This window comes from Equus przewalskii, chromosome 19 (genome assembly GCF_037783145.1).
Source record: "Equus przewalskii isolate Varuska chromosome 19, EquPr2, whole genome shotgun sequence".
In the NCBI taxonomy this organism is placed as follows: Eukaryota; Metazoa; Chordata; class Mammalia; order Perissodactyla; family Equidae; genus Equus; species Equus przewalskii.
This window is the reverse complement of record NC_091849.1, coordinates 43,247,416-43,312,672: the sequence shown is the minus strand read 5'-3', so window position 1 is coordinate 43,312,672 and position 65,257 is coordinate 43,247,416. Positions and strand designations below refer to the sequence as shown.

The window sequence follows — 65,257 nt, the reverse complement described above, 5'->3', positions numbered from 1 at the left end:
CTAAATCCAGATCTGGGTGGGAGTTACATGAGTATATGCATCTGTAAATAATTATGGAGCTATATACTTTAGTGCATTTGATGTAGTTTATACCTTAGTAAAAATAAATGGGTAAGCATTTAGCTAGGTGAGAGAGGAGGGGGAAAATGTTCCAGGGAGAGGGAGAGCATGTACAAAAACCCTGTGGCAGGAGGAAATGGGATAAGTACAAGGCACTCAAAAAAAAAAAAAAAAAAGCCAGTATGGCTGGAGCACAGAGAGCAAGAGGGAGCATGGTGTAGGATGAGGCTGGAAGAGGAGCAGGGCCAGGCCATGCAGGGCCTCATGAGCCTGGGAAGGAGGTTTCCTTATCCTGAGGGCATTGGGATACTGTGGTAGAGTATTTAGCAAGTGGGGTAGGGGTGGTGGGAGGGGAGACATGGTTAGATTTGCTCTGTGGAGAGAGGCTGAAAGTGGCCAGAATGGATGAGCGTAGGCTTTGCAGACTGTGCAAGATGACGACATGTTGGACTAGGATGGTGGTAAAGGAGGGAAGTAGAAGCCTTTAGGAGACACAGTTGACTGGGCTTGGTAATGTGTTAATAGGGTGGGGAAGGGCCAAGAATGGGTCCTAGGTTTCTCTCTGTCATGCCTGGATGGATGGTTGGTCCTGCTGAACACCGAGCCGGGGCGCTCTAGGAGAGGCCCAAGAGTTGGGGAGGAAGAGCAGAGGGGGCATCTGAATGGAGGTGCCTTTGAGACATCCACGAAATGTCAAGTAGGTAGCTGGCTATAAATAATCTCTTAAATTAGAATAGCACTTAGTATCTATTTTGAAAGCATTTATGTATACGTATATTTTTGGTGTTCCTCAGTGTCTTCAGGTTTGGCAGATACTGGTCCCATTTTTTTAGATGAGGACACTGAGTTTCAGAGGTAACGTGATTTCTCAGGGTTCTACAAATAATAGGAGGTAAAGCTGATCTCAAAGCCAGATCCTGTTACTTCCAACTCAGGTCTTCCCACAACGTTGCGACATCTTACTTTTGTGGCTAGTGGGTCCTCTCCATCTTGAGTTGATTCTCACTACCTGTGATCCTGGAGGATAATGATCTGATTTTCCCAAATTCAGGAAATTTGTACACTTTGGAGCCTGTTGCTCACTAAGCCTCAACTGCAAGGAAGTTAGTTTTCTTCCAAATTGAGGGTTGAGGAGTGCACCAACCCTAGGGCTCCTTTGACTAAGCTTGATTCAGAGTACCTTTGGGTATGTGAGGAGCTAATACCCCTCTCCATGTGGCCCTTGGAAGGGCCAGGAGACTGGCTGACATGCTCTGCTGCAGTGGCTGACCATGGCCGGGGAGTAGGAACCCACCCCGACTGGGGCCTGCTTTGTGAGTATGTATCTCCAGCTGCAGCAGCAGGTACTCAGCAAGCTCCTCATTTCTCTACTTTCTGGGCTGCTTCCCAAAGGCTGTGGGAAGAAGAGACCCCTGTCCTGAGGGAAGGGAAAGGTGGCATTGTTATTCTCAGTCTGGCACCATCTGCTCAAGGGCTGGGCCTTTGCTCTGACTGGGACAACTTGACCCGAGCTGCCCTCCAGCTTTGCAGGGCACTTGCTTTCTGGGGTCGAGCTCACTTCTTCCTCTGTGCTTAGTCAGCAGAAAGTGTTCATCCTTTCATGAGTTTCTGGGGTACTGGGTGCTCTGCTGCTTCCCCTCCCCCGCCTCCCTGCTGTTGAGGTTTACCCAAGTCATTCAAATGGCTGTCCTCGCTGTCCCCTCCTCTGGGCTTCCATGGCTTAAACCCTCCTCCCAAGGTGTTGTGTGCTGACCACTGGAAGGCTGTGGTTTCCACAGAGCCAGGTGGCCGGAGCCCGCTCTCCCACTGTGACGCAGGGCTCGCAGCACACAGCCCAGAATAGCCGCAGCGTTGCTGCTTTTCCAGCTGCCCTATCACTTTGCAAACTGGGATCTAATTTGCTGTCCACCCTCCCCACCCCGGTCTCTCTACCAGTACCACTTTCTTTGCTCATGAAATATTTATAATCACAGATTATGTTTCCCTATGAGTATAAACTTGCTTTTGTTTTTTTCCCTTTGTGCCCTTAAGAAGCTGCCCCTGATGAGTCAAAGAGGCTCCTCTCTCTGGGTTCATAGACTCCATTGCAGTGTCTGCTGGTGTCTGGCTCCACTCACAGTTCGACTCCCTCTGCTCCACCACTGCTGAAGAACTGTGCTAGAAAGGGCTGTAGATTAGTGGTTGTGGTTGGGAGAGCTGGGTTCCAGTTGGGGCTGTGCTGCTAATTAGATGTGTGACTTTGGGCAAGCTACAGCCTTGGGGACTTGCATGGGGCTTAGCGCTCAGGGTACCCAGCAGTGGTGGTGCCTCTGGAGTAGACCAGGCATGGCTCTGACTGCAGCCTTCACCCCAGCCACCTTGAAGGGCGATGGGGATGTGGCCAAAGAATGTGCAGAGATCATCCTGTCACCATCAACACTCCTGGAAAAACAGTGAGAAGCCAAGTACTTCTGCCAGAGGTGACCAGGCCACTTGCTGGATAACAGGCAGTTCCCTCCTGAAACTCTCAGGCCCTGCCTTGTTTTAGTGAGGGCAGCGAGAGAGTCCACTATTGGGCAGAATTCACCCAGGCCCCGCCTCCTCCTGTGTCAGCTGGGAAGCCAGCCCCCTGGGGCCGGGCAGGCCTCCCCCCAGTCCCACAGCTTCTCCGCGCTTGGGCCTCACCTGGGCACAGCCTCTTAGCTTCCTCGCTTCATCCTCTCATTGCCTTTCCTGGCTTCTTCTCATGTCCTCTTGTGTTCTTTCTCAGCTGCTGAGAATTCGTATTTTTGACGAAAGTTGCATGATATTGGAATCGATGCTTAACTGAAATTCAGGTCTGTCCTGGCAGCTGCATTTCTTTTCTTCCTCCAATTTTGTAATTCAATCTTCAACAGAAAGTTTCAGGATTTTGTTTTATTCTTTCCCGCTTGGAGGGTGGTTATAGATCACAATTCAGTTCCCCTTAGCCTTTTGGACACTTGCTGAATTGTTTTGACAAATATTAGTAATTTTCCAAATTATTTGGGCTTCTGGGTCAGCTCACCCCGCCATTTTGCTCCGCGCCTATTTGGGCTTCTGAAGGCTCAAAGTGGCTTGAGTTTGCTTGTCACCTTTCAGCATCATGCCAGTTACTTTTATGATTTTTCCAGTCAGGTTCAGGAACAGTGATAATCTGTTCTCATTTGTTTGATAGTATGACAGCCTATCTCAGAAGACATACCACAAGCAGTTTTTTTTTTAAATGAAAGTGAATTTGAGCTTATTTTATTTTGAGAATTTCACAAGAGCTCTTGAATAATTGGGATAGCTTTGGATATTATGAAACCTTGGTTGGCAGTTGATTTTAGGCCAAATGTTTACATGCCAAATAGAGGCAACTCTTGGTCAGTTGGGACAGACGATCCGGTGTTTGAGCAGAGCTGTCATCCCTGCTTCCACTTCCCTTGCTGGGCTCCCTGTTGATTTGTACCACCTCCTGAGGGCAGGAAGAGGAAGGAAAGGGAGACCTTCTTTCCCACTGCTGGCCTTTTCAGGGGATGCTGCGCCCGGCCTTTGGTGGATTTCCTGGGCTGGGAGTAGGCTGTGCTGCCCTGTGCCCACAGGTTACCCTGTGCCCTTCCTGGCTGGCACACGGGCCAGGGAGCGGAGCTTTCATCTGTCCACGTCCCTCACTGGCATTGTCCTTAACCAGCTGCGTTCACTCATTGTTTTGCTGCCAGCTCTGGTTAAAGGTTTGCTGGTGAAGAATAATGAAACCCTTTCTTGAAATGAGATTTTAGAGTTGTCTGTGAGTTTTGTCCCACAGGCTACCCTTTGTACCTAAATGTTTTTTGGTAGTTAACTGCTTGCAGAGAGACAGTACATGTATATATACTTTTTCTTCCTTTTGTTACACATATAAAAATTAATTTTGGGGGCCGGTCCAGTGGCATAATGGTTAAGTTTGTGTGCTCCACTGTGGTGGCCCAGGGTTCACGGGTTTGAATCCCAGGCACAGACCTACCACCGCTCGTCAAGCCATGCTGTAGCGGCATCCCACATATAAAATAGAGGAGGATTGGCACAGATGTTAGCTCAGGGCCAATGTTCCTCACCAAAAAAAATTAATTTTAGTCTTATTCTCTTTATTTATAAGATCATGTGCTTATGTTTTAAAAAGCCTGATGCTGAAGTACTTAGGAGTTGTGTCATGATGTCTGCAAAAAACGATCAGTTGATGAATCTAAATGAGGAGTTTATGGTGATTGTACTATTCTTTCAACTTTTTTTAGATTTGACAGATTCAAAATAATATTAGGGATAAAAGAAATAAAAAGGAATTATGCTTTTTTTAAAAAAAAATTCTGATGATAAAATCAAACTTGCGTTTAAAATGTGTTCCCCCGGCCAGTGCCTACACTGGAGCCCCTGAGCTCGTGGCTCTGCACTGGCTGCTGGGGACCGGAGAGTTCAGATGGCAGGAGCAGGAGCTGCCCAAGTCCACTCGCTGCTGCCCACTCCCCAGCTTCCGGCCCAGCCTTTCTCGCTGCCCCCGCCCTCTCCCCGGGGCCTGGGCTCTGGCTGTAGTCTTTCCTTCTTCCAGTTAAGGCAATCTTACCTAAGTCCGTGTTCCCAACATCTGGCACATAGTAGGTATGCAGTAAATGTCGAATGCATAAATTACTTCTGTTCAAGGTGGTGGTGAGTTTTTAAGGGAAAGGAGAACAGTGTACTTCCTAAGTACTGTTGGCTGTGTGCTCTGAGTTTTCCCTTTCATGACACGTGGTCAGAAATGCATGGGGGGCCTTTCCCACCGAGGGCAAGGGCATGCCAGCACTCACCTGCCTGTGGCTTGAGTTTATTTCAAAATAAAACTGGTCTGGTTTGAACCTTTCACTGTGACCATGTGTGTACACTTGGGGGGCTGGAGAGCCCCCAGATTTTACAGATGAAAATAGCGGATTCAGGATGAGAGCTCGAATTTTCTGGTTCCCAGTCCAGTTCTTTTCACTGCACCTCACAGCATCACTGAGTACTTTCTTCCACCACTGAGTTAAAAAATACGATGAACTTTCTGAAAAACACTTTGGATGGGGCCATCCCTATGCAGCCTGTAGGGGTAGAAAGCAGCCTTGCTTGTGAGGAGTTGGGAGGATCTCAGCTGCCCTGATGAGCGTGCGATTTCCCAAGGTGTGGTGACTGGAGACTTGGGTGTGCAGCGGTGAGGGATGGGGAAGGGCAGGGCGTGTGTGCTGCTGTGCTCTGAAGCCTCCGCTCTGACCCCGTCCTTCCACGCCGGGTTCGAGAGCTTCAGAGCCCACCTCACGGCCTTCTCTTCCTTCTCCCGAGCAGCAGAGTGCTCCCTCATTGGATCCTCTTGATTTCTGCATGCCACTGCTGGCACACCTCTGCCTCTGCAGAGCATGTCCACTTTGTGATCCTACCTCTTGCTTACTGCCAAGCCTTCCTCCAGCCTGAACTTCTATGACTCCAGCCTCAGTGACAACTCTGGGTGGTAGATAGGCCTCATGGCCTTATTTTATAGATAGAAGAGTCAGTAAGTTCGTAGTGGAGTTGGACCCAGTGTTCTTTCCATTACTCCGTGGTGCCCCTGCTGTGCCCGATATCCCCTCCAGCATAGCACTTTTCACGCCGCTTTGTAATTGGGCAAGCCCCATGAGCTCAGGAACAGAGTCCATCTTATTCACTGCTGTCTTCCTGGTGCTCAGGAGGTCCACCAAAAGTATTGAGAGTTCAAAGGTTAAAATTTGGATTCTCAATTTAGGAAACTTTGTACAGATGTCTAGTATAGATGTTGGCAAAAATTAAGACATTTACGAGGTATTTCCAAGGAGCAGCTCTGGACAGGGTTGCATACATCTGTGTAGATTCTTATCCAGTGGACCTCACCCACACTGGCCAGATGCCCAGTGTTTCCTGCTCATAGGATGTCTTCCCATGCCAAGTCTAGACTGATAACCCTGTTAAACTGGAGTTCAGATTCACATCCAAAGAAATCAGTGTGTGCCCTCTTGGAGAGAACCCATGACGAGGTGTGGCTTTTGGCCATACCTTTAATGCCTCTTTCCAGGACTAGCCAGGATGAAAAAGGAGCTCTTAACTGGAACTTGGTTTCTTTCTTTTCCAAATATAGTAGTCCCCCCTTATTCGCGTTCTTCCTTTCTGTGGTTTCAGTTGCCCATGTCAACTGCAGTCTGAAAATATTAAATGGAAAATTCCAGAAATAAACAATTCATAAGTTTTAAGTTGTGTGCCATTCTGAGTAGTGAGGTGAAATCTCACGCTGCTCCGCTCTGTCCTACCTGGGACATGAATCATCCCTTTGTCCAGTGTATCCACACTGAATACACAACTCACCATTAGTCACTTAGTCACTGTTTTGGTTATCAGATCAACTGTCATGATATTGCAGTGCTTGTGTTCAAGTAATCCTTATTTTACTTAATAATGGTCCCAAAGCACAAGAGTAGCGATCCTGGCAATTTGGATATGCCTAAGAGAAGCCATCAAGTGCTTTCTTTAAGTGAAAAGGTAAAAGTCCTTGACTTAGTAAGGAAAGGAAAAAATCTTATGCTGAGGTTGCTAAGACCTATGGTAACTTTTATTAAAATATATTGTTATAATTGGTCTACTTTATTATTAGTTATTGTTGATAATCTCTTACTGTACCTAATTTATAAATTAAATTTTATCATACGTATGTTTGTCTAGGAATAAACAGTAGATATAGGGCTTGGTACTGTCCATGGTTTCAGGCATCTACTGGGGGTCCTCGATGGATAAGGGGAGACTGCTGTATAAAATACTATATCCTACCCTAAACTTGCTTTCAATCACACAAAAATTTTGATACCTTCAAATGTTCAGGCAACAATAAAAAAGATAGTTACAAGGTGGCTTATGAGGCAGTTGTTTCTACAGAGGTTCGGACAGCAGCAATCCCTTCAGGCTGGATGAATATCTGTGGGGTGGATGGAAGAGGTAAGATGAACTTTAACAGCTCAATCCTTGGCTCAAGTTAATTGGGTTTAAATGATGTCCTTGGAAGCAGTCAGCAGTCCTCAGGCTTAGGCAGGGGACAGAAAGAAAGGGAGTAAGAGTAGAAAAGAAAGAGGAGGGGCCAGCCCCATGGCCGAGTGGTTAAGTTCACATGCTCCACTTCGGCAGCCCAGGTTTTTGCGTTCGGATCCTGAGCATGGACCTAGTACCGCTCATCAGGCCGTGCTGAGGCGGGGTCCCGCATAGCACAACCAGAAGGACCTACAACTAGGATATACAGCTGTGTACTGGGGGGCTTTGGGCAGAAGAAAAAAGAGAAAATAGAGGAAGATTGGTAACAGATGTTAGCTCAGAGCCAATCTTAAAGAAAGAGGAAGAGATGCGGGTGACGGAGAGTGACAATGTGTCGCCATAAATTGGCTTCAGTGCCCAGGCTGTTGGTTACTTCTTGTTGAGAAAGCTTTTACACCCACCCTACCCAGAAGGATGTTGAATAAACAAGCTTACTAATGGGCTAAAGTTGAATTTTTTAATCTCCATTGTGTTTAGGAGAAAAGAGCTGTGCAAGGGATAAGGCAGTGGTTCTCAACAGGAGACATTTGGCAATGTCTGATGACATTGTTGGTTGTCACAACTCGGGGTGACATCTAGTGGGTAGAGACCAGGGACGCTGGTAGACATGGTACAATGTATAGGACAGCCCCCACAACAAAGAACCATCCAGCCCCCAAGTGTTGATAGTGCCAAGGATGAGAAACCCTGGGGTGAGACCTGTTGCGTGTAAGGGGACAGGGAGCTCTGGGAATCAGAGTGAACCATTGGTTCCTAAATAATTGTATATAATTATAGGAATGAAACCCACACTGAAATCCATGAAACCCTTCACTTGGCCACTGTTTATCTGCCCACTGTCCTGACTTGAGCCCTAGAGGTGGAGCAGGTAATGAAGAATTTAGAAAGGCTGCAACTTACTGAAGGGTTGAGAATAGACCGACAGAGTCAAGGCCATCGGGGGACTGGGGCATTTGGCTCACAGTGCAGATGGAGGCACTCAGTCTACATGAGAGAGCTTGAACAAAGGCTCCAGGCTGAGGGTAGAGGTCAAGGCTGTAGGTCAGGCTCAGCCACGGGTTGGGTCACCTTGGCTAGTCACTTTCTTGGAGCTTTGGCTTCTGCCCCTGCCTTCATTCTCCGTGGCTTTCCTAGCAGTGGCACCAGCAATCTTCCCACCTTACGAATCTTACAATATTTGGAGTCACTTTTGGGTTGGTCGTTCTCCCTGTCCATTTTTGCTTTTCACAAAGTGCTGCCCATTCTCCTACAGTAGAGTGATACTCCTCCTCCTCCGTCCCAGAGCCCCAACCCAGTTTTGGCACGCTGCTGCTACTCCTGAGTTACTTGCTGAGTGACAATCCAGCCGCCCCCCTGGAGGCAGCTCTCGGTGTAGAAATCAAATCTCTTTCAGCTGGGCTCTCTAGCACATGGTAGTAGGAGCAGAGAGGAGAAACAAGTGTATGGAGGGCTTGTGTTGTGCCCAGCACATTACATGTGCTGTTCTAAGTAGTACTCACGATGATACCGCAATCCTTGTTGTCCTGATGTACAGGTGAGAAAACTCAGGCTGAGAAGATTCAGAGGCATATAGTAAGTGGCAGGCTGGGATTTGAAGTCAGGCCCATCTGAGCTCATCCTGCTCTTTCTGCTGCACTGACCTGTGGTGGAAATATTTCTTGGTAATGTGCCCTCCCTCGGCTATTAAAGTCATTTTCCGGAAACAGCAGTTGGATGACCACTGCGGATACTCGCAGTTGCTTCCCGTTGCCTCTTAGGTCAGCTCCTTCCAGCCAGCCAAGGGCAGTGCTTCCCACTGGAGGCCCGCTCCCTGCCCTATTTAACAGCACGGTTTCCTGTCCCTCACCACCTGGGTGCTCCTCTGGCCAAGGAAGCGGGGTTCCACCTTCCGCTTCCTGCGCCCAGCCAACCGTGGGCTCCCTGCGCCAGCGCCCTGTGTTGGCTCACCACGCAGCTCTCAGCCTGGTACCCAGCAGGCTCTCAATGTTTGCTGAATGAGTTCTCAGACAAAGGGCACAGATCCTTCCCCACCCTGTGAAAGGCTGCCTCTCTGCTTCTCCAAACCCCTTCCTCAGCCAGAAAACCCAGGCCAAGGAAGCCCTGTATAGGCCAGCTAAATAGCGCTCCACACCGGTCCCCTGCAGGTGGGGTTTTGTCCTGCTCAGAGACCTCTACCCTGTTTGTTTCTCCAGCCCTATCCTCTCGACTGCTGCCTTTCCCGCCCAGCATAAGCCATGCTGAGCCCCCAGCTCTGCCTTGGCACAGGGTTGTCGTGGATTGTCCTTTTCTCCTGGAGAGGCGACTGCCTCTGGAGCCCTGCTCAGACATCTCATCAGCTAAATTCTGATCAACTGACATGGACCGAGCCCCGAGCTGGACATCTTAATTTGCCTCTCAGGGTCCCTCTTGCCTCTTTCTGCCCTGCTCTGTGCCCAGGAGGCTGACCTGTACAAACTGCCTCTGGGGCTCCCGTGCCCTCTGACTTCCAGTCGGGTGTGGCCAGTGGGAGACATCAGCAGGAGCTGGAAGAACAGGAGGAAAGAGAGGGTTTGGGGTATTCGTCGCTGCTGCCCCCACTTCTCCCTGCAGGGCTGGCCACATCCCTCAGGGGTATGTCACAGCTCCTCTCATGGCAGCTTTCTCACCACACTCTCCTTCCTGGGACTTTGGCCCCAGGGCACTGCAGTACCCACTGTACTGTCCTACAGCTTTGTGAAGTCCCTGTTGAACCCTCCTCAAGTTATCCTAACTGGAGTGGCTCACTTCTTACCTGCTCGGACTCTGCTTGATACAAACATTTACTGTGAGCCCGGATGGGCACAATATGGTTCCTGCCCTGGAGAAGCTCCTGGGAGTGACGCCATCAGTTTGCTCTATGGTGAGTGTCAGATGCCTGTGTGCCACGGTGGCCGTTATCTGGCAGATTCAGAAAGGCTTCCTGAGGAGATTCCTGGAAGCTGGGAGGTTAGACTTAGCCAAGTGACAGTCTAAAGTGGGAGCGCCTTTTGTCCCAGCCAAAACCAGAGGCGCGACACTGAGTGAGATGTACCGGGACCTGCCAGCAGTTTGGGGGTCCTAGAGGGTGGCAGTGAGTGAGGAGGCAGGTGAAGGCCTGGTGCCTTAGACCTTGTCACTGCCCTGCTTTAAATACCGGGTGGCTTTTCCTCCCAGATGTGCGTTTATCAAGATGGCCCCGCTGCTGTGCAGAGCACCCTTGGAGGGGATGGCGTGAGGGGCCAGGCAGGTGACAGGAAAATCAGTACATTCAAGAGATGATAAGAGCAGAAGAGTAGGGCAAGGCAGGGGCAGAGGATGGGAGTCAAGATATTTCTGATAAAATAGGTATTTAGCAGGTTGAGGTGGCTTGGCATAGAGAAGGGTCATATCGGGAGACAGGGCAGGGGTCCAGAAATTCAAATGAGCACAACTAGCTATTTGCAGATAGGTTATTGAGAGGAGAGCTTTGTATTCAGAGGCACTGGGCTGGGGAACAGGGAGATGGCTGGGGAGGGAAGGACCTGAGCATGGGGCAAGCTGCAGGCTGTGCCTGTGCAAGGGATCTTGGCCAGCTTGGGGTGACTGGTGGCCTGGGCTGAGAAGGGAGAGAGACCAGGGATGCTACAGCTGGGGCCTGTAGGGAGGTCTGGTCAGACTGCCGTGCAACTCCACTCATGTGGCTTGCTCCCCCTCCGCTGCCCTTGGCTCCTTCTCAGCCCTGCCCTTGCACTCTGGAGCTGCCCCTCTGAGCCACGTCCTTGAAATAAAGTGCATCCATGCGTCCTGCACCATGAGTCTTAAACCTGTCGGGCCACCCAATTGTTAAACTGCCCCAAAGGCGGAATGGGCAGGATCTGGTGAATGTTTGGAGGTGGAAGGAGGCGAGGGTGCCTTCTAGGTCTGCTGGCGTATGGGGCTGGTGGGGCTCCTCATGGAGTCCGGGGTCCTGGGAGGGGAGAGGAGGGGACGAAGGGAGCTCTCTCCCGGTTGTTGAGTTGCATGTGTTTCGGGGACAGTGGGCTACACTCAACACCAAGTCAGGGGAGAGAACAGAGTGGGAGATTTCGGAGGCATCAGGACATATGTGGTCCTTCAAACCATAAGGTCACCCGAGGAGAGGAGGAAAGAGGATTAGTAAGCCAAGGGCAGAGTGCTGGAGAACACTAATGTTTAAGAGGCCGGGGCAGGAGGAGGAAGCTGGGCAGGAGATCAAGAAGAAATGGTTGGGGAGGGAGGAGGAGGACTGGGGAGTGGAGTCCTGGAGGCAGAGAGGCAAGATTTCAGGAGGAAGTGGTCAACCTAGCCAGACGCGGCAGGGGCCCTTTGAAGTGAGGTCTGCAGAGGGACAGGTGAGGTGACCGCATGGCTGTCACTTGTGGGGAGCCAGGTCAGAAGCAGCCCACAGTGGGGCAAGAAGGGAATGTGGGCGAGGGATTGTCACCAGGAGGTGGAGGACTTCTTCAGAAGAAGTGGGGTGTAGCTGCAGGACGACATAAGGAGCTTTTAGGTTTCAGTGGCCCTGATTTGGTTCCTGGGCACAGTCCTACACCGCTCTGTTAGTGGCCCACATACTAAAAAATAGAGGAAGAGTGGCGTGGATGTTAGCTCAGAGTGAATCTTCCTCAGCAAAAACAAAAAACAAAATGGAGACCTACCTTGAAAATTCCCTGGGCAGACAAGACCAGTTTAGTCATACAGGCGAAGCTTAATGTAGCTTATTTTGTAAGACTAACTTAACCTGGGTCATTTCTTGTTTATGCCTCTGCAAATCATAAGCAAAATTTAAACTGTTTCTCAGGGTTGGTATGAGGTAACACTGACCAATTCCCTATCATTTAGGAAAATTCTAATAATATAATCAATCTCTGTGAAGAATGAACAGTCACTGCCTTCTCACTGTGTAAGCTGCTTTATAACAATATGCCCCTGAGCCTCACTCCACATTTTGGTTTGAGTTCCTCCAGTTTGCAAACTGTCTTTTTGGTGTGTGCACAATAAACTTTACTACGGCAGTTCATTGGTTTGACTTGTGTTATTTCTGAACTTTTGACACGTGTAAGTACTCAGTACTCACTATTAGCAGCACAAGAAGATCCTTTAGCATGGTCTCTCTTTCAGTCTGAAGGCCCCCCAGTGATGTCCAGATTCAAGGAAGCTGACCCCCTGGGAGGGGAGTGTAATAAAACTGCCTGATGGAGAGCCCGGCCCTGGGTGGAGGTGGGCAGAGACCCCAAAGGGGACAGATTGGGGGTTCATCTGACAGACTGATGAATGATGATTTGATGGGGAAAGTAAACAACCATTTGGTGACACCCCCTGGATGCTGTATGCCTGGTCACCTAATGGTCATGTAACGGTGCCTTTGTGCCCTCCCAGACGTGGTGGGTGTCGCCTAGGGGTTGGAGCAGCCATGATCATATTCAGTGAACACTGCCTGCCAGCCATCTTCAGAGCACCTCACGTGCTGATGTCTGGTCTGCCCGTGCCTTAGGAGGTAGGTTCTGTCAGTCTTACTGGGTTTCGCCCTGGCCTTGGATGTGGGAACTGAAGCTCAGATTGTGGAGTAACTGTCTAGGGTGCCAGGGCCAGGATATAGTGGCGCTGGGGTGCTTAGTCTCTGCAATGCTGCTGGAGGCAGGAGGCCCTGGTGCCTGATGGAGGGAGCCTCTAGCAGAGGGCGTAGCAGGGGAGCCTGAGCAAGCGAAGAGCACCTACATCACTGAGCCTGGTGGCTGACGGCTGACGGCTGACGGCTGACGGGGCGCTTAGGGAGGTCAGTTTGTTTGCAGGGGGTGGGGGCAGGGCAGGAAACTGAAGTCGTTCACTCCTGAAGGCCTTGGGAGAGGGAGGCTGTCCACTGAAAGTGGGGGGCGTATGGTGGGAAAGGTGGGGATCAGCTCCACAGAGGGAGGCAGAGGGCTGAGGATGGAGAAAGGGTGGTCAGTGCACTAGGGCGCTGGGCCCCCCTGGTTTCCCGCCTGTGCAGTGGAGGGGGTCTGTCCAGCAGGGCTCAGTGGCCACATGGGGGTGTGGGAGGAGAGAAGGTGGCTGGGGACATCCTGAGTCAGGGTCTGCAGGGCCTGGCAGGGGACGTGCCCCCTCTCTCCCAATGGGTTTATGGCCCCAAGAGAGTTAACTCTGCCCTCCTCTACTCTCTCGAACACACTTCTGTTCCTGGGAGCCACGCATGGGGTTGTCCTTGCTGAATCATGAGTCTGACTCCAGAGGGCAGGCAACGTATCTTTTTCTATCTCCAGCACTTGGTGCAATGAGGGCAGAGAATCCTCAAGGACAGGAGCAGAGCTCGGTGCATAGTAGGTGATTGCATATTTGTTCCATCAGCCTGGAAACTTCTCAAGGGAAGGGGTTGGGGCTCCTGGCCCCCTTTGGTCTCTGCCTCTCCTGAGACATCTGTACTCACTAACATGCACTCACACAAACACGTACTCTGACACATACACATACGAACACATGCACTCATACACATGAACTCACACTCACATGAATGCGCGTGCACACACACACACTACTTCAGTCAGGTCTTTAGGTGCAGGGCCCGTCCTGGGGCCTCCCAGTGGCATTGCTGTGGTATCATGTGGGGATTCTGCTCACAGCTTAATTGCTCCTAAATTTGTCCGCAGCACATTTAGGCTCTGAGCCTAAGGGGCTTGCAGACTCTGGGTGAGCCTTGGTCCCTGCCCTTGAGAAGGTCCTGGTTGCCCAAAGAGGTTGGCCAGAAGTGAAGAAGGCCGAGGGCAGGGACAAACAGCAGCGCCTACGGTGTGTGCCAGGTGCTCGGCACAGGTGATTTCATTCACTCTTCACAAGGACCCTGTGAAGCAGGTATCGCTCACCTCACTTTGTGAAATGGAAACTGTATCGCTCACCTCACTTTGTGAAATGGAAACTGAGGCTCGGTGTTAATTAGTTGCCCACAGCAAGGGATGGAGCCAGGATTTTGGCCTTGGTCTGGCTCCAAAGGTCCTCTCAATACTAGATGGAATCCTTGTTGGCAAAACCACTGGGAGGAAAGGGGCTTTGTGCTGCCTGCCTTGGCCTTTTGAGTACATAACACAGTACTGCATAAAGGCACAAGTTCACATGGGTCAGTGCTTCTAAGCTTTTATGGGGCCCTCTGACAACCTGAAACCTGGTGAGGGTTATGGACCCTCTCCCTGGAATGGTCCCTACACCCAGAGGCAGCATAGACAACTTCGGGTATGACTTCAGGGTTTCGAGGCCCCTGAGACCTCCAGTGGCTCCCAGGTTGAGAGGTGTTCCTTAGCAGCGCAGCAGATGAGAAGAGGTGACTGTCCACGCCCTGCACAGGATACAGATCACAGTGCACAAGGAGGTCTGTATGTGTATGTTCATTTCAGCCTTTTTTTGGTGTGTGTGTGAGGAAGATTGTTGCTGAGCTAACATCCGTGCCAATCTTCCTCTATTTTACGTGTGATGCTGCCGTGGCATGGCTTGACAAGCTGTGCTACGTCGACACCCAGGATCCAAACCTATGAACCCCAGGCCGCCGAAGCGGAGCACATGAACTTAAGCACTACACCACTGGGCTGGCCCCTCAGCCTCAGTTTTAATAGTGAGAACTGGAAACAACCTGAGTGGCCGTCAGTAGCAGGCTGGTTCAGTAAGCAAGGCCCATCCACGCCACCTGGCAGCTCCAAGAAAGGACAGCATAGGTGTAAATAGATGGAGCTCTCTAAGACACACTGTCAGGTGGGCAAAAGCATGATGAAGAGTGATATACACACTGTATTTATGTAAAATAAAAACACCCAACAATATTACTTATTTCCTACACATGTAGAAAAATCTATAGAAATGCATGGGAAAAGGACTGGATCAAAATCCAGGACACTGCTAATAGGGTACTTTGGGGAGGGTAGAAGGTCCTTGTTGAAGGTGTCACAGCCCTATTTATAGTGCTTTAGCTCTTTTATAAGGAGAATGTATCCCTGTATTGTTCATATATGTAAAACGAATTTAAAATGCAGCGCACACACTAATGTGTGGGGGAAGGAGGGGAGGAGGTGGTGTTGGGTAGGAGAAACATGTCAGACAACACTATTCCACTCCTGACCTTGACAGTTACCTGCCAGTGACCTTGGACAAGTCACGTTAACTTTCTGAGCCTCAACTCCCTCTTCTGTTAAGTGGGGATGATAATGTTTGCCTTCCAGGGCTCTTGTGAGGCTGAAGTAGGATAAAGAACTCCTAGCACATAGTAGGTCCTCAACGAATCATGGCTGTTATTGTTATTTCAACTTGCAGCCCCCAAAATATTTGAGCTCTTACTAGGTGACAGTTAGGTTAAGGGCTTTAGAACCATATCTGGTTCAATCAGAGATGACTTCCTGGAGGAGGCAGAGTTTGAGCTGCTTGAATGTGTGGGAAGCAGAGCAGCAGTGGTTCAGAGAGAGGGCCAGAAGCCAGGAGGGATTATGTCTGTGTGGCCATTTTTAGTAATGATATTACTTATCTTCATATTGTAGACAAGGATATTTGGAGAGTCTGAATAAGTTGCCTGTAGACACATAGCTAGGAAGCACAGAACTGATCACACAGACGGAATGGGCTGAGGAAGAGAACTTGGGAAAATGCAGAAAACGGGGGTAGTTCTGCGGGAAGGGGAAGAGGGAAAGAATTGACTTTGGCACCAGAAAGACTCCTGAAGACAGGAATGTGGGGCACTTAATGGCCAGTGTGGCCTTGGTGAGTGTTCAGTAAGGGTGGGCAGAGCAGGCCCAGGAGAGACAGCAGGACCTAAAGTCTTACCCTTTAGGTCTTGACAGAGGCCGCTGGCCAGCAGCTCTGTAACTCCCCCAAGGCCCAAGTGGGAAGGGTTTGGGCCAGCCCCCTGGGAGGGATGCCAGCCAGAGGCTGGGAGTCTTTCTTCCCCAGGACCCCTCCAAGAATGGGTGAGTTGAGAGCTGGCTGGCAGTGCTGCATCAAATTAAGACAACATATACCCCCTGACCCAGCAATTCCGCTCCCTAAGTTCTCAGGCAGGGCCATAGGGATCCTGTGCAAGGACGCTCGGCACAAGATTGTTGAAGGGTGTTGGAGGGAATGTGGGTGTCAGTCATCCTGAGTGGGTAAATACATGTGGAGGGTGCCCTCTAGGGACTGAATGTGCCCCTAGCAGCATGGATGGGTTTTAAAAATACGGTGCTGAGTGAACCAAGTAAGAAATACATAATTTACTAAGCATGAACCCCAAAAATACATGCTCATGTTTTGCAAGAACACATACAAATGGTTGGTTATGAGGTGCGGGTGAGGAATAGGGATGAAAATGAGATACCTACAAAGACTGTGGTGGAAATTCCGTCCCTCTGCCGGTGAGAGGGGAGGCCAGCGGTCAAACCCACATTTCTACACGCATTGCGCCACCTAGTGGGCACGAGGGCTCCCAGCTCCCCCCGTCGAGAAGTTAGTGCGCCGCCCCTGGTACCCAGACACCCAGGGCAGGGGCTGCCTGAATAGGTCCCTGGAGCAGAGCAGAAGGGAGAGGGCTGGCTGGGGTTGGCTGTGGGTGGTGTTCCAGGTCCAGGAGGTGGGGGGAAGCGGGCGCCCTGAGCTGGTGCAGGGGTGAGGAGGGTTCAGACAGGCTTGCCCTGCTTCCCGGAGGGGCCCTGCGACATCAGGCCAGTCCCTCACACCCACTGCTGCAGGCAGGCGGATGTTCCAGAGGGGGCAGAGGCCGAGGACCAGATGCCAAATTCCCACATGCAGCCCGCCCTCCTGGCAGGACTCGGAGCATCTGGCAGGATCATCAGGAAAGCAAAGAAGAGAGGAGAGAGGGTAGAGACGCTCAGAGTCCAGAGAGTCATGCCTGGCTGAAGACCCAGCGCAGCGGAGAGTCTGCAAGCACAGACCCTGGCACCAGATCACCAGGGTTCAGAGCCCTTGGGCAAGTCTCTGGTGCCTCGGTTTCCCCTGCTTGGAACACAATAGTATCTACCTTGTAGGGATGTTATGAGGATGAAATGAGTAAAAATAAAGCCATTGGAATAGGGCTTCTCTCAGAATGAGGGCTAAGTGTTGGCTGCTGTTATTATCTGAGGGTCACCCAACCCTGTGAAGCTGACACCCCATCCTCTATGCTCCCCAGAGAATGGGGCTGGGGACCTGGAGGGAGGGAAGGTCATGGGCCTGGGGGCTGTGGCTCTTGGACAGAAAGACCTGGGCTGATGGGGGTCACTGGCAGTAGGGCCTGGGGCTATTGTCTAGGAAGGGACCACAGACCCAAGCCAGGCCTGGGGGCAGGGGCGGGTAGAGTGAAGCAGCATGGGGTCCTGGGTTGTGGCACCCCATTCTTGGGGTCTGCAAAAATACCTCCTTATCTACTGCCTGAGCTCCTCTGCTCTCCTGAGTACCCACCCACTGTGTTGTCGAGGTTTTGTGTGTTCAGGACAAATATGGTGCTGTCTAGGGGGAACCAGCCATGCTGGTTATCTCTGGGGTTTGAGGGGCCCTGCCCCGCCCCCCCCTTCAGTTCACGGTTCACCACGTCCCTCCTTCTCCCTTCTCCTCTCTTCTCATTTATTTCAGCTGGGCCTCCCCTCATCCCCAGCCTCTCCTGGCTCCTGCACCAGAGTCATCTTCCTAAAGCACAGCACAGTTTAGCCTGTTCAAGAACCTTCCTTGGCTTCTCATTGCCTGCGAGTCAATCAGACATCTTTGATAGGCATTCAGGGCCCCTTATAATCTATAATCTATAATCTCATCTAGCCCACCCTGCCTTCTCACACCGTGACTTCTACTCTCCTCATCCTTAAAGGCCTCATTCAGTTGTTCTCTCCTCCATGAAGAATTCCCTGGCAAACTGGCCACCCCCCATCCCTGTCATTATATCAGTTATCATTAGTCTCTTACCACATTTGGGAACAGCCTGTTCAGTGGGTAGGGGAACTGTTCAGTGGGTAGGGGAACAAAAACATGGGCTTTGATGCCAGATTGCATGGTGGAATCTTGATTTGGCCGATCACCAGCTGTGTGGCCTTGGGCAAGGTAGTTAACCTCTCTGAGATACAGTTTTCTTATCTGCTAAGTGAGGATAAAGCTCTTATTACACAACTTGGGTTGTGTAATTCCTCCCCATGACCTCTCCTTAGAGAGGCCTTCTGCCACCACCCTCTAAGTCACTGGCCCCCTTCTGCTTTGTCTCACCTTCTGTTTATTTTCTTCTAGGGCTTACCCCAATCTGTGATTTTCCTACTTTTGATTTGGTTGTCAACTCCATGAGGATGGGTCTCTTGTCTCTGGGATTATGGGAGATGAATAGCCTTGAAAAGTGTTAGTCCCTGGCCTTGCCTCTTCCATCTGCTCATCTGGGAGCCCCTCAGGGCAGGGGCTGTGGCTTTTGCATGTCTGCATTCTTAGCACCCAGCACTGTGCCTGGTCCAGAGTGGGCCCTTAGTCTGTATTTGCTGCCTGCCTCCCCATCCTTGTTCTTCCCCCCTCTTTATCCTCACAGCTCCCTGTGGTCTCTTGATGGCTTCTAATGTATATCAGGCTGAGCCTGGCATCTTCCAGACTGCGAGCGTCCTGGGGGCAGGCCCCAGGTTTCTGCCACTTACTTTGCTTCTAAGCCCAAGACAGAATTTTAAGTGGGAATTTGGGGTACCTTTCTGGCTGTAGTATTAGAGGCCTTGGCCATGCCCTGAGCATCGCCCTGGGTGGTAGGACAGTGACCTAGAATGGTATGATCTAGCCTGAGAGACTTAGAGAGGGCCAGGAGGTCCCCCTGATGCCCAGGTGCCCCTCTCAGGTGGGGGAGCCTGGGCTGTGAGTTTCCTGGGGTGAGTGGTGTCCACACGGTCTAAGGAAGCCTCATTTGGTTCACAGGAAAATTGGTCCCTGAACATGGCTTGTCCCTTCTTAGGCCAAACCAGAGGTCTGGTCAATGGGAGAGTGCCATGGCTCCATGTCACTCACTCCACTGCTGGAGAGTGGACCTCTGGCACCAGGAAGCAGGAACCAGAGTGTTAGTATGTAGAGGCTGGCCTGTGAGGCTGTGGTGCCCAGCCTGGAATCAGTCTGCTGCTGTGCGGATGAGGGGAGGGTCTGGAGAAAGCCACCTTGGCAGGGATGGACCCCGGGGCTCCACCCTCCTCCCACCCACGGAGCAAGGGAGGCCGGATTCACCCTCTGCAGGAAGAGGGAGAGCCGTGCTCTTCGGATTTGAAGATTTATGAATAAAACTTCAAAAAGTCATTTTGGGAACTGATGTAAGAATTGCTGGCATCTTATTTTGTCAAGTAAGGACATAGGATAATTTAAAAAGATTAATTTCCCATTACTACATCCTAACAAAAAGAACATTTTAATACCCCCCAAAGAAAAGTAGAAATAAAAACTAGTCTTTCCCTAGAAAGGTTGATAGGCACTCTTATACTAACATTTTGAGCTGTAGACAGGTGAGAACATGGTCAGGGATCAGCTCTTGGGAATTGTTGGTGTAGGGAGGTGTGTGTGTGTGTGTGTGTGTGTGTGTGTGTGTGTGTGTGTGTGTGTAGGAAAACGATGTGGAAGCAGGTAGCTGCCTAAGTGGTATGATTGGAGGGGAAAGGGAGTGCTCCCCCATCCCAAATGTTTCTTGGATGAATCCAGAAATTCTTCACTTCTCTATACCGTTTAGGCTTTCTACAGATTAACTAGTTTTCTCTTTGGAATTTGCAAACGTCCCATGGGCAGGGTCCATCAAGGAACCTGGACAAGAGTTGCTGTGTGCGTCCAACCTCTGGGAGGGTGTTTGTCCAGGGGGAGTCTGGCAGGGATAGAGGTCAAGGGCCTATGTGGGTAAAGGAGAGGGAGGAAAGAGACCAGCCTTTGCTGAGCCCTCCCTGTGTGTCAGGTGCCATGCTCAGGGCGTTTCCACCTGTGTTAACTCACTGACTTCTCCCAACAACCCGGAGGGCCTCTTCTTCTTAGCTCCATTTTCCAGATGAGAACAGTGAGGCCCAGAAAGGCACAGTGTGGGTCCAAGTTCACACAGCCGGTGGTGGAGCCAGCATTTATATCCGGGTGTGTCAGAACTCCAGGCTAGTGCTTTTATTTCTGCAGCAGGCCAAGTCACAGGAATGTTTACAGACAACTTGAGTCCCATATCTGTGTCAGCACAGCGTCCAGTAGACTTGTGTTCTATTTGTTCTGTCCATCCCAAAACACTGTGGCTGACTCTGTGTCGGCCACTCCCAGGCCCTGTGGAGGGAAGAATCAAGAACTGGTGTGATCCAGGCTCTGCCCTTAAGTCACTTTTTTAAAAACTTATTAAAAAATTGTGGTAAAATACATATAACGTAAAATTTACCATTTAACTATTTATAAGTGTACAGTTCAGTTCATTTCACTGCGACCATCGCCACTATCTTGTTCCAGCACTCCTTAAGTGGTCACTCTCTGTTCCTCTTCCCCCAACCCCTGGCAACCACCGATCAACTTTCTGTCTCTATGAATCTGCCTATTTTGGACGTTTCATATAAATGGAATCATACAATATGTGGTCTTTGGTGTCTGGCTTCTTTTACTCAGCATGATGTTTTCCAGGTTCATCCATGTTGTACCGTGTATCAGTACTCCATTCTTTTTTGTTTGAGGAAGATTAGCCCTGAGCTAACATCTGCTGCCAATTCTCCTCTTTTGCTGAGGAAGACTGGCCCTGAGCTAACATCCGTGCCCATCTTCCTCCACTTCATATGTGGGATGCCTGTCACAGCATGCGTGCCAAGTGGTGCGTAGGTCCGTGCCCAGGATCCAAACCGGTGAACCCCGGGTCACCGAAGCGGACTGTGTGAACTTACCCACTGTGCCACTGGGCCAGCCCCAAATCTATTCCTTTTTATGGTTGAATAATATTCCATTGTTTATCCATTCATCAGTTAATGGATATTTAAGTTGTTTCTACCTTTCAGCTATTGCGAATAGTGCTGCTATGAACATTCTTGTCCAAGGTTTGTCTGAACACCTGTTTTCAATTCTTTTGGTACATACAAGGAGTGAAATTGCTGGGTCATATGGTGACTCTATGTTTAACTTATTGAGGAACAGCCAGACTGTCTTCCACGGCAGCTGCATCATTATACATTCTCAGTAGCCGTGTGTGAGGGTTCCAATTTCTCCTCCTCCTTGCCAGCTTGTTATTTTCCTTTTTATAGCCATCCTACTGGTGTGAAGTGGTATCTTGTGGGTTTTTTATTTTGCATTTTCCTAATGACCAATGGCATTGATTTCTTTGCCCTTGACTCTTTGGGGCGCCTCCAGCGGGTCCCTCAGCCTCTCCATGCCTCAGTTTCCTCATGTCTGAATCAGGACACTACCTCGAGTGGTTGTGAGGAAGACATGGGTGAGTCATGCAAAGAACTTGGCATCCGTGCCCGGCACATAGTCAGGGCTCTCAAGGCCATCTCAGGCAGCCCCAGGCCTGCCCTTGCTCAGCCAGGGGAGAGGCTGGCCACTGGGGGGACCCTCCTGGTTCTGACCAGCTGGGACTCTGCAGGGTAGTTAGAGCTGCTCCCCTCTGCCTGGCAGCCCCCGCCCCCCTGCCTCCACCACCCGCGACTCCACAGGGAACCAGAACCCTTCAGAGGCTGGTCCGGGGCTGATTCTGTTCAACCCAGAAGACATTTATGGAGCATGGTAGATCCCCTGAGACCCCTTTCCGTTTCTGTGCACCCTCCCTGCCCTCCGTGTGTGTTCCCTGCTGTGCGCTCTCTCTCTGCAGACTGCACTCAGCTACCAGAGCATGGCGGAAGTGCCTGGAAGTTTATCCCCCAAGGTGGCCCTTAGCCAGTGACTGGGGTGCAGGTGAGAGAAGGCCCAATTCCCCTGTCTGGCATGGGGACAACCCTGAGGTGTATCTTACACTCCAGAGTCCTGTGGGACAGGCAGAAACCATCCTCGGCACCCTTGTTGGCCTCTTCCTCTTCCATTTGCTTCCCCCAGGCCCTCTCCTGTCCCCTGGGAGCACTTAGCCAGGAGGGCCCCATCGCAGGATCTGTTTCTAAGGAACTCAACCAAAGACACAGAGCACCTGCCGGGGGCCAAGTCCTGTGGAAAATGCTGAGATAGGGGCTGGCTCCCTGGCCGAGTGGTTAAGTTCGCGCGCTCCGCTGCGGCGGCCCAGGGTTCGGATCCTGGGCGCGGACATGGCACCACTCGTCAGGCCACGTTGAGGCGGCGTCCTACATCCCACAACTAGAAGGACATGCGACTAAGATATACAACTGTGTACAGGGGGTGTTTGGGGAGATAAAGCAGAAAACAAAAAAAAAAAAAGAAAATGCTGAGATAGACAAAGAGAAACAAGATGCAATTCCTTCCCCAAAGGAGCTCACAGCTTGGTTGGGGCTGGTCCTGACAGCAGCAGTAAAGCTAATAGCCAATGTTGCGCACGTACTGCGTGTAAGGCACCAGGCTGAACACTCAATATACGTTACTTCATTTAAACCGTTTAACAACTCTGTGAGGGACAGTATCACCACTCCCACTTCACAGATGAGAAGACTGAGGCCCAGAGAGATTAACTAATATGTGGTGGGGGTGGCACAGCTTGGAAGAGGCAGTACTCACCCTGAGCTCAGCTTTGTCTGCCTCCAAAGACCCAGCTCCTGACCTCTGTATTAGGTGCCATTTCTTTGCAGAGGGACGAGCTTCAGGGGGAGGGAGCAGGGAGGGAATGCCTCAGCTGCTCCCATCCCAGAAAGGACAGACATTCCCCAGGGCTGCGCTGTGAGTGGCTGTGAGGGAGTTTCACAAGTAATTAGTTACTGATTTTGGTCAACTTTCTGTGAAAGATTTAAATTAAGAAGAAAAAGAGTAAATTCAAGCCTGCCTCTGATCCTGTCATTCACTTACTTTCTACTCTGCTTTCCAGAGCAGGAGACACATGGAAGTCCTGCCCCAGTGCCAGCGCTGGCTGCCCCGGGGGAAGGGCCCGTCCACGGGGTAAAGAGGGTACCAGCTGCTGCTCTGCCTGGTCTCCCCACCCTCTGAGCTCCCAGGAGGCAGATGGGGGACAGGTGCCTCAGGCTCCCATGGGGGAAGGAGGCGTGGCCATTGGCCCGTACCCCTTTGTGACTGAGCCCCCCACCACACACACACACATGCACATGCACACGCACACATCAACAACCACCAGATCCCTCAGGAATCAGAAGTACTGTCTTAGGAGAGCCAGTCTGTCCCTCTCTGAGAGTGCATTGGGGTGGTCAAGAGCACAGACTCAAGGCAGACTGCCCCGGATCAAATCCTAGCTCTGCTGGTTATAAGCTGAGAGACTTTGGGAAAGTTACTGAGCCTCTCTATGCCTCAGTTTCCCCATCTGTAAAACAGGGACAATAATAGCATTGGCCTCTTAGGATGGCTGTGAGAATTAGTTGAGATAATATACATAAGGCAGATAGAACACTGCCTGGTGCATAGTAGGAACTATACAAGCATCCACTATTACTATTACTATTGTCACGAAAGGAGAGTCCAGGCCAGGCTGCCACCCCTCACCTAGGAGTCACCCTGCAGCCCCTGATAGAGCCCCCGAGTCTGGACACACTCTTCCAGACAGATGTCCCTGGATCCCTCTGTGTTCGTAGAGGGCAGGATAAAGTCTTCTGTCTTCCTCTTTCCCAAGCCCTCCCCTCCCTGGCTTGCATCTCACCCATACAGCGTCCCTGGCGCTCCCCTGAGTGAGAGGCTCTGGGAGTGGGACTAGGGGCTGGATGGAATGGTCCCAAGGGCACCACCCCAGCTTCTGAACGAGGACACTCTGTCTACCAGCCTACGGGCCTCATGGTGACGGGGTGTTGGCAGCTGGCTCAGTGTCATGCATCTGTGACTAAGCCAGCTCTGTCACTACCTGGCTGTGTGATTCTGACCAGCTCCCTCCCCTGGTCCTGGTGACAGTATGACCATTCATGAAACATCGCCTCATGTAATGCTCAAACTCACCTGGTGATTCTGGTCCTCATTACACGGACGTGGAGGCAGAGGCAGCCAGAGGTGAGCAACCACAACAAGAACAGAGAGACTTAGTTGGGGAGGGGCTGGGCCAGTGGAGACTTCTCCCCCCTGATAATAGCTGGCCTCACTGGGTGTTTCCTCCGTTCCAGGCAGGTGCTGTTAAGGTGAGGAGCTTAGGGCCATGGGCAGGTGGAGCCAGAACTGGAACCAGATCTGCTTAGATGTGGTTCCAGTGCCTGACCCTTGGGCCTCAGTGACAAAGGCCAGGTCTGGGAGGCCAGGCTTTGGTGCTGAGATCGTGCCTCTTTCTCACGTGTGGCCCATGGCCGGCAGGGTGAGCTGAGAAGATGCAGGGAGCCTTGGCCACACAGAGGGCAGAAGGCTGTGTCTCCCCTATCACATTGGGGCTCCTTGAAGTCAGAAACCAGTCTCCTCACATGGGAGACTTTCTTATTGGAAACTTTCCTTTTTTAAGTTTCTAGTATAGAAACTTTCCAACAGACATGCAAGTAGAGTGTAAAGCATAATGAACTCCCATGCACCCATTCCCAGACTCAGCAGTGTCAATTCATGGCCAATCTGATTTCATCAATCCCGCCACCCACACTCTCCCGCCCCACCCTAGATGATGATGATAACTATGATAACTTTTTCCTTCTTCTTCTCCCGAAAGTACTCTCCCCAGTACATAGTTGTATATTCCAGTTGTGAGTCCTTCTGGTTGTGGCATGTGGGATGCTGCCTCAGCATGGCTTGACAAGGGATGCCATGTCTGCGCCCAGGATCTGAACTGGTGAAACCCTGGGCCGCTGAAGCAGAGCGCGCGAACCTAACCACTCGGCCACCGGGCCGGCCCCCCTAGATTATTTTGAAGCACACTGCAGACAGCATATCATTTCACAGACATTTCTGAATGTGTCTAAAGATAAGGACTCTCCTTAAAGAAAAGAAAGAAAAACCCTTAATTACAGAGACTTTTGTGAAGGCAAATGCTTCTCATTTCCTCCTTGCAACCAGCTCAGGCAAGCCCCATTGCTCCAGGTTTGAGGTTCCTTCTACTTCCATTTCCAGGGCACAAAAGCCACGCAAGCTGGGTGGGGCTTCAAGTCTGCCGTGGATTGACTTTGGCCAAGACCCTCCCTTGCTGGTGGTGGGGGGTGGTGGGAGAGGTGACCTCTGAGGTCAGCCCATTTCTGCCCCTCATGCACGTGGGCTCCTGGCTCCAGCCGAGAGCCTGTACTGAGAGCCTGGGGCATGGTCTGCCTTCACAGCCCGCAGGTGCAGAGTTAGTCTCAGTTCACGGCAGGTGCATGGGTATCACTGGCCTTTCTTGTTTCGTTTGTGTGTTTATTCCTTTTCACCCTCTTTCCACCTGCTTCCCTTCTCCCCTCATAGTATTTGATGCAAATATTTCTGCAAATGAGTGCTGCTGTTTTGTAAACATGTTTTTTTTTTTTTTTTTAACTTTGGTAAATGTCATTGTGTTATAGGTCTCCTTCACTCAGCACTGTTTTAAAAATCTAGCCTTGTTACTTCAAACTGCTGCATTGTACCCTGTGATGCCGCTCCACAATTTTCTGTTCCCCACCATGAACAAGCGGCATGACTCCCCCTTCCTGGCTTGTAGGGACCAGGCTGATTCCCGGGCTGTATTCGTGAGTGGAGCCGCTGGGTCACAGCGCTCACTGTGTTTCATTTGACTAAGCGTGGCCAACCCGAGTCCACAGTGGCTGCCTAGCCTACACCACCGGGCATAGGGCTCCTGTGTCCCCACATCCCCACCAGCGCTGGGCTTTATCCAGCTTTCTCATTTTTGCCCATCTACCAGAGGTAAAGTGGTGATTTTCAGCACCTCTTCTTGTGCTTGTTAGCTTTAGGGTCTGTCTCCTTGAACTGTCTGTTTGTATGTCTTGTCCCTTTTGGGGTAGGGTTGCTGTCTTCCTGTTGCTCGGCAGACATTCCTTGTGTCATCTAGTCTAGATATTAATCCTTTGTCGGTTTGGACATGGTGAGCATCCTCTGTCATTCTGTCATCTTCGGGCACTTTGAAACCTAACTCCCTTCCCTCCTGCCTGCTGCCCGGCTCCTTTCTGAGAGGATGGCACAGGGGAGGCCCTTCTCACTGTCTCTGCCCTTTTGGTAAATGCCAGGCATCCAGGACAGGGTACAGCCTGCACCAGGAACTTGCTCTTAGCACAGGGCTCAGGTATGGGGGAGGGAGGGACTGGCCAGCACAGGATGGCAGCTGCCCCAGAGCCCCGTCCCTACCCGTCGGTCACCCTTGCCCCTGGTGGGTCTGGGGCCAACTGGTCAGGATTCCTTCATTCTACATACACCTGTGCTAGGCTGGATTGTGGAGTCGGGGCCTCCAACTTGATTAAGACCATGCCCCTGGGCTCAAAAACTCCAGCTCACTGGGGGGAAACAACGTGTGCACTGACCAGGGTGGTGGCTAGGCCAAAGCCTCAAAGAGAGGCCACTGCAGGACACAGCTTGGAACCACTGCCATCACTGGGAGGGCTTCCCAGAGCGGGTGTCTTTGGTTTGGTCTTCAGAGGAAGTGTAAGTGTTCACCAGGCCTCAGCAGGGTCTTAGTTAAAGCTCTGAGTGGGAAGAGGAGTGGAGCTTCTCATCTCCATTTCCAGGGAACGTGGTTTCTAGTTCTCTCCCTTTCACGGGGTTGAGGGATCTTCGCCCCTGGCTTCCCCTTCTGGACAGGAGACAGCGTGCCTTACAAAGAAGAGGAGGCTGGCTTGGGGGTTAGCAGACCTGCCTTCTGTCCTCATTCTCAGAGTGACCCTGGGTGAGTCCCTATCCCGCCCTGGACCTCCACCCCCTCATGTGAATGAAGAGGGCATGGGGCGAAGAGCAGTTCTCCCAGGACCCTCCAGAATCCTCCAGAACGCTGCCACCATGGCAGCAGTGGCTGTCTTACCTTCTTATTTGTCCCTCATACCGTTCAAGGGACAAGGGCATTGAGGGCAGAGGTTACCGGGGGTCCATGGCCCCAGGCCCCCTGCCTCTCTGCTCTGTAAACCCCTTCCTAACAGCCCCAGGGCAGGTGTGGCTTATTGTTCAGGGTTTGCTCTCCCGGCCCTGTGGGCCTCCTCAGTACAGCCCCTGTGAACTGAGCAGTCCTGGGTGCCAGGTGCTCTGCGGTGTTTTACACCCAAGACCTCATTTACTTCCCACAAGTCTGTGAGGGGAGTACGATTTTTATTCCCACTTTGCAGATGATACTGAGGGGCTCAAAGAGAGCAAGCCACCTGCCCAAGGGCACCCAGCTTATAAGCTCTGCCTGCTCCAGGGTCCATTTCTTGATGACCTCCTCCCACGCCCCCAGAGGTCTTCCCTTTCCTAAGTTCCAGCTGCCCTGTTAGCAGTCCTTGGCCAAGCCCTTTCCATACTTCTCCTTGGTTCCAAACCTTGACCTCACACAGATGCCTCCACCTTTCTGATTCACTCCTGCTTCCCCCTCTACCACCCACCCCACCACCCCTTTCCTGCTGGAGTCCTGTTGGCCCCTCTTGTGCCTCTCCTTGTTCCTCTGCATCTCCCTGGAGTGTGCCAAGGGGCTGGTGCCCAGACAAAGCCAGGGGGATCCCTGAGACTCCTCATTAGGCTTCAGCCCCGCAGCACATGCTGGCTCTGAGGAGGGGCTTGGCGGGGGGCTCTAGGCCTCACATCCTGGGGAGTCACCCCCCTTCCTGAGGTTGAGCAGCATCAGCCATGGAGGAGGTCATCCTCTAGGGTCCAGTGGGGTGGAGACCCGGGCCCTGGCAGCTGGCCTGGCATGTGCCCAATGTGGTCAGCCTGAAGGGTACGTGCCTGTCCTGCTGGAAGCGGCTGGGTTATCAGAGGGGAGCGAAGCGGCTGGGACACCCTGTCCCCTGGGACATGCAGGGACTCATACCACCTGGGGGTGTGTGTGTGCACACATGCATGTGCCGGCTGTGTAGCCCAGGGCATTGCACTGGCCCCAGAGGAGTGGGGGTAGGAGTTCTGGGTTCAACACCTGACTCGCCTGCACAGTGTCTGGAACCCAGCAGGCCTCTGACTTGTCTTCACCGTTATTATTTTGATAGTTAGGAGCCTAACTCACATTTTCTTTCCCCCTGGGCAAGGCTTGTCTTCCACCTGAAAGGCCAGCCTGTGGAGGGCCAGGGTGGGTGTAAAGTGAGTGCCGGGCTGACGGTGCAGCCACGCAGGCTGAGTCCTGGCTCCACCTCTCTTCCAGCTGCAGTCATTCCTCCTCTCTGAGCCGCAGCTTCCCCGTCAAGGAGGGTCAACACCACCTGGGACGGTTGTCATGAGTCTGAAGGGAAACGTGGGGCTGCAAACGCTGCATTAATGCCACAGGGCAACACAAATGTGTGCAGGGGTGTTGCCAAGCAGCAAGTTCTACTTCCACTTAGCACTAGGCCCAGGAAGGGTGGTCCGTAGGCCTCTGATTCTATTTGTTAAGGATTTAGCCTATGCTCTTGAAAATGGACTGGGTTGCCTCAGCCCCTGAGAGGTAGGAGGTGGCTGGGTGAGGTTCGTTGGATGAATGAATGAGTGAATGAATACTTGAAGAGATGTCCATCTCTATAGGCATTAACACAGGAGGCTGACCCCCAACTGGAAGGCCATGGCGGGGCTGGACCAGATGACTTCTGAAGTGACTTCCCACTGTGGGTCCTTTCCAGGTTCTGTGACTTGAGATGAGTTCTGCCCCCTTTCTAAGACCCTCTGTCTCTCAAGTCTCCCTGCGGCTGGTGCTGGGCTGGGTACAGCACTGTCTTTGCCCCCATGGTCCTGCCCACAGGGGTTCCTGGGTCAAAGTATGGGGAGAGCCCACAGTTTGCAGAACTGAGACCCATGTAGAACCTATGTGATGGGCCAGAGGTGAGGTAGGGGAGGGGAGGATGCCTTTTGGGAAGTCAAGGCTGGATGTGGGGGGCACAGCTAGCCCTTTGTGGATCAGCCTGGAAGGCTTCCTGGAGGAATCAGTGTTGAATCTCAATGTGGGAGTCACTGGGCTGGCCCCTGGTCCCAGCCATCACAGGCTTGTGGTGACGAGCAGGCACTTGCCCTCTGCTTGTCCCGCCATGCCCAGCCCATGACCCAGGAGGGCAGGAAGGAGGGGTGTCCCGCTGTGGGAGCAGAAGGACTCCAGCCCAGGTGAGCATGGGAACTCCTGAGCCTACAGGTTTCAGTGCTCGCTGGCTCACTCAGCCAGTCTCTTGGAAAGCTGGGGCTTCTAGGTGGGGTTCTGAGCTGCATGACCTTGGCCGGTTCTAAACTCTCAGAACCCATTTCCTCCTCTGCAAATGAGTGGTTAGCAAAGGTGATCACCCAGGCACCCAGTGTTAGGACGCAGGGTCTGCTGTGAGCTACCTGGCCAGCCCAGCCAGAGACCTTGTGCCCTGGGGTGAGCTGGAGATGGGGGTGACTTCTCTCTTTGCAGCTGCCACCTCCTGAAGGGCCTTTTGGGGGTTGGAAAGTACCCCCAGCAAAGTTCATTCCCTGGCATCTTCCCTCCCCCTCCCCCATCCCTCTGCCCCCTTTTGTCCCCTCCGTGTTACATTCCACAGAGGAAAGTGATCCCTCACTCAAGGCCTGAGGATTACAGGCTGGAGAGAAGCCTGCGTTGCCCTGGGAACGCTCACTTAGTGCTTTCCCACCGGTGCCCTCGTCCTCCCACCAAACGCCAGAGTAGGGGGATGATCCTGGCACACCCCAGCCTGAGGGAGCAGCAGGGCTGCTGGGGTTGGGGGGCTGGTCCGTCCCTCCCTCCCTCCCTGGGCGGTCAGTGAGTCCAGGGTGGGGGGTAACGGTGTTGAGCTTCTAGAGGGCCCTTTCAGGAGGTGGCTAGGGGCTAGGCCCTGGGGTTTCCACATGCCTGAGCTCCTCTGCCCCCTCACTTCTGCCCTGACCCCCCTTCCCAGGCTGAAGCACCCCCATCCCTACTAAGCTGGGGATTTCCGCAGGCTGAGCCAACCGCCTGATCCTAATTATGGCGCCTTCATCCTGTTGGGGTTAAGCTCCCAGTGGCCTTCCATGCCCCCACGCCAGAGGCCAGGCGTGGGGTCACGCCTGCTGAGCCCCCTCTGGGAAGGACTGATAGCCAGTATTCTCCCTGAAGGCCCAGGGGGTGGGGAGGCAGCTTGTCCTGGGGGTCTGGGCGGACCAGTTAAGATGTCCAGGGAATGCTGGGGGAGAGAGGGCTGTTTCTCTGGTGAGCCCTCCGGGCAGCAGGGAGGCCTCAGGGGCTGACCTCTGGAGTGCAGGGAGATCTGAAGATGGAATCTCCCAGAGGCCTCCTTCTCAACCCTGGCTTCATGTTGAGTCATTTAGAAAGATTTTGAAAATACCTATACCTCGGTCCCACTCCTACTGATATTGATTTCATCAGCCAGTGCCGGGGCAAGCATCGGTATTTAAAACATTCTCCCCAGGTGATTCTTGCATACAGTCAGTTGAGAATCACGGCTCTATCGAACACCGCATGGTACCATCAAGGAGACTGGCGCTCAGCCAGCAGAAGGCCCTTGAAGGAGGTCACTCTACTTGTTGGGCAAGGCTGGATTGGAATTTGGCGCTTCTAACCCAATGGCAGGCCACTTCCTTTTGGCCTCCTCTGTCCCCCAGAGGCTTGCCAGGTGTTCCACTCATTTCATCATTTGGGCACTTAGGAACCACGTGACCCGGAGCAGGTTGCTTAACCTTGCTGTACCTGGTTTCTCTGTTGTGATAATAGGCCCTGGTGATAAGATTTGAATGAGATGATGCCTATTGGCCTGCAGCACTTGGGGAAGGGTAGCCATTGTCCTTTTGCCTTCTGCCTGGGGCCAGGGCAGGGTCTGAGCAGAGGCCTCCTTGGTCACCCTGCTCATCAGGCAGGTGCAACCTTCAGAGCTCACGCTGTTCTCAGGGGGAGTGAGGAGGGGCTGCTCTAAGGCAGAATGAGGAGTGGGCATCCTGGATGTTCCCTGGGCCCTGAGAGGGAGTTAGGAGGTGCAGGGAAAGTGCTGGAAAGAATGGCTCCTTCACCCACGGGACCTCACCTCACGCCCCTCCTGTTGTTGGGTGTCTCTGGTCTGGGTTCTGCAGCTACAGAAATGGCCACCAGGTGTCACCCTTGGCTCATACTTGAAGTGAACGCAGCGCAGAAAAAGAAACAGGAGTTGGGTGGAAAAAAGGTGGGGATGGGATGCCCCTCCAGGGAGTGGGTGAGCCTGGAGAGGACCCCAGGCTGCTGAGGTGGCTGTTAATTTCTGAAGGAAGGTGTTCTGCAAAGGTTCATCGGTCTGCCTTCAGAATTCTCCTTCCCATGCTCACGGCAAATCACAGTTCAACAGGTTCTTTATGGGGCACCTGCTGCACAGAGGAGTTAAGAATCTTACTGAACACCTACTATGTGCCAGACCCTGTACACACAGTAGGCCATTCAATATGTACAACAACTCTGTATAGGGTTGTTTATGTATAGAGTATGCTTATGAGTCCCATGTTACAGATGGGGAAACCAAGGCTCATACTGGTTATGTCTTGGGCCCAAGGTAGCCCAGCTGGAAAAGGATTGAGTCCTTGTGGAGCCTAAATTCTTTCTCCTACACCAGGTTAGCTTCCAGAGAGTTCTAGGATAGGAAACCTCCAATAGGTTTCGCACCAGGTTAAGAGAGGATATGGCAGGTGGCAACCCTGCCTGGCTGTGCCAGTCAGGAGCTAGTGAGGAGCTCAGACAGGCCATGCTGCCAGCGGGCAGAGGAGGGTGCTGCGCTCACTGGGGTGGCTGGAAGTGGGTTTGGGTGCATGCTGGGTGTTGGGCATGGGCAGGCTGCAGACGCAGCAGCAATGAGAGGCTCCCTCCACCTGCCTATATGCTCCTCTGAGCAAACTCCCCACCCAGAGTTATTTCAGTTTGCTCACCTGTCAGTTCTAGGGGTGGACTTTGTTCATTCAACACTCTGTCTCTGTCCCTGCCTCCTGCCCCCTGCCCCCTGCCAGGCTCTGAGCTGACCATTTCTCAGGACAGATACTAAGATGAACAAGACAAGCCATCCCCCATGTGCAACCACCCCACCATAAGCCTAGACCAGTGGTCTCCAAAGTTTTTTTGATCGTGCTCTGTAGCAATAAAAAAATTGTTAAGCATGCACCTGTAACATAAGCATAGTTTCATATTAAGACACACTCACACTAAATGAAAAAGGGATGAAATGAAAACACCCACCGACGTCCTAATATTTTCCTCCTGTACGTCTGTACCCGTGCACACACACTTTAGACCCAGCTGCTCCAGGAGATGAGAGGGTCGAGTCAGTCCAATTCCATTCAGGATGGACTATGGTCAGTGTTCCAGAACATCCTTGCCCACCTCTTCATGCTCTAGCAAGGGAAGGGAGAAACTTCAGGGGCAGCAGGTGGGAGTGTGGGCAGACAGGAAGCATAAGCAGGGCTATGTCTGGGGAGGGACCCAGATGATTTGGACAAGAAGGAGGTTTTTGTTTTAGACCCTAATGCTACAAGTTTTGTGATTACTTTTTAAACTGTCTCAGGATATATAGAACCAGGACATTATGTCCCCAGTAGAATCTGATTTCATGTGCTTTAGGTAATTCTAGTCCATTTCCAACAGTTTACAAGGTCCCCCCCCCCGTCCTGGAAGTTGGGGAGCATACACACATTTGGGACAGGAAGGACAGGGCCCCACTGGGGAGGCACTTAAGTGCTCCTTCCTCAGGGGCTTCCTCCTCCGCTGCCCCTTCTGGGTTGGAGGGCCCTGCAACCCTGTGCCTGGGCACGTCCTCACGCAGGGTGCAGCACCTGGGGCCTCCATGAATATGGGTTGCAGAAGAGGAGGGGAAGAAGCTGCGTCTGGGATACAGAAGAGAGCCCCTCTACTAGCTCCCCTTACTCAGGAAAGTCTCAAGAGAAGCCCCTTCCCCCCAACCCTGGCAGGGCGCTGAAGAAGGACCAAATGGCTTGTGAAGGCATATGCCTGCCCCCAAGGGTGGCTGCCAGGGCGGCGGCCATGATGGCCGGCCCGGTGTGGGTGCCTTTGTGCGCCGTGACTGGGTGTCTGTTTCTGTAGTCACTGGGCGCTTGTTCTGTGGGGCGAGGGGTGTGGGGGTGGGAGCACAGCCTGTGGCTAAGCATGTACGTGAGGCTGGGCACGAACAGCCTCACCCACCAGCCCTAGTCCTGCCAGGTACAACCAGCTGCTGCGGCCAGCCGCCAGCCGCCTCCTCCCTTCCCTGGGCATGGCCAGGCCGGGGGGCAAATGACTTGGCGGGCACCTCCCCTCGCTTGGACCCACTGGGGCAGAGCCGGCTCACCTGCGGCCCAGGCAGGAATCCCAGCTAGGTGGGTGCTCTGCCAACCCCCCTGCCCCACTCCTCACCAGGGGGATGGGAGGGGTGAGGCAAAGGAGGGGGCACAGGGCAGAGACAGGCCCCTCTCCCCTCCCAGACTGTGGATGGGTAGAGCGGGGCAAAGGGGGCTGAAGGAAGGGGGCATTCGTCTGTTTAGGGCCAGGAAATGATTTCCATGCAAATGAGATGCAAACTCCTTAATGAGTTTGCAATTAGGAGTCCAGGCTGCCAGGCCCGGCAGCGCCCGCGGGTTTTATGAATGGGCCTGCGTGGGGTGGGGGGGCGGCGCGCCGGGCCCGCCCCCACGTTTCCCCGCCGCTGAGCCCGCGACATGCCGCGCCGCACGTTGCTGCCTCCCGGCCCCGCCACGACCTGGCCCGCCGCCAGCGAGTCAGCTGCTCCTGACGGCGCGGGAGGCTGCCGGCCAGAGTCCTCGCCACGCCGCTGGCCGGCGACGCGTCGGGCCGACGACACGCCCCCGGGGGCCCGGCAGGGGCTCTAGCCTCCGACGCCCCTTTCCCGGTGATTGGAATGGTTTCCTGAAGCAGGAGGCAGTGAATGAAGTTAGCCTTCGGCCCTGTTTCCCTTAGGATGAGCTGCCCAGGGAGCCCACTGACTCAGAATGGGGACCCTAACTTGGGGAGGGGGGCACTGACCTTGAGAGGGATGAAATTATCCGTCAGAGGAGAGTTCCCATTCCAGAGCCCCCTGCACCTCCCCAGTCCTTCTCAGGCCAGTTCCCACCTGCCTAACCTCAAAAGGCCTGTTCTGCCCACTCCAGGGCACCTGCTTTTTTCCTGCAGGGCCACCCCAGTCTGCTCCAGGCCTTCGTCTGGCCTGGGGCCAAAGACTGCCGCTCCTGTGTGTGTGGGTTCACTCAGATCAGCTCTGGTCTGGAAAGAGACTCACCAGGATTTGAGTATTTGAGCCCTATTAATCCACAGGCCCTAACCCCTCCCCTCCCCCACTGCTTTCAGAGTAAATTAACTAATTACCTCCAATTAAAGCAGGATGCTCTCTGTTCTCTCCTGGGCCTCGATCTCCGCCCCTGGGAGTCCTCTTCACCCTGGCTGGGTCTGGAACGGGGCCTGGCCAGGAAGGTGGAAGTCAGTGTATCAGTGAGTGGAGTGTTGCAGGCAGCTAGGCCCTCGACCTTCCTGGGGCTCTGGGCACTTGGGTCCCTGTGGGGCCTGAGAAGACTGGGAGCAGGGGCTGCCTATGGAAGGCAAAGGGCCTGTGCAGATGCTGATGGCCTGAGGGTGACCCTCCTCAGGAGAAGCAGCTTGAGGGGCATGTCCTAGAAGCTGCCAGTCCCTGGTGGCACCTGCTGCCTCCCTCGCCTAGCACGCTGGGAGAGACTCCAGATGCCTGCGGGTCCATCCAATTCCTCCACTTTCCTCCACTTTTCCCAGCTCTTCCTGCTGCAGCAGTGAGAACCCCTTCATTCTTTTCCTCCTGCCCCTTGGTGGCCCTGAGGCACAGGCCCTAGTGCTACACAGCCCACAAGGCCCTGGCCCCGCCCTGGCACTGCCCTGGCCCCACGTGTGAGACGTGATGGGGAGGATGCCTGGCAGCCCGAGGCAGGGTGATGGGTTGTTGACCCGGGTCTCACCTCTCAGCTAGCTGGCCTCTCCTGAGCCAGGGCAGTACCACACCAGGCTGTGACTCAGGCCCCTACCCCACCTTGAGCCCCACCATGCCAGGGACCTGGGCTTGGACCATCCTTATGTATGTGGGGTGGGGGTGGGGGCAAAAATTTGTCAATTGCAGGCTTCTGTCTGGGGTTACTTTTTTTCTCAGCCCTGAGGAGCCAGGCCATGACTAGAAGGTTCAGGACTTCCAGCCCCGGCTGTTCCTCCCAGCTCACACCCCAATAGAGACTGACAGTCAGGGCCCCCTGACAAGGCACAGCAGCCATCAGAGTTGGTGAGTGTGTGAACCATTCAGGGAGTGGCTCTGCAACCAGTAAGGGCTGCCCCTGGGGGGTCCTGAGCCCCCATCTGCCAGCTTGGCTTGCCCTTCTCTGCCCACTGAAAGCTGGCTCAAAAACCCACCTCCAAGAAGGCTTCAGCATGCCTCTCTTATTTGTGGCAGTCCAGCCAGCGCTCTCAGTTGGCTCCCGGTTGTCTCTACCTCTTGTCCCTTTCTGTAGACGCTCTTTGAGTCTGCAGGACTCTGTTCTTTCCTGCACTTCCCAGTGGCCAGCAGAGGGCGCCTCCAAAAAGACTGAGGCACCAGGGAGGAAACGGGAGAATCCGCTTCCCTGGATCCAGGGACAGTCCGTTTATGTGAAATGAAACTGACCCAGGACGCCTTCCTTCCTGGGGCTCTAGACTTAACCTGTCAGCAGAGGACTAGAGGTTAGATCACAGGCTGAACTCAGGTGACTGCCTTAGAAGTGAACCCAGGATGAGGGAGCTGCCCCCTCCCAACAGCCGGAATGGGGAAGGGGCAGTGGAGGTCGCCAGCTTTCCTCCCTTGACCCTGGGAGATGGGTTGGGAGGGGCTGCACAGAATAGCTGGTGTCCCACCCTCTAGGAGGGGCTGCTGTGGACATCTGGGCAACATCTGGATTCCTGGCAGGACAGGGAACTTGTCTATTTGAGATCCTCCAGGGATATACCATCCACCCCTTGGTGGCCCCTCAGCACTACATTCCTGGGGAGCTCTTTACAAACAGGTGTATAGGACCCAGCCCCGTAATGTGGGTGAATTCATGCCAATCTAGGAGGGTCCTGACATACGTCCTTCGGATGTGGCCTAGGGGCCTGGGCAGCAGCCTGCTCTTCTGGGCTATTCCACCTTTCCGCCTCCTGCCCTCCTGTCGGAGTGCGCACGGTGAGATGCTTGTCTTCCCTGTGTGGAAATGCTGGGAAATAGGAGGCTCTGGTGTCCATCCTCTCCATTCCCCTTCCTCCAGGTGAGTAAGAGAGAAGGGGAGTGAGGGTAGCTTTTAGGGACCCCATTGCATGGAGGAGGAGTGGAGAAGGGCTTGCTTTTGGGTCATCTCACACAAAAGCCGGGAAATGTCATTGGGACTGGAGGAGGGGAGAGAGGACAACAGGAGTGGTTCTTTCTTGGGTTTGGGTTCTGGGTTTTCGGGAAGATACAACACGGAGAAAAACCCTCGTGGTCGGCTGGGCTCCAGGACGCCGGGGCAGGGAGCAGGGGGACGGCCGTAATGGCCTCACAAAAGGGAGCAATGGCGAGCAGGAAAGGAGCGGGGGAAGCGTCGCGCCCACCCGGGCTCTCGCGCAGCCCCTCTCCCCCAGCTCTCCCCGGCCCGGCCCGCCGCGGCCCCTCCTCCAGACCTGGGCGCCGCCTCCCCCTCCCCTCCCCTCCCCCTCCCCCTCCCACCCGGCGCTGCAGCTGCTGCCGACGGACCATTCTGCACGTAGCGAATGGAGGAGACGCACAAGGGACGCCTCAAGTGCGCGCGCGCGGGAGCCAGAGCTGTGCGGGCGGGGGAGCGGCTGCGGGCGCGCGTGCGCGTGCGGCGCCGACCCAGGGAGCGCGCGCGGAGCGCCGGAGTCCGCGGCTCTTCTGCGCGCCGAAGTTGGGGATGCTGGGCTTTGGGGTCCCCACTGCTCCAAGGCCTTCCCGTGGCGCTCTGCCCGCCTTCCAGCGAACGTGGCTTCTGCCTGGGCCCCTTTTCATTCCACCCCAACAGCACGGTCCTTTGTGCGTAGTAGGCGCTTCATGATGACTAGGTGCTGAAATGAATTGGTTCCCTTGCCCTCGTCTTCGTCTGGGTCACTGATCTACTGTCAGCTAGGTCCTGGGCTGGGGTCACAAAGGGCTGCAAACTCGGGTGGGAGGTGGGGCGGGCGGCGCGGGGCGGGGGGGGGGGGGAGAGTCGATGACACTAGATTCATGACCCTATAGTCCCACCTTTGCCCAGGAGCTCTGAGCCTGGAGGCCCTCAGGGGCCCACCTCTCTCTGCCTGAATCTGACAGGCCCCATTAGGGCTCTAGAGGGCCTTAACAATTGGCTGTCAAGGAAAAACATAGGAGTGCATTGACCTTTATCTCCTCTTGGATGGGATACTCCCAAGGAAGTGCCTTTCCCTGCTGCCTCCTCCCTCTGCATGTCACCTGCACAACTCCCATTCCCTCCGGTGTCCAGGACAGGACCAGGCTGGCACAGGTATGGTATGGTGAACACAGAGTCTTTCCTGAGATAACCAGGGAGTGTAGGGAGGCCATGCCAGGCTATGGCAGGCAGTACTCACCTTGGAGTTATTTCCTGAGTCCCAGAGGCACCCTCCCCACTGCCTGAGCCCTGGATCTCAGGGGCTGGTCAGTGGGTGGCCTGGGGTCTGTCCCTTCCTTCCCTAGATGGCCCAGGTTGGCACCTCATTCCACCCTTCCTGACACTCAGAGGCAGGGATGAGGCCTCTCCTGGCTATTCAGGCTCTGGGCAAGGCCCTACAAAGGGATGTCTGAATAGGATTGGTGGCCTTTAGGACATCATGTGGTGGTTGGCAGTGAGTTGAACAGGTCTGGTTAGTGGCATGTGGGAGTGAAGGTGGCTGAGGGTTCTTTGTCACATGTTAACTTGACCTTGCCCAAGTCTGATCTCTCTGAGCCTCAGTTTCCTGTCTAATGGGAGTGTAGTATTCACCCAGTGGGGCCATTGAGGATTAAAATGTAGTCTGCGTATAACATGCCTCGTGTATTGGAGACAGATGCTTAGTAAGAGCTAAACCTTTTTTTTTTTTTATTATTGTGTGTGGACTGGCTGAAAGGCTGAGGATGCTTCCCTCAGCTGTGTTTCCACAGATAGAGTGAATTCAAATCCCAGAGTTGGCAGCTTCTTGGAATTTGGAGGTGGGTTTTGAGGAAACTGTAGAGAAACCAGTAATATGTCATACTTCTGTCATCATTCAAGAATGAACCATTTCACACTAGTTTTCCAGACATTAATATCTGAGACCTTAAAAAGAGATATTTTGGATGGAAATCACTAGTGGCTATTACACACTTTCCTGCCTTCTTAATCAGAGGTTGCAGAACATGTGAGTCTTTATGATTCAGAGCTGTGGTTACAAGTGTCCATCACTATCCTGGCTGTAATACAGTGAGAATCCAGGGTCTTGTTCAGCCCCACACTAAAGGCCCATTCTATGATGGCTACATTTTAATAGTTGATGTGTCTACTTGTTATAGTTCTTCATCAACTCCCTCCTATTAGTTGTCATTTCCACTACCATCACCTTGCCTGCCTCAGGCTGACCACCCCACCTTGTTCTTGTTGACTTGTTTCTGTTCTGCTGTGGGCTGAGAAGTCAGAAAATTGCATGTTAGAAGATGTGAAAAACAACAAGATCTTTTGAATTTGATTATATTAAAATTCATCTGGAAAAATAAACATGCAAAAAGAGCTTGGAAAATTCTGAAAAAGAGGGATTATAAGGGGCAACTAGAGCTACTAAAATGTTGTATAAAGCTCCAGTAATAAAACAGTTGAGTCCTGGCACAAGAACAGACAGACAGATCAAAGGAACAGTAGAGTGTCCAGACAGACACCGTGAACAAATGGAAATTGAATATATGATAAATTGACATTTTAGATCAGAGGAGAAAAGATGAATTATTCAATCAAATTGGAAAACTGGCTAGCTGTTTAGGAAAAATAAAATAAAATCAGTTCTCTATTCCTTATTCTGAAATAAGTCCCGGATGGATGAAATATTTAAAAGTGAAAAGGAAATCATAAAATTACTAGAAGAAAACATTAATAAAAGATTTTAAATGTATATATTCTTGGATTGGGGACTGTATGACACAAAATATGGGAATCACAAAGGGAAAGATTTTTAAAAATTGGCTAAGTAAAAATTTTAAATCCTGAAGTCTAAAGGCAAATAATAAACCAGAAGAAATATTTTCAAGATATATGACAGATGAGTTCTTAGAAGTCAATAAGGAAAAGAAAAACAAATAGAAAAATGGGCAAAGCACATGAACCAAAAAGGGACTACTAGGGGCTGGTCCCATGGCCTGGTGGTTCAGTTTGGTGCACTCTGCTTTGGCAGTCCTGAGTTTGGTTCCCGGGCACGGACCTACACTACTCGTTGGCGGCCATGCTGTGGTAGCAACCCACATACAAAATACAGGAAGATTGGCACAGTTGTTAGCTCAGCATGAATCTTCCCCACCAAAAAAAAGGAACACTAATGGCTAATAAACAGGTGAAAATGCCTGTCCTAGGTCAAAACACAAGAAATCAAAATTAAGAAATGATAAGATTCTCTATTCCCCAATCTGATTGACAACAACCAAAACGGGTGACCCCTTACTTTGTGGACACAGGCATCCTCAAATTTGGTGGGAAGGCAACTGGACCTGTGAAGGGGGTTGGTGATATACATAAGAAGTATTAACTCATAAATCATTGGCTCAGGGCTTCCGTACCTAGGAATTTATCAGATACACTGTCGCAAATATCAAGGTGTTCAAAGTATCCCTACAAGTGTGTTCATTGCAATTTTCTTTTCAAATCTGAAAAACTGGAAGCAGCGTCAAGTTCATCAAAAGGGCACCAATTAGCTATGTTGTGGGGCATCCAAACACCAGAGTAGTATGCAGTGGTTAAAATGAATGAGGTGCTGGAGCCAACCCAGTGGTCGAGTGGTTAAGTTCACGTGCTCTGCTTCGGTGGCCCGGGGTTCACTGGTTTGCATCCTGGGTGCGCACCTAGAAGTGCTCATCAAGCCGTGGTGTGGTGGCGTCCCACATAGAAGAACTGGAGTGACCTACAACTAGGATGTACAACTATGTACTGGGGCTTTGGGGAGAAAAAAGAAAAAGAAGATTGGCAACAGATGTTAGTTCAGGGCCAATCTCCACACATACACACACACACACACACACACAAATGAGGTCCAGCTTGATGGGTTAATAGTTACTAAAAGCAAGAGGTGAAACATTGCTTTGATCACACTGGTCAACAAAGGGTACACCCTCGGGCTGCATTGGCTTCCCACGGAGCCTGTTAGAAACCCAGACTCTTGGGCGGCCCCAGAACAACTGGATCAGGAACCGTGGGGCTGGGGCCCAGCAGTCTGTTTTAGCATGCTCTCTAGGGGATTCTGATGCACGCTCACATCTGAGAAGTACTGGTGAGGAGTATGTTACTATTTGTGTAAAAAATGGATATGAATCTATCTGCTTTCTGCTTTGAAAATTTCAGGGATTCACTCTGAGCAGAATGAGGTAGGTGGGGCAGAGGTGAGCTTTCACTTTTCACTTTATCTGCTTCTAATCTCTTCAGACATTTTACCCTGAGAATGCATTACTTTGATCTTCTAAGAAAGTACTTAATACACAAGCTACCAAAATGGAGAAATAAAATGTGGTATGTACATACAAGGGAATATTATTCAGCCTTAAAAAGGAAGGAAATTCTGACGTGCTACAATGTGAATGAACCTTGAAGACATTATGTTAAGTGAAATCAGCCAGGCCAATCATGAAAGGACAAATGCTGTATGACTCCACTTTAATGACGTATCAGATTCATAGAAACAGAAAGTAGAATGGTGGTTGCCAGGGGCTGGGAGGAGGGAAGGATGAGGAGTTAGTGGTTAATGGGTAGAGAGTTTCAGTTGGGGAAGATGAAAAGCCTTCTGGAGATGGTTGGCGGCGAGGGTTGCACAACAATGTGAATTACTTAATTCCACTGAACTGTGCACTTTAAAATGATTAAGACGGTGAATTTTATATTCTTTTTATTTTACCACAATTAAATAAATGTGAAAAAACCCCCAGCTACCTGACCAAAAAGGTATGTAAAGTAGAGATAGTGATTGAAGCCGACAGGTTCTGTGAGAGCCTCTCTCTAGATTACAGAGTATGAACTTGAGTGTTGGGCTCGAGGACAGCTCTTTCTGCTGCAGAGTCGGGTTGCAGCAAGTCTTGGCCGCCGATAAGAGAGAGACCACATCCTCACCCACACAATGGGAAGCAGACCTAACGAACTTGCTGCCTTGAGAGAAGGCATAGGCTGGCAATCGGAACGGATAGGAGAGTGGTTTGGGCGCAAGACAGAGGCATGCTCGGTTATTGGGGAAGCTGAGTCATTGCCCATTGCCTGCTGCCTCTGCTGAGACTCTTCCCTGGGCTGGGGTCAGGCTGGCTCTCCTCATGGGTCAGAGCTCTGCAGAGTGTGGTGAGCCCAGTATCCCAGGGGGAGATGGCTTCTGTGGGGAGAGGAGGGAGAGAGGGCAGGATGTGCAGAAACTGGCAGGGTCAGGCGTGGGTTTCTTGGGGACGAGTCTGTGCTCAGACATCTGGCTGGAGCAAGGACTGTACTTGAATGAGGGCTGATGCTGGGTGGATGGTGAGAGGGAAGGGGGCACTGGCCAAGCTGGACCTAGCACGGCCAGTGGCTGGGCCCCAGGGGTAGAGGATGGCATGGGGGCTTCTGTCCCCATTCTGCCAGCTTGGGAGAGAAGGCTCCTGTACCAGGCTCTGGGGGCTCCTCCAGGTGGTCCAATCCAGCCTGGATGCATGTCTGCCTGTGCACCTTAGACCCTTCTTGCCCAGGCACCAGGAGTTTGGGACTGCCAGGAACCAAGCAGGCGGGGCTTGTAGCCAAAGAGGGGCCCAGAGGTGAGGAGGCCCTGCAGCCAGCCTGGTTAGGCTGAGGGGCAGTGCAAAGCAAAGGGAAGGGGGTGGGGATCTGGAGAATCTTCTGAGCTGTGCGTTCCCTAGGACTAGGGCAGGAGACACCAGTGGGATTGGAGGCTTTCTGTCTGAATCTGCCGCCAGGGCCAGCCTGGGCTCTGCACTCAGCCTGCCCTGATTTAGCAAGCTCCTTTCAGGAAGCTGGAGACCAGGCCCTGACCTCAGGGAGCTCACAGTCCAACTGGGAGAGGGGCCGCCCTGACTCACACAGAGTGGGTGCTGACCACATGCCTGGGCGGCTCACTCCAGGGCTGGATCTACCCTGTGTAACAGCACAGCCCTCCATCTCCCCATCTGTACAGTGGGGTTGATACCTCAGGGCACTCTCAGCCATGGTCATGCCCAATCCTCAATGCTAGGTGGAGAGGCACAGGCTTTCCGACCCTGCCAGCCTGGAGGTGGGGTTGTCAGTGGAACAAGGAGGGCCCAGAAGTCTTAGCTTCCGTGTGGCCATGGCAGACCCAGTGCTGCATGGCCTCGTGGTTCATTTCCCTGACAGAGGTGCGGGAGGTGAGGAGGAGACAGGGATGAGTGGGGGCAGAGGGCTGGAGAGAGCCCTGCTCCTGGTATGAAAAGGTGATTAAGGGTGGGGAGGAATTTCCAGGCCTGTCCAGCCCGTTGCCTGCTTCCTTCACTTCCAAGTGGATCCACTCCAGGGCAGCGCTGCCCCTCACAGTGATCCATTGGTGAAGGAGGCCTCCCCTCTTATCTAGTCCGGGGGGCTAGCGTGCAGGATAAGGATGAGTAGGGGTTGGGACCCACTTCCTGTGTTGATTTGGGCTCATGGAAGCAGGAGCCTGCCTAGCCCAGCCTCCCCAGGCCACAGATGCTCAGGCTTGTCTGCCGCTCCCCATGTTCAGTGGTGGATCTGGGGGAACTGGACTTACAGCCCCTCCAGCTGAGGGTGGCGGGACGTGAGATGATGAAGCCAGAGCATGCCAGCTTTCTCAGCTGGACCCCCCACTCCACAAGGCCCTGCAGACATGTCCTGTGGGTCTGCCCTGCCCAGCGGATGATTTAGCACAAGAGACTGAGGCTAGACTGTGGGAGGGACCACCCAGAGGGGTGAGTGGGCAAACTGGGAGCAGGCTGCGCACTGAGGGAGCCCCCCAGCCAGTGAGCATAACTGTCATCCCTCAGCATGGGGGTTTTTGGAAAGTTGATCCCTACCACCTCCAACAAGTCTGAAAACCCAGACTGATGTAGACAGTGGGTGAGTCACCTATTCTAGAGCTCAGGGAGATCCAGTTCAGATCCAGTTATTGGAAAAGGTAAAGTCCCTGCTTTCATGGAAGTTCCATAGTCTGAGGGGAGAACACGGCCCACCCTCAGGGAGCCCCGGTCTGAGGGGAGACATGGCCCCGTCCTCAGGGAGCCCAAGTCTGAGGGGAGACACGGCCCCTGTCCTCAGGGAGCCCCAGTCTGAGGGGAGGCACAGACCTATCCTCAGGGAGTCCCAGTCTGAGGGGAGACACAGCGTGTCCTCAGGGAGCTCCCACTTGATGGGGAAATGCCCTGTGCTCCTTACTTTCTCCGTCCCTGCATGTTATTTTCCCTCCTAGCCCCATCCTCTGCTCTCCTGAATGTTCCCTTCAGCAGGAAGGATTGAGTGGGGGGCATTGGGAACCCCTGGCTGGCAATGCCGCCTCCTCCCTGCTGACTCCAAGCCTGCTCACTGTCCCTGCATAAAGCTTGTGAAGGCTGAATGTGAGGGTTCCAAGCGGGGAGACTGAGTCATGGTGACTCAAGAGTGGACTCGACCGTCCTCTCGCCGGCAGCAGTGGCTGGGTGAGAAGTGACACTAGGGCCAGGAGTAGGAAAAGAAGTGGTGCCTGCCCACTCCCAGCCACAGCTGCCGTCTTCCATGTGCTCTGGGCTGCGCATGCTTTGGGGAGCATGTGCAGCTCGAAGCCTGTGTCCCCACATCTCGGCAAACATGTGAGGCTGGAGTGAATCATGGAGCAAGAGGTGGATGTCTGGAAGCCAGATGTGGCCCAGCTGTTTGGGGCAGCGAGCCCAGCCACCCCCAGATCAGATGTGGTGACACTTCTGTCTCCCTCCGCCCTCTGTCTTCCAGCATCTCAGAAGCACTTCTGGGGAAGATCCCCTGCCCTGGGCTCAGCCAGGGATCCTCTCTCCCCACTGGGCTCTGCACATTCACATGCACCCGCACAACCTCGTTTAAGCCCGAGTGCTCATGGGAGCATAGCCCTCAGACAGAGAACTCCCCCGGGGGAGGCTGGGTTCCCCCTTTGCACTGTTAAGTTCCTCCAGGCAGACATCAATACGACTTCCCCATCAGATCGGGGCTCCCTGAAGGCAGACATCCTCCTCTCCCTGTCAGACTGGGGCTCGCTGAGGGCAGGGCTGAGGCTCGCCCCTCAGACTCTTCCTCAGGGTCCCCGGAGCTAAGATCTGCCGCAGGTTCATTCCTTGTCCCGTTTGGCCACCTCCCCATTCCTTGAGGCTTTGCTGTCTCTTGTGGTCTCTCCTGTGGTCACTTCACTCTCAGTGGCTGGAAAGGCAGCAGATTCCCAGCATCTTTGACATGGTGGGTGACTCAGCCCCTTCAGCCTTTCTCCCCCTGCCTGGGCAGCCTCAGGCCCCACATCACGGTGGGGAAACCCCTCTGCTCCACTCCTTCTCTGACGTCTATGCCCGTCTCCTGTGTCCTCCCAGTCAGCCCCCTCCTTGCTCACACACACACTGTAGTCTTAATCCATTAGCAGATCATGAGGAGGAAGTGTGTCATACATTTTATCTTTGCAAGACTGGGATGTAGATAGAGAATGTGATCTCCACTTCGCAAGTGAGGAAACCAGGGCCCAGAAAGGTTAAGGGACCTGCTCAGGGTCACACAGCTCCTGGGCAGCCAACTGGGACTGGGACTGGGAGCAGGGCCTGACTATGCGCATGTGCCCTGCCAGGTAGCCCGGATGGCACACCTTGCTCAGCCTCTGCTCTCAAGGAGCCCCAGCTTGGGATGTCTGTGTCTGAGGGAGCACATGCTTGAGTGAGCACTGTGCATTTGTGTGCTGACGCCTTTCCTGTCTTTCCTCAGACCCTCAGATCTCTTCGGGGTGACACAGCCGTCGCCCTCAGCCCCTCCTCCTCGGCCCTGCTATAGGCACTGACAGTCTTCCAGGGGAGAGGACAGGGAGAACCCAATGCCCACAGAGGGTTAAATGACAGTACTTGGCCTGAGCCAGCCATGCCATCGGAGTCACCTGGCCGGGCTAGTTGGTGGCTTGCAGCAGAGCCTGAGTGCCAGGGAATGGAGCTGCTCTGTGGGTTTGGCCCCAGGGAATGGAGTCCAGGATGATGGGCTTCAGCCAGCCAGATAGAAGACATTCTCATCATTCGATGGAAGGACACTTGGAGCTCTGCTAGGTGAAGGGGAGCAGCACCTTCCTCGGCTGCGGCGCCTGCTGGTTCACTTCCTCACTACATCACTGCACCCATTTTACAGACGAGGAAACATCGGCCCGGAGAGGGACTTCACTTGGCCTATAGCACGCAGTTCCTGGCCCTGAGCCCGTGTTGGTCAGACCCAAAAGCCACCATTCCTGTGGGGTGGGAGGCTGAACAATGTCCAGTCCCGTCCCTGCTCCTGCTGTGTTCTGTTGGGGAGTGGTGTGGCTCTTGACTCAGCCTGCCTGGGTTTGAATCCTGACTCTGTCCCTACCACCTGTATGGTATGGGTAAGTTACTCAACCTTTCTGTGCCTCTGTTTCCCTGTGTATTAAATGGGTATAATGTAATAGTACTTATTATATTGAAGTATAATTGGTATTTGTGAGCTGGTGACCCAGAGTAATCACAGGATGATGTCAGCCTTTTCCTTCTCCCCCACCCCTATCCTGGCAGTCCAAGAGAAGAGTAGCTGAGAGCTGGGACTTGGCAAGATGGGGCTAAGGTCTCTCTGGGGATGGGACAGTCCCCAAAGGGTACTCAGGGCCTGCTCAGGCCCCTCCTTGGGAGTCATGGGGGGAGCAGGAAGCCTTACTCCCCAGTGGTTCTATCCATCCCAGGCCTCCAGTCCCCTCCCCACTGCAGTGTGGGCATGTGGGCTCCTGGCACGTACCCGGTGATAAGGCCACCCAGCAGGCAGGACGTGGGCTACGTGAGGGGCCAGCGGAGGCGGCTGCTTTGGCCAGCAGCTGCCTGCCCAGCTCAAGGGGCCAAGGCCGGGAGGCTGGGCTGTGGGGTCCATTGTCTGCTTGCCGCTCCCCCCCTTCTGGCGAGCACAGGCTCGGCAGCAGCGGCAGCGGGCTCTTGGCAGAAGCCTGGTCCTGCTCCCCCCACGCAGGCACGCCCTGGCCCTCACGTCCTCGCCTGGGCCTCCAGCCACCATGGCGCTGCCCACTGCTCTGGCCACTGCTGCTGCTGGCCTCCGGGGGGCACTGCTTGGGCACCTGGGAAGTCCTTGCAGGATGAGGCCTGGGGGCCTCATCTTGAGGTTGTCAGGGGCTCAGTCCACCAGGGTTGGACAGACCGGGAAGAGGCAGAGGAAAGGTGGTCCACGAGGCAGGGGGATGGGGCAAGGTGACCCCCAGGATGCGGCTTTGGGGAGTTATTGAAATGCCTGTGTCAGACTTCAGATCTGTGGGTAAAGAAGGGGACAGGGAGCTGGTGCTCACCAGCGGTGTGTCCTTGGGCCTCCTCTCTCAGGTCTGTGTCCTTAGCTATGCACTGCAGGGACTGGAGAGGCCCCATCTCCAGGTTCACTGTTCTGCCATACGTGGCACCCTTGCTCTTCCTGGCTGAGCTCAATCCCAGCTGAGACCAGGGACAAGATGGAGCATGTCCTCATCTGTGTCTTCCTCTCCCGTTCTCCATCAAAGTGGGGTGAAGGCTAGGGCCCCTGCAGCATGATGCCCTTGAGAGTCATTGAGGTGAGGCCTGACAGCTCGCTTCCCCCTCAGAGCCCCCAGCCCCAGGCCTCCCAGGGCCAGAGCAGTGGCCTCTGATCAACAGGTTAAAAATAACCCCCATGGGCTCTTGTCCCTCCACAGGCAGGGTGTTTGTGTTGGCATCTCTGGCCCTGCCAACTTCCACAGCATGTGACATTGTCAGGGGACTGTAGGTGTGAGGAAGTCAGCTGGAGGGGCTCGTGCTGCCCCGACTCCAGGTGAGACCGCAGTAGAGGGTCAGAAATGGCTGTCATGGGGCTGGGGGCACATGACGGGCAGGGTGAAGGCCACTTGTGGAGGTAAAATGATGTGGGCTGTCAGGTGCTGGGCCAGGGCTGGGCTGGGCAGACCTGTGTCATTATGTCATCCCCAGTCCTTAGATCCCAGAGTCAGAATCGGCAAATCACAGGACTGTGAATCAAGGAATTCTAGACTTGAGCTCAGACACTTTCAGTTCACTCCCCATCCAGACAGGAGGGAAATAGCAGCTCACTACAGAATATTTGTGGAACTTGTCCCAGGTGCCAGGCTCTCAGCTGGCAGCCACTCAGTTAATCCTCTCCACAGCCCTCTGAGCCCAGCTCTGGTGTTTCTGTTTAAAAACAGAAGATGAACCAAAGGCAGAGAGCAATTAGGTAACTTTGTCCAAGGTGGTTTCAAATTCACCTCTGTATGATTCCCAAACCCCTGCCCAGAATCATCCCCTTGTCCTTGTCTGATTCCAGAGGTGGGAGCAGAGGCTCAGGGCTTCAGCTGCTGGTTGGAGGTCACACTTGGACTTCCAGGACCCTTTTATTCTTGATTCTGTCCACAGCTCCCTCCACGCCAGAGCTCATCTCGTGGGCAGTCAGAATTCTCCAGTAGGGCACCTGGAATTGTGATTTAACATAAGATTGTTAGAAGACATGACGGCCCTCAGTTCCCCTCGTGAAGCCCCTTCTTATCCTTAATAACAGTCTCACTAATAGCGTAACCCCTGGCTTTTTGCGGGGAGTTTTAGGAAGGGCATCCCTGGCATTATCTCATCTAACTGCTGAAGACAGCCTTGGAGGCAACCCCCAGCTTTCCCCAAGCCGATTCCTTTTCCTTCCCTCTCAGGCCTGTGTTTGCCCTCCATGTGGCCTCTGCTGCCCTGCCTGGCCTCTCGCTAGCTTCTTGTGACCAAATGTGGACCTACCGAGGGCCTGGCCTGACTGCAGCGGGACAGCAGGCTAAACCTTGGCCATTGCCACTCTGCCGGGTCTCCCTGCTACTCCCAGTCCCCGCCTGTGCCCTCGGGATCCTGATGGGGTGGAAGGTGTGGTTCTCCTACAGCATTTACATTTATGTTACCTTATCTTTAGGGTCCCCAAGGGCTAGGGCTGTTGTTCTGGGGCAACGATCCCAGGTCTCTTTCCCTAAACCCACACCATAGGCCCATCCGGTGGCTCTTTGTTCCTTCCCAACTGTTTCCTGAGCACTTGCCCTGGGCCACACACTGCAAGAAGCACATTGCAGGACTTGTCTCACTGCATCCTCATGACAACTGGCTGAGGGAGGTTCCACTGTTATCCCCACTTCACAGATGAGGAGTCCCAGGTACAGAGAGGGGCTCCAGGCTGGGGGTCATATTGGTGTAATGCCATGCTAATGCTGTGTTACGTGTGTGTTTTTTAAGCCCACTCACTTTGGATAGTGGGGCAGTAAGGCCCATCTCAAAGCACAGATGGGAAAACTGAGAGTCGAACATGAACAGTGGGTCAGGTTGACCATCCTGCTTTCCCCATACCCCCCAGCCTGGCTTGTTGTCACCCAAAGCATTTTCTCAGGGTATGTCCTCCATTCTGGATATCTCTCCTCATCTCATCCCCTTACCTGACTCTTTCCTTCCTCCTTTCCTTCTTTCCTTCCTTCCTTTTCTTCATCCATCTAACCATCCATCCATCCATCTATCCCCAGCTCCTCTGAAAGCTAAGACCTCCCAACAGGGCTCCTCATGGCCTTGTAGGGCATGCAGAAGAAAGTGCTCCTTGAGGGGGTGTCACATCCCTGGCAACTCTCCTCTTCCAGGCACCTATTCCTGCCACCCAACCCAGCCACACATGAGTCTTGCAGTGATTCTACCGGAGGAGGGGCCTGTATCAGAGTTAAGTTTGGTTTACATAAGATAAATGCGCATCTTTTTTGCTCATGTGCTTGAAGTCTGGAGGCAAACATCCCTGGGCTGGTTTGACAAATACATGCTGTCAGGGACCCAGGCTCCTTCTATCTTATTGACCTGCTGGGTCTAGTTTCCATTTCCGAGGTCACTTCATTGCTCAAGATGACTGCTGGAGCTCCAGCCAGTAGGAAGGAGGAAGAAAGAGTTGAAGAAGGGCATACCCTTCCATTTAAGGGAACTTCTTGGAAATCTCATACACTGCTTACATCCCACTGGCCAGGACGCAGTCACCCAGCCACACCGAGCTGCGAGGGAGGCTGGGCAGAAGAGTCAACCATGGGGGTCTGGCTGAACACGTGGAAGAGGGAAGAATGGGCATTGGGAGACGGTGTCTGCCATGAGGCCCTTGTTCCCTTCAGTTTGCAGCTAACAGAGGGCAGGTGGGGCCTTCTCAATTCCTTTCCTCAAACAAACCTGGTTCTGTCCCTTCTCTGAAGCCTCAGTTCTTCCCTGACACTGAGCTGCTAATGGCAACAGCGCAATGCCAAGACTGGCTGCCATTGGCTGTTGTCCACCCGCTGCAGATCCAGGCCACTGCGCTCACTGATTCTCATGGCAGCCTGAGAGGCAGCTAGTCTTACCCTCATTTTGCAGTTGAGGAAAGTGAGGCCTAGAAAGGTTGGGTAACTTTCCTAAGGGCCCCCAGCTGGGCTCCTTTCTTTCCTGTTGAGCCTTCCTGCAAGATTGGAGGCCCTGGGCCCTCTCAGGGCCTGACAGGAGGAACTGGAATGGTCTGAGCTCCAGGAGTGGCCTGTCTGGGGAGGAGAGGGCAGGCAGGGCGTGACCTCAGTCTGCAGGTGTCTTCTCAGCACTTACTCAGTGCCATGGTCAGCGAACGCGTCTGAACAGGGTCTACTGACAGGCTTGGGGATTTCTGCTGGCGCCGGGAGCTGGCCACTGCAGCCACATCATCAGACGCCACTTTCCCCAGCGTGAACATCCTGGGCCCAGTGGGGAGGAAGGACAGGGATAGGGCCGCCTCCACCACTTCCCCTTTCCCTCTCGTCCTCCCTCCTGCCCACCCTGGTAGGGGTGGGGGCAGCAAGGGCTGAGCCCCTACCCAAGCTGGGCTGCTTCGGGGGGAGGGAGGGAGGTTGTGCAACTAGCTCTGAGGGGAAGGGGCCAGACTCTGGGCTCCTCAGGCAGACCAAGGCCATCCAGGACATCCCCCAGCCTCTGGGATGGACTGACGTTGCTTGCTGCTGACCCCTGAGGGTGAGGTCATTGCTCTGGCCTCGGTGGGAGAGGGAGTTGGGGGGACATGGTCTGAACGTAAATGTGGTCACAGCCGTGACATGTGGTTAGTAATGTTACAGTAATATCTGCTCCCGATCTCTGGCCAAGAGGAAAGGCTCATGAGCTGTGAGTCACAGCTGGCAGTTGACAGTGGGACAGGCCATGCACGTGGCTCCAAAGGGGGTGTGCTGGGGATGGCTCTGAGACCCAGACGTGACCTCTGCCTTTTGGGAGTTCCCACCGGAAACAGGTGATGAGTAGGAAGAACAGATGTGAGACTGGAAGTCCCTGCTCCCTGCCCATCTCCACCAGGAAGTCTTCCTTGATTAACTGCCTTGGAATTGCTCTGGGGTTGACCTTGAGTTCCCAGCTTTGGCAAGATGGGCTCCTCTTTACCATCCGGCCAAGTCTGAGCACTGAGCACCTACAAGTTCTGTGCTAGGGGCAAGGGTGTGGACAGGAATGTAGTACTTTCATTCAAGTCATTCATTCATTCAACAAATGTGCCAGGTGCTCGGGATACCCTGGCCAACCCCAGAGACTCAGTCCTGCTCTGGTAGAGCCTGGAGGAGAGACCGAGAGCAAAGATCACACAAATAAAAATGAATTACAAACTGGGCCCAGGGAGGGAAGGACCTGGGGGTGGGGGCAGTAGTCAGGGGCCTTCTTGAGGCTGGGCCCGCTCCTGGTGGGTGCTGATCCCCTGGCAGCCCCTCCCCTGCTGACAAAGGTTCTGCAGGGAGATGGCTGGCTGACACAGTGGCACGGTGCCCACCAATGGGGGCCGTGCCAAGCGTGATGTGATGTGTGCTGATCCCTCTCCACTCCTTACTGAAGACCAGCGTCTGCTGCCCCCGCAGCACAGGGAGCCTGGGGCGACTCTCCCATCACATCCAGAGGTGTCTGGGGGACATGATGGAGTGGGGAGAGGGTTCCCCTTCTGCTGCAGGCAGAGGGGCCGGTCTAAAAGAATGTACCCCCTGCAGAGCTTGTCTCCCACCCTGCTGAGGGGACCCCGGCACTGTCCAGGCTGTTGGGCCCCTCTGCATTCTACCTGTACCCTGCAATGGACAGAGGAGGTGGCTCCATTGACCCTGCTGCTCCTCTCACGCCTCCTGCTCAGGACCTCCCACTCCAAGACATGTTGGAGACATGCTTTCTTGCCCTCTTTTGCCCCACTCTGCCTGGTTAGGCCCCAGTTCCAGGAGAGAGAGAATGCGGGATCATAGGGTTAAAATGGGGTCCAGAGGCAGGGATGCTCCCATCCTCCCAGAAACAACCAGTGCAGATTGGCTGGGCCCCATCTCCTTTTTTCCTTGTGTGGGGGTCCCGCTGTCTAAGATGGCGGCTGCGTTGGGTGGAGAAGATCCAAAGGCAGTGGCAGCTATTGTATTTAAATATAGACTCCTGGTCCCCCTCACAGACACTCTGATTCTCTAGGTCTGGAAGGATCTTAAGACTCTGCATTTTAAAAAGTCTCTCAGTGTTTGTGACATCAATGGCCGCCTTTGAGGAAAGAGCTCAGATTCTGGAGGCAGGAAGTCTGGAGTGCTGACCCAGCTCCTGCTCTTGTTCTCTGGGTGATTTTGAACACTTATTCTTGAGGCCTTGGCTTTCTCCTCTGTGTAGTGGGACAGCAGCACCTACCCTCAAGACTAACTGGGCAAGTGCAGGTAAAGCACCAGCATCAGGCCTGGCACGTAGCAGATGCTCATTACACAGTGTTCATTCTTGTTACCTATCCGGGCTGTCTTTGAAATGCAGCTGGCTCAGTCCCTTTCTGGGCAAGGTTGGAGCCCCTTGTCCCTCCCACCCCTTGGGGATCCTGGTGGAGCGAAGGAGGGGATTCAGAGGTTGGGAATAATGGATGTGCAAGGAGAAGCTGCCCAGAGGCTGCGGCTGCTGACAACAGGGAAGGGCAAGAATCTCCCCAGTTCACCAACACAGGGACTCTCATGTAGCACTGTGGCCAGGCACTGTTCTGAGTCCATTTACTAGTGCAATTCTCATGAGGAAATGTTGTCCTGTTCTACAGATGAGGAAATCGAGGCACAGAGGGGTTAAAGAAGCTGCTCAAGGTCACACAGGCCAGTGATTGGCAGGGCTAGGGCTTGAACCTAGGCAGCCTGGCTCTTAACCACTGCCTCTCTCTGGAACAGGGCTCCCTGGGAGGGAGATGGACTTTCCTGGAAACTTCATGTCCCTCTGTGGGGGATTCTGGGGCTGGGCTGTCTCCATGGGGTTCTGGTGCTCTGGTGGGAAGAGGCAGGCCCCAGTTGCACCTCTGGGGGTCTCCCAGAATCCAGCAGCTCCTGTCCATCTTCCCCTGGGCTTCTCTGCTCCTCTGTAGTTGTCGCCTCCACCCCACTTCTCCCCCCGCTCCTAGGTCGGCATTCACTTTCTCCAGCTGTGAGCATCTGGACCCCCCAGAAGCTGTCACTGGGCTCTGCCTGCTCCAGGCTGCCTTGGCTCAGAGCCCAGTGGTCAGGGAGAGGTGAAGAGCATCCAATCTGAACTCCGCGCTGACCCCATGGCCCAAGACCAGTGGCTTCTGTCCGCTGTTCCCTCAGTCCTCAGGGGCTGTGGACCTGATGGCACTGGCCCCACTTGAGCTTCTGTTTATGACCTGGTAAATCATCCATTGTCCCCACCCTCAGCTTTAATGAGGGCCAGAGCCCACTATGACACCCCAATTAACCACACCATCTGTTTTGCTTTAGTGGAAACAGTGTGGCTGGTGAGCAGGAGCCCAGAGTGGGGATATGGTGGGGTGGGCTCAGGGATAGTTTTCTTCCCTGCAAAATGACTTACCACCCACCCCAACCTCTACTATGCCCAGAAAGTGGCTCCCCTCCCTCAAAGGGGAGCCTGGGAGCCCCCAAAGGCCACAAGTTTTTGTCCCACAGTAGCTAATTTCTGCAGCAGGCTGGATTTGGGTTCAATGATGACTCAGAGGGGGGATGCAGCGCCCCATTGCGTGTGGGCTTCCTGGAGATTTGGGAGGCCAGATGTCAGTGTCAACAAAGGTATTTGAGTACGGGAAGGCGCAGGAGGCAAGGATGGGAAAAAGGAAGCCAGTGGTTGGTGAGGTCATTCCTGAGCAATCCACAAATTCCTTCATTGATCCATGCATTTATGGAGCACTTCCTGAGTGCCCAGCACTGATTGGGCACAGAGATCTGTGAGGGAGGGCCTTTGGGGAGACTAGAGGTCAGACCCCTTCCTGGAGGAGGCATGGGCTTCCTTTAGTTCAAGGAATTAGCCATTTCAGCTCCCGCTCTGTCCTGAAGTCCACTCCCAAGGTCAGAACCCTGGTGAATGTGAGAGCTAGGGTGAACATTGGTGCCCTGGGCTGGGGATGTGAATTGGAGAGGGATGAAGTTGGGGAAGCAGGAAGAATAGTTGGTAAAATGGGTCAAGGAACAAATGCTGAGTTGGGGTAATCAGCAGCTAGTGCTAGGGACTTGTGGGGTGGTATCAGGGTTGGGTAGCCGCCTGGGGAGGAAATGGCTGAATGGACTCCAGTTTAGCTTAAGCAGAAATCACCTTTATCCACTTCTCCCTCAAATATGTGAGCAATTACACAGCATGCAAATCATCAATGTCCACTTCTGCACCATGGCCAGGCATCACTAGCAGATTATAGTGCTCTCTCCTTCTGAGTCCAGAAGCAGCCTTACGCTTTTTCCCACACACTGGTCCAGGCCATCACTACTAATTGATGACAGTTGACAGATGAAATGAAAATCTATTTACCATCTTGGACTGGGATTCAGACATGTACAAGGGTCTAAGGAAACTTCTAGAAGAAAATTCATCCAAAGGGAAGAGGGTTGGGAGACAATCTTGGCCAAGTGACCATGCTTTGCTGTCAAAGGGCAAACAAGGGCAGTTCTAAGCTGGGCGGGTGATTGTCACTGGATTTGCTCTGGTCCAGCTCTCCGGTAGACTTGTATCTGCACCTGAGAGAGAGAGAGAGCAGGAGAGAGAGCTGGGAGTAGAATACAAAGCACTGTGCATCTGCATTCCATTGCCGAGCACAGAATCCACTCTCATGAGTTTAAATGGAAGGGATTTATTACAGAATATGAAATGGCTACTGAACTATTGGGAGGCCGAAGACACAGACTCAGGTTGAACTTTCAGGAACAATCTTCCAGGCCACACTACAGAGCTGGGCCACCAAGAGAGCTGCTGCCTCTTTAGTAATCAGGAGTTCACAGCTCCAGAACCACATGCACTACCATGGTCAGGAAGCTGCTACTGCCACCAGCTCCACACTGCACCCGCTGTGACCCACACTAGTAGATGGGTGCACTGGGCCTTGCCATATTGACCCCCTCTGCCAGCACTGCAGCAAAACAACAACAACAAGAGGAAAAAGTAAATTGTCCCCCTCCCCTTGATTCCCAGAAAGCAGCAGCAGCTGCAGAAGCACAGCCTTCTAAATCTCATGCAAGTGCATCTGAGTTGTTGAATCTGAATTACATCCTGAATCCTAACAGCAAGGGGCACTGAGAAATGTAGTTTTTTTCACTTTTCCTATCTCTGCAGTCTAGGAAGTCAGCCAGCAGAGGGTGGAATGGATATTGAGAGCCAGACCACTGTGTCGAGTACACATCTATAAGACACCAGGCACAGTCAGCTCTGTTTTGGATTCTCTTGGAGGAGGATGGAAGGGGAGATGCATTCCCCTTTCTTTACCACAGACCACTGCACAGCTCTGGTACCTTGAGGGTTCACTGGTGCCCTTCGTTGGTGGTCTGCGGGAGTTTTGGCACCAGGTGAGAAACCTCCCAGGCCTGTCTGGGAGCAGTTGGTGGAACTTTGAAAGCAGCTGGGCCCAGCAAATATTGGTTATGAGGGTCTGAGGGATTTTGTTTAACTCCTGGCTGGATCTGTCTTTGGAAACAATACCATGAGCACCTACCATGTGCCAGGCACTGTGCCAGGTATTAGGAAGATAGAGAGGAAGGAAATACAGTCCTGGCTGCCCTTTGTGGCTCCTTATCTAGCCAAAGAAGAGACATGGAAAGCAGATAAAGGGATGTCCATGGCTCTGGGTGCACAGAGGAGAACAGATCCAAGAGGGGAGGGGAACTTCCCAGGAGAGGTGACATTTGAGATGAGTCCTGAAAGGCACAAGGATGCTGAGAGGAGGCCTGGGTGAGGGGCAAGAAGGGATGTGGGTGGGGCAGGGACTGTATTTGAGAAATAAAGCCAGGGATTTCTCAAGGTCCAAGATTAGCCTCCTCATCCAGACCAGGCTGGTATTCCTGTACTGGGCACCGGCATCTGGCCAGTCCTGCAGTTTGCCCCTGCTCTCCTCAGGCTGCAGCATGGGGTTTGCTGCCTCTGCTTGCACAGACTGCCAGGAATGATGCATGGTTGAGGAGGGGCTGGGGGAGCCATGGGCCACTACCCAGGCTGGAAGATTTGTGGTACCCTCTACCCTACGGGTGGTGGCAGCAGAAGAAACTAGCCCATGTGGGCAGGGCTGCCCCCATCACCACACCTGGGGCCTCTGGGCAACAAGGCCAGGCTGTCAGAGGAGTCAGTGGAAGCCCCAAGCCCCCAGCACCCTCCTCCAGGGCTCCTTGTGCTCTGCTTTCTCCCTGAGGCAGACCTGCCCCTCCCTCCCTGCATCCCACACCATCCTGATGCCAGCTCTCCCTGGCTTGGGCCGCTGGGGGTACCCATGATGGGGTCATTACAGGACACAGTGCCAGAGGGTCAGAATGGAAGAGGCCCAGCTGTCAGCTGGAACCCATCAGAGGCAAACCAAGCCCTGGCAGCAGGCGGGAGGGGGAGGGTGGCTAATGAGAAAGGTGTCCCTGCGAGCTGCAGCTGTAAGCCTCTTCTTAACCCTTCCTACTCCTGTCCCCGGGGTGTGTCCTAAGATTTTCCCATGGTGACAGGTGGCTCCAGGTCCCTGGTTCTTCAACCCAGGTTGGTGGGAGTGGGGAGGGGTTGATTTAATGGAGACACCCTGCCCCTGCTCCAGGGAGCCCCTTGTCTGAAGGGAAAGAAACAACATAGCTCCTGTTTTCAGGGAGACCTGAGTCTTACGGGGAAGATGCAGCTCAGACCCAGTCTAAGGGAGGAGACACGGCCCTGCCCTTGGGGAACCCAGTCTGAGGGGAGACCCGGCCCCATCCTCGGGGAACCCCGGTCTGAGGGCAGACACGGCCCGCCCCCAGGGAGCCCAGTCTGAGGGGGAGACCTGGCCCCGCCCTTGGGGAGCCCCAGTCTGAGGGGAGAGACACAGCTCTGCCCTCACTTAGCTCAGGGTCAGAGATGGGGAGGCTGTGTCTCCTTTTTAAGCTAAGAAATCAATATAATGGCAACTCTTTGGACTTTCTATGTGATTTTGTGAACAATCAGCAGCTTGATCACTTCCTTGTACTCTAAAACCCCAGGAACGACATGTCTGCAGATCCAGAGAGCTGTCGCTGGGAGACAGTTTGTCCTGGTTGCCCTCTTTGGGGCGGCTGCCCTCCTCAGCCACCTGCTTTTCAGAAACCCTTCTTCATCCTGAAAACCACTCAGCAGCTGGGTTCTTTTCAAGCACTGAGTCGATTCCTTCTTTGGTATCCGCATAACTTATATAACTCGTGGCTTTCAATTAACAATTACAGTTGGTGAGCAAGAGCACAAAAGGAAACACGTCTACGTGCCGCTGGCCCTTCTTCAGCTGTGTGGTTAGAGGTCCCCGATTTATTTTCCACAGTTAGCAGCTGGCCTTCTCCCAACTTCTCTCCCAGTTCTCCTTGGACGGCCTGCTGCTGGCTGGGCAGGGCAGTCTGGCGGAGCTGCCTGAGGGCACCCCTTCCTCTGCTGGGATCCCCGAAGAGTTCAGGCCTCTTGGTTACTGGGCTGCACGGGGCTGATTATCAAGCTCTTCACGGGGACACAGGGGCCCAGGCCTGCATGCAGGATGAGGAGGAAGGCCCAGAGATGCCTTTGCAAGCCTCTGCTGTGCTCTTCGGGCAAGTCATTCCAACTCCTAGGCCTCGGCTTCCTCATCTGTTAAATGTAAGGGAACAGTTGGTTTAGGTGGTCCCTAGAGCCCCTTGCACTTGGACTTTGATGCTCCTGCCTGCTCCCCACCCCCCTGCCCCCCCAGCTCTGGGATCTCCCACCACCCCGTCATGATGACAATGACAATGGGTGGGTTAATCACGACCTTGGCCAGCAGTCAATGCAGGCAGCAAGCGTGCCACCAGGCAACCTCGTGCTGCTGGCAGAAGGGCTGCTGCCCCATTTCTTCCAGCCCTCATCGGGCACTCTACCGCCTGAGGGCCGTGGACCTAGAGGCCAGTGTGGCTGTTCAGCTACGTGTACTGGGACCCATCTGAGCCAGCCTCTGGGCCTCACCCTATGGGGGCTTCCAGCACAGCGAGGTGAGCATCTATGGGAGGCTTGAGATCTGTGAGTGCTGCAACCATCAAATATTTCCCAAGCCCCTGCTCTGAGCCAGGTCCTGGGCTGGGCAGGGGGATGACAAAGACAAATAGCCAGACGTGGCTCAGTTTCTTGTGGTGCTTAGAGGCATGTGCGTACGCTCTGACATCGGTCTGCCAGGTTCAAACCCCGCTCTGATGCTCACATGGGCAAGGTTCTTAGCATCTCTGTGCCTTGATTTCTCCGTCTGTAAAATGGGGAGGCAAATAGTCCCACAACCGTGGGGTTGTGGTGAGGATTAAATGAGTCAGTGAATGTTAAGTGTTTAGAGCCTAGGGCGTGGCCATTACAACTTTCATTTCATGAGCACCAACTCTGTGCCAGGAACTGTTGTGGCATCTGGTGTAAAACAAATCCTTCACAGGGAAAGAGAGAGATCATTTCCAGCTTGACTGAAGCAAGAGGCTTTATGGGAGTATTGGTACCACAGTTTGGTCTTGAGGGATGGAGCTAAATACTATGGGTAGCACTGGGGGAGGGCATCCTGGGAGGAAGGAACAGCATGAGCCAGGGCAAGGAGGCGAGAAGGTAAAAACCTATTGAGGGAACTCTGAGAGGACCAGAGAGACTGAGTGTAAAGGAGAAGAAACTGGGCTTAAGCCAGATGAACTCCTTGACCATAGGATGTGGCCTTTATCTTATAGGTAAAGAGGGGCCACAGATGGTTGTTGAGCAAGGGGATCCTTCAGGGAGACGAAGCTGCTGTATTTAAATGAGGCAGCAGGGTTAGATTCCCTAGATGATAAAGACAACAATGAGAAGATAATAAGAAACCTTTCATTTTGTAGATTATAAAGTCCACCGAGGGTTTCCATGGGCACATCTAGTCTGATCATCGCTGCAACCCTGAGAGATGAGGTGAACAGGGATTATGACCTTTGCTTGATGGATAGGAGGGTGAGGCTCATCCAAGGGTACCCAGGAGCCAGGAGGGATGTTAGTCCCCATCCCGTGGCTGCCCAGGGTAACGAGACCACCTTCTCAAGCCCCATCCTTAGGTCTTCTCTCCTGTCAGCTGGGTTCTGTCCCATCTTTAGGGCCTGGCATGCTGGTGTGTGTGCGTGTGTGTGTGTGTTGGGGGGTTGCGATGAGGGTGTCTGTGCAAGGATCCCCACCCCACTCCCCTATCAGGCCAGCACCAGGCCTGCTGCACTTCTGGCCCACTGCCAGGGGCCACCCAGCACACAGTTGGTGGGCATCTAACCTCTGCTGACTGGTGCTGAGAGCAACGATGACTTGAGTAGGGGGTGACTAAGCCACTGCCAGAAGGCGCAGAGGGGCAAGCAGGGCTCAGGGGGATGGGGTGGGCACATGCACAGCTCTGTCCCTACAATTCGCACCCCCCCCTCCGCGCCCCGGCCCCGCGCCAGAAGCGCCCCAGCTGAGCAGCAGCCCAGGAGGTTGGGAAGAAGCCTCCATTTGCTTTTCCTGCCCTGCTGGGCTCCTCCCCCTCTCCTCTGGGTTCCCGCCCCAGGGCTGGGAGTCTGGCTTCTGACGCCCCAATCTTAGCTCTTTCCTCTCTTGGGATCCCACCTGCTTGGCTGACACCCAGGCTCCCTTCCACACTGGGGCCTTCCTCCTCTGATGTTCACTTTCCTCGTCCTGGAGTTCCCAGCAGGGCCCAGGGGTGGGGAAGGAAATGGTAGAGCCCCTGGCTTCCGGAGACCTGCCCCCTGCCCCCTGCCCCCTGCCCCGTAGACCAGGCCAGGTGGCCTGTCTTTCCACAGGACACAGCCCAGGGCCTGCCTCTCGCTGCAGCCCAGGTAGCATCTGTTGGTAGTGTCTGTTGGGGCCCCACTCTTCAGGAGAGTCCAGGAGCCCTAGGGGGACAGGGAGTGAGAGCACTGAAAAGGCACATCATAATAGAAGGCCAAGGGCGGCTCCAGGAGAGGGCTTTGCAGGGTTTGGAGAAGTGAGGTCTTGGAGCCGGAGTGGAGGCAGTCAGGGACTTCTGGCGGTGGGGTCCCTGACAGGAGCTGAGCCTCGAAGGGTGTGGGGCTTGGATCTGGGAGGGGACTTTCCAGGGGATTCTTTCCAGAGGGTGGGAACCGCCTTACTCAGCAGTATGTGGCAGTGGGTTGAGGGGGAAGAGCAGAGGGGTGTGGCATACTTGCCCTGGTCAGCTCTGGAAGAGGTATGCATGATGGCCTGGAAGGCTGGGTGGTTAGAGGCTGTTTATTTGTTCATTCCTTCACTTACTAACTCATTCATTCATTTGCATTCGTCCAGAACCTCCTCTGTGCTCAGTGCTGTGCTTGGGACTGAGGGCTTAATGAGAAGCAGGGCAGATGTATTCCTTCCCTCCTGGAGGAGCTCCTGGTTAAGATGAGAAGGCTGATGAGCAAACAGGCCATCCCAAAACACTGATCCGCGCCTGGAGAGAAGAGATGCACGGGCTGCGAGAGCAGAGAGGAAGGCTTCTGCCTCAGATCCCAGGGGAGGTGGAGCAGAGAGCTGCAGGATGATGAGTGGGCTGGGCAGAGAGGCCTAGAAGGAGAAGAGAGCATCCCAGAACGGGAGTGGGGGTTGTTCTTTTCAGTGGGTGAAGATCAGGCAGGAGGCACAGTGGTGGCAGGGGCTAGATCTCACGTGTTGTGCTGTGTACATTAAGGAATTATCTGGAGGGCACTGGGAAGCCTTTGAAAGCCTTTAAGCAAGGGTTGTAAGGGATCCGATTTGTGTTTTGGAAAAATCCCTTTAGTGCAGGTGGAAATCAGGTTGGAGAGCATCTGAGGGAAGTCCTGTACCAGGTTCAGCTCCAGGGCAGGGAGGAGCACCTCTTGGACACAAGCCCTATAAAGGCAGGATGGTGGCCTTATTCTTGCTGTTACCCCTCAGCGCCCATTGGGGAGTGTTGCCCAAGTCCTGCTAAGGGAGGCCATGTGGGGTCCTGGGCGATGGCTGGTCTTCTTGCCCACAGAGTCCCTTGTTCTTGCTGAGGTGCAGCCACTGTGATGGTGACATAGCTCTCTGGCACCATCAGGGAAACATGAGGGCCTCCATTCTGGGTGAAGGCTGCCAGGAGAAGGTAGGGAACCTCTTGGAGGAGGCAGGAAAGAGCCGGGTCTCAGAGAAGGAGCCTCTTTGGATTTATCCATTAATGCCTGCATCTCCTCGCCCCAGGTGATTCATTTGGCCTTTAAGAGTAAAATGCATGTGGTTCCCATGCCCTAGTAGGGTGGGTGTTGGGAGGGAGGTAGCTTATCCCGGACTAAGCCCAGCATGTGAGGAGGGCAGATGGACCCCAGGGATGGGGGTGGAAATGAATGTCATGGTCGAGGGCACAGGTGGGGGTGGGCTGGACTTCCAAGGCTGCCTGCCCTGGGAAGGATGGGGGGTGATGGAGTCGGGGCTTTTGGGGCCATACCCTGTACCTGTGCTCCTCTGCCTGCGGCCTGTGTGGGCTGGGGGATGGCATGCCACTGGTTCAGGAAGCTTCCTTCTCCCCCAGTTCCCCACACAACCCTCCCTCCCAAGGGGAGAGGGGAATGGAAGGGCAGAGAGGGCTGTTTGGCCAGGCCCCCAGTTCAGCCAGGCCTGGGAACCCTGCCCGAGGCGCCTGAGACAATGCGGGGAATGGAGGCTGGCCTGGCTCGAGGAGGGGGCGGGACCAGTGCCCACTCCATTCACAGTCCTGGCCCAGGCACTGCATGGTGGCCTGCAGCACCATCCCCCACCCTTGGGCTCCCCGCCCAGTCCCAGGCTTCTACCCACCCACCCCTTAGGAGCTACCAGCCATACCATCCTCCCAGAAGGCCCGTCTCCTTCCCAGCCTAGTCCTAACCCCACAAGGGAAGAGTGTGTGTGTGTAAGATATGCCTGAGTGTGCCTCAGTGTGTGAGTATATATGTGTGTGGGCGTGTGAGTGTGTGTGTGTATGAGTGCTGGAGTGTGTATGTACATAAGTATCTGAGTGCGTCTCCGTGGGTAGGTGTATATATGTGTGTGAGCATATATATAAGCATGTGTGTGTCTATGAGTGTGTATATGAGTGTGTAAATGTGCATGTGAGTATATATACATGTGTAAGTATATCTACAAGTGGGTGTTAGTGTATGTGTATCTACGAGTGTGTGAATGTGTATATGAATGTTTGTGAGTGAGTGTGTGTGAGTAGTGGGGAAGTAGTAAGGAGACAGAAGCTGTGCCCACTCTCCCCCGCCCCACCCCAGCCATTCTGACAGTGTAGTGGGTGCCCTGGCCTCCCATCCAGGCCTGCACGCCCGGCATTTCTCAGGACAGCCTTCCTTCAAACGGGTTAGCCCCCTGCCCTGCTGGTGCCATTTATTTTTCCCACCCACACAGCTTCGTATTCAGGGTGGAAAATGCAGCCCCCATCTCTGGGAGCCTCCTTCTCTACCGCTGCCGGAGAACCCCAAGTTCTCTCTACCTGGCCAGCCAGAGTAGGACTGGGGGCTAGGGAGGAGCTACTGCAGGTTCCAGGGGAGATGACCCAACTTTTGGGGCTCTAGGCTGGGGGGTTGTGGGGACAGGCTTCCTTGTTCCCAGCCCCAGGCCTGGCCCGGATTTCCCTGGACGGGACAGCAGGAGGGAGCTCTGGCCCACAAGAGAACTGGGATTTGGTTATTAAACCAAGTTGCAAGTTCAGTTGGCTTTCCGGCCAACTTTTCTTCCCTCCTCCCTTTCTCCTCAAGATAATAGAAATCCCCCGGAGGGGTTCCTTCCCTCCCCGGCCAGCTTTGGGAGGCTGGGGCCCTGCCATTGGCCCAGGCCCCTGTCATCACAGGCACACCCCCTGGGCCTGGGCCAGCTCCACCCTTCACCCCCCTCAAGGGGGAGCAATTACATCAGCTGCTCTTTCCAGCTCCAGCCCTCCCTGGGAGAGGCCTCTGACTATTCCCTGAAAGGGCCTGCTGTCCTAAAGGAAGGATGTCATCTTTGACCCTGCCTCCTGACCTTTGACTGTCCCTGACCCCTGCCAGGCCTCGAAACCATGGTAGCAGCAGGGGTGAGTTGGGGCAGCATTATGCCTGGATTTGAATCCTGGTTCAGCCGCTTTCCAGCTTTGTGATACTTGGCAAGTCACTTACCCTCTCTGAGCCTCAGTTTCCCCATCTGTAACTGGGGATGATGAGAGTGCTGTGTTTATTGGTTTGTTCCGGGAATTCAATGAGCTAATATTTGTTAGGGACTTGTGCTTTATCTCACACTATGTAAATGTTGGTTAACTAGAAACATCACTTCCCTAAATGTTGGCGAACTAAGGAATAGGTGGATGGGTGGGTCACTGACCCGCTAACCCCTGGCTTCGTGCCTCAGCAGTTACCCCTGTTTTGGTAATTAGCTCCTACCCCACATGGACCCAAGAAGTCTCTGTCTTCTACCCCCTTGTGCAGTGCTGAAGTCCCATCCCCAGCATTTTGCCCTGATCCTGGCACTCCATCTCCTGGGGCAGGGATGTCTCAGGAGAACATGGAGCCTGATAGAGGGTCAGGAGAAAGTCTCTCTCACCCTGACCTTCTCCCCTCTGCTTTTCGGCCACAGCAGCCATCCCCTGTGGGTACCTGAAGGAAGAAGAGGTGCCCATGCATCAGGTCTCTCTCCAGCACCTTCTAGGTCTTTGCGCCCTGGAGAGGAAGTGGCAGCTTTGCCTGCTGGGCCAGAGATGTGGGTTTTGATTTGAGGATGGAAAAGATTCACTCATGGAAACTCACTTGCCTTCCTGAGACTGTGATCCTGATCCATTCCCAGACGCCCGTGCTGCTCAGGGGCAGTGGTGTGGGGGCTCCGCTCCACCTCGTAGGGGTGGTGGAGGGATTCTCTGTCCTCCCAGCACCCCATCCCCCAGCTTCTCCCCTCTCCCTAGGCTCAGACCCCACAGAGGGGCGGGCCTCAGTCTTGCCTGGTCTCCTTTGCACCCCTTCTCCTCGAAGGCCACGCAGAGACTTGTCCAGCTGTGAGCCCTAGGCCGGTGCCCTGCACTGCCCAGCCACCTCCGCCTGGCTCCACGGCAGCCTCCCTGTCCACCCGACTCTTGTCCTCACTGTGGGGCTGGAGACTGAGGCAGCTTTGTCCCTGGGCATGGGGCCTGCCTGATGCCAGGCTTCTTGGTGCTCAGAGTTCTCAACTCTGTCACAAGGACTCCCTCTGTCCTCTCCTGCGCCGGGCACTGCAGGGCAGGGATGGAAAAGGATCAGGTGGTTCTGGTCACCATGGAGCAACTTGACCAGAGAACACCCCTCAAAGAGAAGCCAGGAGCAGGGAGCTTCCTTCTATCCTCCCTTCTCCCCTCCCTCCTTCCTACAAGTGTTTCCTGAGCCCTCTATTGTAGCAGGTGTGTGCCAGGCCCTGGCCATCAATGAAGGCTTACGCTGCTGTGAGGTTCAGAGGGAGCCCCGCTGCTGGACCACACACAGCTTTATTTTCCTTGCCTTCCACAGCTCTGCTCACTGGCGGCTCCCTGAGGGAGAGGCTGAGTCTCTACACTCAGACTGTGGTGTCTCCCTGTCACGGGATTTCCTGCATTGATTGATTCATTGGTTCATTCACTTGCTGTCATTCAGGGGCTGCTCGCTATGTCCTGGGCTCTTGTGAATTGGCCAGTCATGCAGGTACCATCTAAACTGGTTCCCAGTGGATGAGAAGCTGGTTCTGGGCAGGGGGTTCCATGCAGAGGGAGCAGCACATGCAAAGCTAGGAGCCTGAGAGCGATTGGAGGCCTGCCCTGGGCTGGGGTTGGAAGGGGATTTGCAGTGGCAGTGACGCCCGGGGAAAGCAGGATCTGTCCCCGGAGCCATGGAGAAAGGAGGCTTTGAGAATGGTTGGGGATTTCACTGCTGTGTCAGGAGGAAACCCAGGAGAGTGTCAAGTATCATTGCCCAAAGGAAAATCCGAGTCCAAAATTCTGCCGAATCCCTGACTCATCGCTGGGGGTAGAGGGAGGTGGGAGAAGATTGGGCATCTGGTCTTCAGTTCTGGCCTTCCAGGAGGAGCCTTCCAGGAGGACGTCAGCTCCCTCCTCACAGACTCCTCCCCCTGCCTCCTCAACCTCCCTGCCCTGTGGAGAATGCATCCTAGGGCCCCGGCTGTCATCATGCTCTCCCTGTTGTCTAGTCATAGTCTCTCCTGCTGCTTTCTTGCATGTCCGTGGGGGGAGGGACCACGACTGCCCCACCCCCCAGGCCCTGACAGAGGCCCTCTTCATCCCCTACCTCCCATCCTTTACCTGCCCCCAGGTACTGTCCTGGGCCACTTGGGCTCTGTCCAGGGCATGGGGTTAGTTCCTGGGAGACAGCCCTCAGCCCCAGGCCAAGCCTCCACCTTGATCTCTAGAGTAGACCAAGGTTTTA

General features: G+C 53.8%; 2 long non-coding RNA genes across 2 annotated transcripts; one reads left to right on the top strand and one right to left on the bottom strand.

Annotated features, from left to right (window-relative positions):
• Positions 1-19,437: 19,437 nt before the first annotated feature.
• Positions 19,438-35,783, bottom strand: LOC103548134 (uncharacterized). Its single transcript, XR_011530102.1, has 3 exons — positions 35,498-35,783; positions 34,439-34,531; positions 19,438-20,331 (listed from the first exon to the last, which is right to left on the bottom strand). It is a non-coding gene; the product is annotated as an uncharacterized lncRNA (long non-coding RNA).
• On the top strand, positions 35,775-45,895 carry LOC139077509 (uncharacterized). Its single transcript, XR_011530101.1, has 2 exons — positions 35,775-36,363; positions 45,196-45,895. It is a non-coding gene; the product is annotated as an uncharacterized lncRNA (long non-coding RNA).
• Positions 45,896-65,257: the final 19,362 nt, after the last annotated feature.